Genomic DNA, 72,089 nt, shown 5'->3' on the forward strand with positions numbered 1-72,089 from the left:
AATCGTGACTCCAACATCCATACACCAAGTGACGTGTGTCCAGCAAGGAGAGAGAGAAACTGCTTACATCGCGAATTAACAGTCGAGCAACTCAACCGTGCAATAGGAGCGAAGACCGTAGGATCTAGGGGCTCCAGATCAACGGCAGAGGTTCAACCCAATGGATGACCAGACCCGAGGGAGAAATAAACTACGACACATAAGATTTGAAGTCCGATTTGATCGATGAATCGACAGAAGGATCCGTTTCGCAGGCATCTGGGAAATAACGGAAAAAATGACCGTTCAGGAAGAACTGACACTCAGTTCGCAAGGAGACAGGTGGCCACCTCTTTGCGAAGCGTTACGTAGCAATGATGATGTAGGGCAGAGGAGTCCCAGCAGACATAGGCAGGCAATCCAGAGAGCCAGGAAGCCGAAACGAACAGTCGAAGGAACGAACTGGCTTTAAAGCCACGAGCTGACAGAGACAGGAGACAGTGAGGCAGAGAAGCAGTGAAGAAGCCGAAGGCCAAGATACATAGAAAGAGAGGCAAAAGTGCAGAGGACGGAGAAGCCAAGCTGACCATCAGAGTAAGGGAAGCATCGAGCAGACAGAGACCAATTGAGTTCGAAATTCGGTAAGGGGAGTCTATGAACTCTAAGGACTTGGGAATTCCAAGTGTCATCCTACTGATCATCCTCTGTCAAGTGAGACTCAGATTGAGCTCCTTATTGTAAGACTCTACAATAAAAAGGCCACCACTGAAGGCTGGACCAGGAGACATAGCCCAAGAGGATTGGGTGAACTCCTTATTAAATTTTGTTGTGTCTATGTGTTGCTTACTATGATCTCTTACTGTTTCAAGTGTCTGTGTATTTTGCAATCTTATCGATCCATTACACAAGATAACATAGACACACACACCAGCACATGAGTCTGTAATACCTTCATTAATTTCCTGAGGTCACCTAGGGGTGATTTCAGATCAAGTGGTATTAAAGCTATAGGTTGTTAAGGTTAGACAAGCTTGTGCTGGATTTAGCTGTTGAGTGCTAATTAGATCAAAGCTCAAATTAGGAGAGGGAGAGTTGGTCGAAACTAATCCTGAAATTGGAAGAGTCTATCCTCAAAAGACAATGTCGGAGGAAGGTTCTGTGGGCCCAGACCCACAATTTATAGATAGTTTCCTGGCCATGAGGTCCATGGTAGAAGAAATGTATAAGGACTTTAGAAAACAAAAAGATGAGGAATCATCAAGCTCCAAGCAAGATAAGGGGGAAGAAGAATATTTCCTCCATGACCACTCCAAAGGCAGAGGGAAAGAAGAAAGCTTTCTCATACCTCCTAATAGCCCTGAACATAAAAAGAAAGCATCTTTTATTAAACTAGATGTTAAATTTGATTTACCAATATATGATGGAGAGTTGAATGCAGAAAAGCTGGACAATTAGATCAGAAAAATTGATGTTTATTACATAGTGCAGAGTATCGATTCAGATAAGAGCAAGATTTAGTTGGCCAACCTACGCCTTGGGGGCATTGCCTTGGTTTGGTGGGAAGGCAGGACCCAAGCTGACATGAAGAAACATGGTAAGACTCTTTCTGTCTAGAGTGAATTTGTTTCTACAATCAAAAAGAAGTTCTATCCACTGGCTTACATGCAGCAAGCCATGATGAGCTGGCAAACTCTTCGCCAATTGAAAGGGGAAAGTGTACAAAGTTACACCCAAGAATTTAGGAAGAGAGATTTGATTCTAGGAATCTCATTAGACTCACCTGAGACTCTGTTGAAGTACATCGGTGGTCTACACAGCTACATGAGGCACATTATCCTCATGTTTAATCCCACTAGTATAGATGAGGTATCTGTTCAAGCTACGCATCTAGAAGCTAGAGGAAAGAATGGGAACCCAGAAGTTGGAGGATCATCCAAGCCCATTGCAAGCAATAATAAGGAGAAAAGAAAATAGAAATGGAAAGAGAGGAAGGCCAACACTGCACAGAAAAGCAAGTCTTCATGCACTCACTGTAAGAAGGATGGGCATGATGATGAGCATTGTTGGATCCTGCATTCGGAGCTGAGACCTAAGAAGTTCGAGGGCAAGAAGAAGAAGATTGCTGCAACTATTCAGAAAGATTTAGGGTCAGACTCAGGAGATGAAACAACCATTGCAGCCACGGGTATAAAAGGTAAGAATTATGAAGCATCTACTGGTAATTCTGCACAATCTACTATTGATGAAGAAAATGAGAGAAAAAGACATGAGCTTTTCCATATTCGAGTTATTTCAAAACATCAAAAGATTGATACTTTGTTTGATAGTGTCTCACAAGTAAATTTAATTTCTGAAGCAATTGTAATGAAGTTGGGATTACTAACTACACCTCACAAGAAACCATACCCATTAGGTTGGTTAAGTGATAAAGTACAACTACAAGTGACTAGACAATGCAAACTTAAGTTTTCTTTTGGGTCAGCATTTGTAGATGAGATTGAGTTAGATATATTCCTTTGGATATATGTGGAATTGTTTTAGGAAGTCCTTACTTGTATGACAAAAAAGCTATTTTCTATAGAGCTGAGAATAAGTATCTACTCGTTAAAGATGGAATTGAATACTTTGTAAGAGCTCATAAGCTCAAGAATAATTATACTCTCATAAACTCGACGCAGATGAAACGAATTGTAAATTCATGCAAACAATTTTTACTGATGGTTGTAAAGGAAAAGAAACCTGATAAAACCAATGTATTTGAGGGCTATGATGCTAAACAACAAGCTGATTTAGAAAAAGTTGTTTCAAAGTATGATATCTTGTTTCAAGAACCTAAAGGTCTGTCACCCAAAAATGAAATAGTGCATGATATTAATTTGTAGCAAGATGCTCCATTGCCTAACATTGGGATGTACAGGTTGTCCGCCTTAGAGAATGCAAAAATCAAGAAGCGGGTGCAGGAATTGCTCGAGAAGGGGTTCATCAGACCTAGCACACCACCATGTGGGTCACGAATCGTTTTGGTGAGAAAGAAAGATGGCTTGTGGAGAATGTGCATTGATTACTGAGCACTAAATGAGATAACAATAAAAAATTGTTATCCCCTTCCTCGCATAGATGATCTATTAGATCAATTGAAAGAATTTGTTTATTTTTCCAAGCTAGACTTGCATAGTGGATATCATCAGGTCAGAGTTGCAGAACAAGATGCATGGAAGACTACTTTCAAAACAAAGCAGGGATTGTATGAGTGGTTGGTTATGCCTTTTGGCTTAACTAATGCTCCTACTACTTTCATGAGAATAATGAATGATGTGCTCAGACCTTTTCTTGATGATTTTGTTATTGTATATCTGGATGACATTCTTATATTTATCAAAACATGGGAAGAACATTTAAAGCATATTAAGCATACAATAAATGTTTTGAAAAGAGAAAAACTTTATGTTAAACTCTCAAAATGTGAATCTGGCAAAACATCTTTGAATTATTTGGGACATATAGTAGGGGGTGGTGAATTGAAGATAGATCCCTCTAAGGTGGCATTCATTGTAAACTGGCCTAAACCCAAATCTGCTACAGAAGTTAGGAGCTTCTTAGGAGTAGCACAATATTGGAGAAATTTCATTTCTAACTTTTCCTTAATTGCAGCTCCCTTACATGCCTTAACAGGATTGAACAAGGTGATTTAGTGGGGAGGCAAACAGCAAAAATCCTTCGACACCTTGAAAGAAAAGATTAGTACAGCACCAGTACTAGCACTGCCAGATCTTCAAAGACCGTTTGAGATCCAAACAGATGCCAGTGACTATGCCATGGGAGCAGTGTTGATACAGCATGGTAAACCCATATGTTATCATTATGAGACATTTAACTCTGCAGTAGTTAACTATCCCACATATGATAAGGAATTGTATGCATTAGTACAGAGTGTGAAAAAGTGGAAACATTACTTAATGGGCAAAGAAACAGTTATACATACTGATCATCAACCACTTCAATATATACACTCCCAAACTAAGTTGCAGCAATCAAGACACTACAGGTGGATGGGGTTCCTACAGCAGTTTCATTTAGTCATCAGATATAAAAAGGGCATACATAATAAAGTTGCAGATATGTTATCTAGACCCATTATAAATGCATCTACTATACTTAAGCATAATTCTGTATTACATGAAAGCTACATTGAAAAATATGCTCAATATATAGACTTTAAAGATGTATATGCAACTTTAAGTCAAGGCAAATGAGTAGAAGAATTGGATTATCATATTAAGGACCAACTCTTGTATCATTGTGGGAAGCTATGCATTCCACAAACTGAAAGAGTAAAGATAATTAGAGAAGCACACACTTCTCTAATATCAGGTCACTTTGGGGTAAGCAAAACAGTTTCACAGCTGCAAAGATTTTGTTATTGGCCAAAAATGAATGAGACAGTTTCTAGATATGTAAGAGGGTGTAGTATGTGTGCTAAAAGCAAGCCCAACAATAGGAAACTAGGCTTGTACACTCCACTACCAGTTCCTTCTCATCCTTGGGAAAGTGTTTCCATGGACTTGTTGGAGGACTGCCTAAATCTAGGAAAGGTCATGACTATCTATATGTTGTTGTGGATAGGTTCAGCAAAATGTGTATTTTGATACCTTGTGATAAACAGATTATAGCTGAACAAACTGCAAAGTTGTTCTTTCAACATGTATGGGTTCATTTTGGATTACCCACTTCCATTATATCTGATCGAGACACCAAATTTGTGGGAAAGTTTTGGTCACGTCTGTGGGAACTGATAGACACCAAACTGAAGAAAAGCACAACTTTCCATCCACAAACCGATGGCCAGACAGAAGTAGTCAACAGGACAGTGATCCAGTTGCTCAGGGGATATTGCAGCAAGCATCCCAAACTTTGGGATGAACATTTGTGTTATGTGTAGCATGCTTACAACCGAGCCAAACATTCTTCCACACAGAGATCTCCTTTTGAGACCTGTTTTGGTTTCACACCAAGGTCTCCCTTGGATTTTGTCTTTGGTAAGGACACAACAGTTGAGGGACATAGCGATGTGGACAAGGCAACTAGGTTCATTGAACAAATCCAAGAGATCCATCAGGCAATATAGGAACAGCTAGAAAAGAGCCAGGCGAAATACAAGGCAAGGCATGACAAGCATCGGATGGAGCATAGTTTCAAATTTGGTGATCAAGTCTGGCTGTATATCAGCAAAGATAGGATGCAAGGTGAAGGTAAAAAGCTAAAACCAATAACGTATGGACCTTTCAGGATCCTTGAGAAAATTGGTGAGCATGCTTTTCGCCTTGATTTGCCAGCTTATATTCACATCTACTCAGTTGTCAATGCAAACAGCTTGAGACTATTTGAACCTTCGTTAATTGAAGACCCTGAAGAGCATAGTCAGTTGCCTTCTATTGATGACCTATTACCTGAATATCTTAATGAATTGCACGAAGACACAGTTCTGGATAGGAAGGTGAGGATGACGCACAGGGGAGACGTTGAGTACCTCAGAATTGGGCTCAGGGGTTCAAATCCAAGCAATGCAAAATGGATAGAGATTGGACAGGTGAGAAAGTTGTATCCTCACTTAGTTGATGCTTGAAAACCAACTTTTGGTGGTCCAAAATCTTTTTTCAGTGGGAAGGTCGTGATCCAAATTAGATCCTCAAACAATTCCATGATTGTTAAGAATGAATGACAGACTTCAAAAAATCGTATAGCTATCAAAAATAACCTCTGAATAATGGTAATTTGCAGCCAGCACAGAACAACGAGGACCTTTAGTCAAAGCGCACTGGCCGTTGACCCATGGAGACCGCGCATGGCACAAAAATGGCAATTGGGAAGCTCAGACTCAGAAATGGAGGTTGTTTCTAATACGCGATTAGCGCTAATCGCGTATCGCTGGGCAAAACCCCTTGAGAAGGAAAGGCCCTAAGCGCTCGGTCACAAGGGAAACCAAAAAACCACGGGAAAGAGCTAAAACCAACAAGGCAGGTCCTGCGCTCAAAACCAGCAAAATATCGGAGGCATTTTAAGCGGCAAGTGGGTTTGGCCGAGGACCCAGTGATTCCATACACCGAGTGACGCATGTCTGGCGGGGAGAGAGAGAAACCACTTACATCGCAGATTAACGGTCGAGCAACTCAACCGTGCGATAGGAGCGAAGACCGTAGGATCTAGGGGCTCCAAGTCAACGGCGAAGGTTCAACCCGATGGATGACCGGACCCAAGGGAGAAATAAACTACGGCACATAAGATTTGAAGTCTGATTTGACCGATGAATCGACAGAAGGATCTGTTTCACAGGCATCTAGGAAATAACGGAAGAAACGACCGTTCAGGAAGAATTGACACTCAGTTCGCAAGGAGACAAGTGGCCACCTCTCTGCGAAGTGTTACGCAACAATGATGATGCAGGGCGGAGGAGTCCCAGCGGACAAAGGCAGGTGATCCAGAGAGCCGGGAAGCCGAAACGAACAGTCAAAGGAACGAACTGGCTTTAAATCCACGAGCTGACAGATACAGGAGACAGTGAGGCAGAGAAGCAATGAAGAAGCCGAAGGCCGAGAGACACAGAATGTAGGTTTTAACCCTGTACAGAAATTACCTGCATACGAATTCTAAAACACAGAAAATAAACAATGCGAGATCATAACACATAAAACACATATACATAGAGATTTTCCCCTGGATCCCAAAACCAGGACTACCAGCTTGATTTTTCATTATTTTCCTTTCAATGTTATAATACATATTTATACATGCCAAAGCATCCAATACCATGGACCGAAAACCATCGCGTCCAATACCATGGACCGAAAAACCATCGTGTCCAAAAAACATGTGCGAAAATCATGCAAAAAACCATAGGTGGGTCCGCCCAACCTAACATAGGGTCCAAAACCAAAATTTTTTGGGGTGCTACCCCAGACCCCATAAAGTGGGGTTACGGGTGCCCCTCAAACCCCCTGTTAACTACGTGGAAAGAATATAACACAACCAAACATTCTCCCACTTTTTGTTTTCTTTCCACAGGGGGCCACAAGAGAGCTTAGTCATTTTTCTAGCCCTGAAATGCCCATTGTCTCTCTACACCAAGAGAACTTCTCAGAGCTCACAGATTTTGTCAATGCATCCGCAATATTCTTCAAAGCATCCACCTTTACCAGCAACACCTTTTTGTCCTCTATCATATCCCTCACAAAGTGATACTGAACATCAATGTGCTTTGTCTTTGAATGATATGCAGGATTCTTTGCCAAGAAAATTACACTTTGGCTGTCACAGTCTATCCTTATAGCTCCCTATACTAACCCCATACTTGAACACAATCTCTACAACCAAACTACTTCCTTGCTTGCATGAGTGGTTGCCATGTATTCTGCCTCTGTAGTTGATAGTGCCACTACAGATTATTTCTTAATCATCCAACTAACTGCACCTCCAAATAGGTTAAACACATACCCACTTGTAGATCTTCTCTGATCCAGATCTCCAGCCCAGTCTACATCAATAAAGCCACGAATATCCAACACTCTGTCCAATCCTGGTCTTCCTTGGTAGCACAAACCATAATCACTAGTGCCACGCAAATACCTGAAAACCCGTCTCACTGTTGTCCAATGCTCCTTTCCTGGTTTTGATATAAACCTGCTCAATACTCCCATTGCATGTGCAATGTCTGGTCTAGTACAGACCATTGCATAAATCAGGCTACCGACTGCACTTGCATATGGAACACGGGACATGTCTTCTTCCTCTTCTTGTGTCTTGGGACACTGTTCAGCAAATAACCTCACACCTACAGGAATAGTAATTTTCACCAGTTTACTATCCTGCATATTAAAACTCTGCAGTATTGTCTCGACATACTTCCTCTGGTTTAACCAGAGCTTCCTCTTTGCCTGATCTCTTTTAATTTCCATGCCCAAAATATAGTTTGCAGCCCCAATATCTTTCATGTCAAATTTGGAGGACAATTGGGTCTTCAAATCCTAGATAATGTCTTTGTCATTTCCAAACAGCAACATATCATCCACATACAAGACCAGATAAATAACACGATCACCAATTAATTGAAAATACACACAGTGATCTACTTTGCTTCTGGTGAAGCCAAGTCCCCGTATAAATGTATCAAATTTTTGATACCACATTCTTGATGATTTTTTTAACCCATACAAAGACTTCTTTAACTTGTATACTAGTTCTTTCTTACCCTTCGCTGCAAAACCTTCAGGTTGCTTCATGTAGATTTCCTCTTCCAGATCCCTGTGAAGAAATGTTGTCTTCACATCCATCTTTTCTACCTCAAAAGCAAAAGCAGTGACAACAAATAAAAGTAATCTAATAGAAGTTACCTTGGCAACAAGAGAAAAAATATCACCAAAATCAATTCGCGACACCTAGGAATAACCTTTTGCTACCAACCTAGCTTTGTATTTCTCCACTTTTCCTTATGCATTTGTCTTCTTTTTGAACACCCATTTGCTTCTCATGGGTTTCCTTCCAGTCGGCAACTCCACCAGATACCAAGCCTCATTTTTGTGCAAAGATGCCATTTCATCAACCATGGCCTCATTCTAGAGTTTTCCATCCTCTAAATCTACTGCTTCCTTCACAGTTTTGGGATCATCGTCGGTAATAGATAAAGAAAAATTTGAACAGAAAGCAGATGGACTATACCTTTCAGGCTTCCTTCTTTCTCGAACTGATCTTCTCATAGCTGGAGTTTGTGGCTCTTCATCTTCTGATTCCTCCTGTGCTGTAGAGTCTGATTCTTCCTCCTTTAGCTCAAACTCTATCTTCTTAGGTTCCTTTCGTTGGACTTCATGTTTAATAACATCTTTCACTTCTCTGAACACCACATCTCGATTGTACACAACCTTCCGAATGATTGGGTTCCAAAGCTTATAACCCTTTAAACCATCCTTATACCCAATAAAGATGCACTTTTCAGATTTACTATCCAACTTGGTTCGTTTCTCCTTTGGAACATGTACATATGCATCACAACCAAATACCCTCAGATGTGAAAAAGAGAGTTTCTTACCAGTCCATACCTCTTGTGGAGTCTTATCATCCAACACTAATGAAGGTAACCTATTGACCAGGTAACATGTAGTATCCACCGCCTCTGCCAAGAATTCCTGTCCTAACCCGGCACCACTGAGCATGCTTCTTGCCCTTTCCATCAACGTCTTGTTCATTCTTTCTGCAACTCCATTTTGCTGAGGTGTATATGGAGTAGTTTTCTATCATGATATACCACACTTCTTACAGAATTCTTCAAATTCCTTGTTGCAAAACTCTCCACCATTATCTGTCCTCAGCACCTTTATCTTCTTCTCTGTCTGATTTTCCACGAGAGCCTTAAATTATTTAAACCTGTCAAAGACTTCAGATTTCTTCTTAAGGAAATATATCCATGTATTCCTTGAGAAGTCCTCTATAAATGATACATAGTACATAGACTTACCCAGTGATGGAACCTTCATAGGTCCAAACACATCACTGTGCACAATTTCTAATATCTGTTTCACCCTCTTACTGTGGAGCGATAAAAAGGTGTCTTGAGAACTCCTAATTACCTCACATTAATTATCAACCCAGGGACGACTTTTTATTTCAAGAGTGTACTCTGTCTGAGGTGGCTATTTACTTAAGAGTAATGTTTCGCAGTATAGTGCTTAAAACTCAAAAGTAAATGAATGCTTGAAACAAAATCTAATTGAAACAGCAAGAAACTGAAATGTCTTAAACTAAATCATTCATTCAAACAACCATCAATCGAGGATATAGTAGCAATAACTCATTCCTCTAGAAATTGATGCAAAAGGAATTAGAGTATGGATCATGGATCTGGGAGCATAATAGCGTCTGCTGTGTCTCACGACAGCCTTGACCCTCCTCCCACACTAAAACAGTAAATGCAAGTAAATGGAATGGAAATTAGAGCATAGACCAAAGATCTAGGAGCTAAGCAGCGGCTTGCTGACTCACTACAGCTTTAGACCTTCTCTCACACCAAAGCAATAAAGGCAAGTAAATAAATCAGCAGAAAGTAAAACGAAACAGTGAAATGGAAATGGGACAGCAATAAATGATACAGCAGTAAAATGGAACAACAATAATCAAATGGAACAACAGCAATCAAATGGAACAGCAATCCTTAATGAAACAGCAAACCCAAATGGAACAGCAAACTCCGATGTATGTACGCTGTCTATACTACTGTGGCGATCCGAGAATGATGTATGATGTGACTATGTTTTTGAACAAAGTGATATTATCTCCAAGCCTCACAAATACTTTTTTATATGAATCCAATAATGATAACATTCATACCAATATCTTGCTGTAGAAATGGATGCAATTCGAATAGATTCAGTTTGTGTAATACAGAGACGTGAATTAAAGAACTTAATCAGATTCAGATATTAATTAAGAAGCATAGTCTATCATATAAAAGATATATCGGATTACTGAAACAAGAGAAATAAGCAAACCACACAAATCACCGTATGACACAAAGGCGAGTGTCCTCCGGAGCCGGGCCCTTAGCTGCCGATGGTACACTGCCTTAGATTACTCCAGACTCAGAGACGGAATGAACACCAAGTCTCTTATATTAATTGCATCCACAAAAGTATAACAAAGTCAGGTCTCAATGAGACTCAGCGATCAAAGTTTATTCCGAAAGTGCAAAATTACAAAAACAATCCTCTCCTCTGATCTTTGGTTTCATTTAAATAGAGAAAGATCAGAGCATAGATAATTACAACATGATAAATTTGGGTTGATTCTAACCAGATGATCAACAAGAAAATATATTCCCTCTCATCTCTTCAACAAAAGCAAGACGAATTTAGGTTTACCGCTGAGATTTGGAGGGCGGCCGCAACTGCAAATCTGAGAAAATCGTGCTCAAAGAACCCTGCGTTTCTCCCTGTACAAGCCGAATTTGGGCAATCTGTTCTTTGTGAAGATAATTGGGCCCGTTCTGGACGAAACCCATGTTCTGGATTTTCCAAATTCGTCTTCATTTGCTCAGAATCTCAACCGCAAAACTGTCACTCCTTAAACCAACGAATTTCTGAGTTGGCAGTTTTAAAAATCAAATCTTCAATCTCGAAGTTACCTTGGAGGCTAAAAATGGTGAATAATGTTTATAACCAACTTATTAGCACTATCATTGGTAAAATAATGCATAATCATCAATTTATTAGAAATAAAGGAGAATAAATAATATTTATTCATGAGAGCATAAATAATTAATAAAATGGATTTAAATGATAAATTATAATAAATGTCATGATGAAGAATGGTAGAAATGGGTGAAATAAATGTTCACAAGTGACAATAATAATGGCATATTATCGACTCTACACACCCCCACACTCAATATGTTGCATGTCCTCATGCAACGAAAACTGAATATATTGCATGTCCTCATACAACCCAAAGACAAAAACCATGTGTTAACCAAGCAATAAAAATTTGAGAATAAATGAATGTTTCCTTAATTAATGAATATTCAATTTTAGTAATCTTGATGAAGGCATAACAATTTTTACATTGACATTCAATTATATGTATATATGAAGTTGCAACAAAATATGATATATGTAACAACAAACTTCATGAACCATTTTCTCAAAAACTACAAACCAGCTTTTGTTGAAATTTGGCAAGTAAATTTATAATATATAAATGCCTTTATGATCCAAAAATCAGATTATTTTGATGCACGGATCATGAGATATAAACAAAATGGCTATAAGTGAGAGTGCATGATTTCCGAAATTTTATGAACCAATATTTCTTGAATTTATCTAGGTATGTGTATTTCAATAGTATGTCTGTGTTTCCTAGAGATCACAAGAATTGAGTTCATAGTTTTGTTAAAAATATTAGGGAAATCAATTTCTACACTGAAATTGTATGCCTTAAAGGAGAGAAAATAGAAAACATCCATCATGCGTAGCAATTCCTCCCCCTCTTTGAAAAATTAGCATGCCCTCATGCGATGCTAGAAAACAAATAGAGGTGGTAGCTACCGACTGTTGAATTCTATGCTTGGTGTAAAACAACATGGAATAAGGGAGGTGGTGAGAGTGAATAAGAATAGCAATGGAGGATAAAGAATATGAATGGCATGGTGATAAGAAAGAAATGAATGAAAGGAACACTCCCCCATACTCGAAAATGATATGCTGCTGAAAAAGGGAAAGTGGTAAAGATGTGGAATGAAAGATGACAAATAATGCTCAAAATAGATTTTGATGAAATTCTCCTAAATTCATAATAAATTAGAAAACTATGTGATTTTACCTCAAGTTTTACCTCCAAAAAAATGTGGAATGACATATATGGACTGACAGTTGTTGAAGCTGATGTAGATAGAGTTGGTGCTGAAAGTGATGCAAAAGGTGGAATCCAGAGAAGCACATAATGTCTGAAGAGTTGTTCACGTTCACGAGCCTCTACTGTGAAGTGCAATAGTGTGGTCATGCTACGAATAGAATTCTGCCCATACTTGTTGTTCTCCTGTAAACAAAGCACTATTTTGCATACAATGTTCTTGAATCCATAGTGTTAGCTTTGAATAGCAACAGATAAAATGCATGCAAAATTTCAATTAGAAAAACTTATGTATACATGCAATACTAATATGTTGTCAAATCAACAAGGTATGGCAAAGTGCAGTAATCATATCACATGTAACCCCATAATGCATACATTCCCCCTCCAATTGGAAAATGGGTCCCATAACCATAAAGCATATGAAAGGGGTGGTGCGGACGGCAAGGCAATGGAGTGAACAATATATCAGTAAGTAAAGCAGAGTACACTTATCAATGATAGGACGGTGAAAATTATGGTTATGTTGAGAGCAAAGTGTGTAAAGATAGTTATGAATAAGAGATAGGACGCTTTGGATTGATGATAGTTTATACAAAACGAAAAAGGACAACAATATGCTAAAAAGATGCTTTGCTGACGGTATTCTAGCTGAAAATGATGTGATTGATCATAAAACACTTTCTCATGCATAAAGGTTCAAACAGGGAAAAAGTTAAGGAAATAACTTCTCTGATAAAAAGAAAATAAGAAAAGGGTATTATAATAATAATTGACGAAAAGATATAACTTCAATACCATAAGCAGAGCCGCTGCTGCCAGTAGGCGTCCATAGCCTCGGCAGGGTTGCTTTTTATCCCATATGAGCCAGGATCCTCAATTTATAAATGGAGAGTTTTAGTGTTGTTCTACAGAAGAGATCAGTGTGCTGGCGTGGTAACCAGATAACCACACTGCCATTCACTAGGAGGTAGCAAAAGTGATCAGGCCGGCTCGTGATGAGACCTCCTGTTCCAAGGATAATTTGGCTATCCAATGGATCATAACCCTGGTGTGGTGGCCATAATGGGAATGTCACTTTGTTACAGCCTTATGAACATGGTAGGCTGGCTCGTAATGAGACCCCCTATCCTCCATCTGCGAACAAAATTTTGTTATTATTACACATTTTTATGATAAAAAGAGGGAGGCTCAGTACTCCTTAAGAGCAGGGATGGCGGAAGAAGTTGAAGATGTCAATAGAAAAAAATATACCCATAATCTCATTTATTACAGACAAAGAAGATTATAACCAGGGATGATGGAACCAGCATGGTATTAAGATGATCAATCAATATCATGTTCAACAGAAAACAATGCAGTAAAGTAGTATATAAATAATTGTGTCTCTTTTGAAAAAAAAATCTGTCATCAAGGCGTTGTCCTGTTTAAGATCATAACGTAAATGATAATACTTGCTTCAAAAGAATCCATAATTCTTGTCCTCATAAAAATAGTGTACTTCATGCCATGAAAGAGAATCAGGAGAATGTGGTTGAGTTGACTATGAATAATCCCACAAGAGAAAGGAAAGGGTTGCCCTCAAAAATATTCCCAAAGTGTTGCTCTTTTGAATGAACAGCAAAAACACTCAAAAAGTGGTGTTCCGTGTAGGGAACATTAAAGGAAATGCACACCAAAAAACAAAAATACACACAGAAAACGCGAAAATGCAAATGTCGTTCCTTTTGAAAGAGAAGAATCCATGCAAGCAAAAACTCGAACTGCTGTTCCTTTTGAAAAAGGAATAGCAAAAACTCAAACTACTGTTCCTTTTGAAAAAGGAACAGCAAAAAACTCAAACTGCTGTTCCTTTTGAAAAAGGAACAGCAAAAAACTCAAACTGCTGTTCCTTTTGAAAAAGGAACAGCAAAAAACTCAAACTGTTGTTCCTTTTGAAAAAGGAACAGCAAAAACACACCAAATGTTGTTCCTTTTGAAAAAGGAACAGCAAAAAACTCAAACTGCTGTTCCTTTTGAAAAAGGAACAGCAAAAAACTCAAACTGCTGTTCCATTTGAAAAAGGAACAGCAAAAACACACCAAATGCTGTTCCTTTTGAAAAAGGAACAGCAAAAACACAAACTGCTGTTCCTTTTGAAAAAGGAACAGCAAAAAACTCAAACTGTTGTTCCTTTTGAAAAAGGAACAGCAAAAACACACCAAATGTTGTTCCTTTTGAAAAAGGAACAGCAAAAACACACCCAACGTGAAAGTGCAGAAGTGTTGTTCCATTTCGAAAAGGAACAGCAAAATGTAAAAGTGCAAAAAGTGTTGTTCCATTTCGAAAAGGAACAGCAAAATGTGAAAGTGCAAAAAGTGTTGTTCCATTTCGAAAAGGAACAGCAAAATGAACTGTGAAAAAGGAACAGCAAAATGAATGGCTGAACCAAAAAGTGTTGTTCCTTTAGAAAATAAATAGCAAAACAAAAATGATGTCCCTTTGGAAAAGGAACAGCAGGAACGACAAAAATGCACACAAATGTTGTTCCTTCAGAAAAGGAACAGCAAAATATACAACCATAAAATGCAAGCACACAAAGAATGAATTAGTTGTTCACTGTATTGAAGCTGAGGATGGGTCACAGTTTGAATGAAGCAACACCTGAAACACAAAATATAAAAGAAATTAGAAAAGAAACAACATTTTATTTAAAAAAAAAATATGTAAATTAAGTTACAACAGCTATGATATTATGTAAAAAAATGATCTTTTTGAAAAATGTTTTGGCAGCAGTGACAAGACATGAATCTTGAAATTGAAATCAATTCTTCATTTGTTCTATTATGAATCTGTTGGGTAATGATTTGGGTAAAATTCCTTTGTTTTATAAAAACTTCTTTGAAAAATCACTCGTCCATAAATTGACCTTCTTTATTTTCCCAGGACCTGCAAAAAACGAGTATCTACCTGCAATAAAGCATTAAATCATGAAAAAAGAGAGGTGTACGGGCTCTCTTAATCCAAGAATTATGCAAAAAACAACAAGTAGTTATTCTGTATAACAAATCCATAGAGAAAATAACAAAGTAAAATTTATTTGTTACCTGCGGGAGAGCAATGGCCAATCATACTAACCTGCAGTGTTTTAATCACAACTTCTTTGTTTTTCGTCCAAATCGAGTGATTCCAAAGCCAAATGAGAGCTAAATCAAAGGTTTATCTCCAGTAGAAACAGATTTTAAAAATTCAATCATATGATATGTCAAATTTGTTTAGAACAACCTGCATAATAGAGTCATTTTTTATTACCCGGCTTAGACCAACAGTTGATATTTCAAGCATAACTTTTTTGTTTGATGTCGGATTCGAATGATTCAAATTGGAAATGAAAATAGATTCATTTATTGATCTCCAATAGAAACAGGTTTTGAAGACAAGAAGAATTGATAGGTCAAATACTTTAAGGAACAACTGGAAAGACATAGTTTTAAGGGTGCTGATTTACGATAGACAGTCAGTATTTTGATCATAACTTCCCCATACGATATCAGAAATGAGTGATTCCAATTGAATTGTAAACTAGATTCATAGGGGAACCTACTATAGTAACAGGTTTTAAAAATTCATTCATTTAGGCCTCCAAAAACTGACTGTCCCAACTCTGTTCCTGAGCTGCCCGCTAGACATCCGGTCAATGTTTTGGCTCTAACTTTTTCGTTTCAAATCCAAATTGAGTGATTCAAATTGGATTGGAAAGTAGACATCAAGGGATATTTAGGATAGAAACAGGTTTTAAAAATATGGTCATTTAGGCCTCCAAAAACTAACTGTCCCAACTCTGTTCCTGAGCTGCCCGCTAGACACCCTGTCAATGTTTTGGTTCTAACTTTTTCATTTCAAATCCAAATTGAGTGATTCAAATTGGGTTAGAAAGTAGACATCAAGGGCTACCTAGGGTAGAAACAGGTTTTAAAAACATTCACTTTTTGTCCCTCAAAACATGACTGTCCCAACTGTTTTTCCAGAAAGTTCATCAAGCCCGCAAGCCAAAAAAAATGAAATTCAAGCATTTTTTTTAAATTAGTGATAAAAATGAAAATGAAGGTTTGTAGAACTTATTATTTCCATTATGATTCATCTACATACACAAATTATAAAAAAAATTATCACCGATGTTGATTTGCATAGCATGTTGCAACAAAAACCCTAGTTTTTTACAAAAAATAAAAAAATGTGCTTGTTTTATTTCGTTATTTATTTTATTTTCTCCACTATCCTACTCTTCTTTGAAAATTGATTATGTTATGTATAAGAGTATTTCCAGTGGAACCATGTTAGAAATAAGGCCTCTAGTATGCACATACCCAAATTTGAAAAATACATGTTGATAAAAATTAGGGTATGAGAAGGTGGCTTCCCTTGAAAAAATGATATTAAAAATTGTTGAAGCATAGAGTGATGTTGCAAACAAATGATGGAGTGAAACCAATCTTCAATGTATGCGTTACTTTGTTGATTTCTCATATCCATCAAATCATGAAGTCCTTGGTCTTTTAAAATGGCTTGTTGATGCAACCTACAAGAAACCTCATTTTCTTCCATAGCTTCTACAATTTTTGAATTTGAAACATTCTGAATCTCATTGTAGGTTTTCTTTAATGGCGCATGTGAGATAGAATGGGTGGGAAGGGTGGGTAAATTTGCCAGCTCAACATTGTAAGCATGTTGTACTGGTTTATTATGGTGAGGGTGTGGAATTAGTTGAGCAGGAAAATGTGTAAAGAATGGAGCATTGTGATGATGTGGTTGGTTGGGTTGGGTGAATGAATTTGGTATGCAAGCAGGATGTTGTGAAAGAGCTGGTGAAAAATATGGAGAATATGTTTGTGCTACAAGATGAGAGAGAGTAGTCATGCCATCATAAGATGAACCATGCCCAACTTGTAAACAAGATAGGTGGTTATATTGAAATTGACATGGCTGCCCTAACACATTAACATTCCATAATGGATTATGCAAGTATGACAATGGAGAAAAAGTGTTTTGAACCATACCTGTAGGCCATGATTTCTATGGTTTTAACCTTGTTGCAGCTTCCTTACTTCTTTGATATGCCACTTCCATCATAGCTAAGGAAGAGTGAGTATCTATGAGATGCTCCTTTCGGTCATGAGAACAAAACACTTCATCAAATTCTTCATTTTTATGAACCTGCAAAACATCCAATTTTTCATTTAGAGAGCTAATAAAATCAATTTTAAAATTGTCAAATAACACATTGATTTCAGCTCTTATGTCTCCTATTCTTGTAGCAGATTTGGAAAAGAAAGAAAAAACATCTCTAGGATTCTTACCAGCCTTGGAGATTCCTCTTGAATACCTTATGCACAACTCACAAACATCATCATATGATAACTGAAAAACATCACCTTTTCCTATCAAATTTAAAAGTTCTAAAAATTCATCTTTGATTCCTTTAAGAAGGAGTGTTTTTAAGATCTCTTTTTCCAAATGCTTATGCTTTGATTTTTGAAGGTTATAATGAAATCGATCTACATAGTCCTCCAAACTTTCATCTTCCCCTTGTATCATATAGAAAATATCTTCATTGGCTTTGCAATAGTCTTGGTACTTCTTCAAGAATATGTTCTTCATGTCCTCCCATGATTGGATGCAATTCCCACCTAGGCTCATGAACCATTGGAGAGCTGCTCCTTTTAGAGTAAGAGGAAACACTTTCAATCTTTGATCATTAGTACAATAATCATATCCTCTACAAAGTATTTCAAACTCAAACATAAATGTATGTGGATCTTCATTTGCTAAACCATGAAAATTTGGTAAAGATGGGGGAATTATGTGCATTTGTGTCACTCCTAGATCTTTGATAGGAAATTCAAAAGTAGAAACGTGAGCCATTTCTTACCATAATAGAAGATGTTCTTCATGTGTTTTCTTCAAGGCTCCTTCTTCAAATGTTCCTGTCAATCGGTTAGTGAAATGGGTGGTGCTTACATCACCACTTGCGTGAGATCATGTGATTCATTTTTTTTAAAATTTCTATTATTCACACAAAAATTCAAACATCTATCTCTACTCTAGGTTCTTTAACAGTCCTGCTGGAAAGCGGACGGGGGAGCAGGGCTTTTACATGCTCCGTACGCAGGTTCTTACCTTCCGTTTTTAAGATCCAACTCTTTCCTAGCAGGCAGTCATCAAATTCACACTACTCTTTAGAAATGGCTACACTCTCCCCGGCAACGGCGCCAAAATGTGGAGCGATAAAAAGGTGTCTTGTGAACTCCTAATTACCTCACATTAATTATCAACCCAGGGACGACTTTTTATTTCAAGAGTGTACTCTGTCTGAGGCGGCTATTTACTTAAGAGTAATGTTTCGCAGTATAGTGCTTAAAACCCAAAAGTAAATGAATGCTTGAAACAAAATCTAATTGAAACAGCAAGAAACTGAAATGTCTTAAACTAAATCATTCATTCAAACAACCATCAATCGAGGATATAGTAGCAATAACTCATTCCTCTAGAAATTGATGCAAAAGGAATTAGAGTATGGATCATGGATCTGGGAGCATAATAGCGTCTGCTGTGTCTCACGACAGCCTTGATCCTCCTCCCACACTAAAATAGTAAATGCAAGTAAATGGAATGGAAATTAGAGCATGGACCAAAGATCTGGGAGCTAAGCAGCGGCTTGCTGACTCACTACAGCTTTAGACCTTCTCTCACACCAAAGCAATAAAGGCAAGTAAATAAATCAGCAGAAAGTAAAACGGAACAGCGAAATGGAAATGGGACAGCAATAAATGATACAGCAATAATCAAATGGAACAACAGCAATCAAATGGAACAGCAATCCTTAATGAAACAGCAAACCCAAATGGAACAGCAAACTCCGATGTATGTACGCGGTCTATACTACTGTGGTGATCCGAGAATGATGTATGATGTGACTATGTTTCTGAACAAAGTGATATTATCTCCAAGCCTCACAAATACTTTTTTATATGAATCCAATAATGATAACATTCATACCAATATCTTGTTGTAGAAATGGATGCAATTCGAATAGATTCAGTTTGTGTAATACAGAGACGTGAATTAAAGAACTTATTCAGATTCAGATATTAATTAAGAAGCATAGTCTATCATATAAAAGATATATCGGATTACTGAAACAAGAGAAATAAGCAAACCACACAAATCACCGTATGATACAAAGGCGAGTGTCCTCCGGAGCCGGGCCCTTAGCTACCGATGGTACACCGCCTTAGATTACTCCAGACTCAGAGACGGAATGAACACCAAGTCTCTTATATTAATTGCATCCACAAAAGTATAACAAAGTCAGGTCTCAATGAGACTCAGCGATCAAAGTTTATTCCGAAAGTGCAAAATTACAAAAACAATCCTCTCCTCTGATCTTTGGTTTCATTTAAATAGAGAAATATCAGAGCATAGATAATTACAACATGATAAATTTGGGTTGATTCTAACCAGATGATCAACAAGAAAATATATTCCCTCTCATCTCTTCAACAAAAGCAAGACGAATTTAGGTTTACAGCTGAGATTTGGAGGGCGGCCGCAACTGCAAATCTGAGAAAATCGTGCTCAAAGAACCCTGCATTTCTCCCTGTACAAGCCGAATTTGGGCAATCTGTTCCTTTGAAGATAATTGGGCCCGTTCTGGACAAAACCCATGTTCCGGATTTTCCAAATTCATCTTCATTTGCTCAGAATTTCAACCGCAAAACTGTCACTCCTTAAACCAACGAATTTCTGAGTTGGCAGTTTTAAAAATCAAATCTTCAATCTCGAAGTTACCTTGGAGGCTAAAAATGGTGAATAATGTTTATAACCAACTTATTAGCACTATCATTGGTAAAATAATGCATAATCATCAATTTATTAGAAATAAAGGAGAATAAATAATATTTATTCATGAGAGCATAAATAATTAATAAAATGGATTTAAATGATAAATTATAATAAATGTCATGATGAAGAATGGTAGAAATGGGTGAAATAAATGTTCACAAGTGACAATAATAATGGCATATTATCGACTCTACACTTACCACCAGAGGGGAAACTCACCCGATTCTGCTTCCCATATACACAATTTTCACAGAAATCAAAATCCAGAGAGCTACTACTCATACATTCTACCATACCGTTACCATGAAGTATTCGAAGACCTTTCTCTCCAATATGTCCAAGCCTTTGATGCCACAGAATGGTCTTCTCTCCAGAGACCACTAGATTTTCTGCTCCACTTTCAAGAACCACAGAACTGTTGCACCCATCAACAACCGTGCTACCTTGCAGCTTGTATAGAGTTCCAATTCGAACTCCCCGCATCAATACCAGTGCTCCCCAAACCATCTTGTAGGTATCCTTCTTGAACATTGTTTTTACACCTGCATCATCCAGCTTGCTTACATAAATTAGATTTCTGGCCAATGCAGGAATATGTAGAACACCCGGAAGTGTTCTAACTCTTCCACCTTGCAACTTCAACTTTACCTTTCCATGACCAACGATTTTAGCCCTCCTGTCATCCCCCAAGAAGACATCACCACCATCATATTTCTCATACTCGCAGAACCACTCTCTATGGGGAGTGAAGTGAAAGAATGCACCTGAGTCAATCAACCATGCCTCATGATCTACATGTGTACTTGAAGAAGCCAAGTACACATCCCCACCTTCATCTGAGGTGGTTTTCGCCTCTATAGAAGGAGCCTCATCAGATCCCTTTCCTTTGTCAGGAGATTTAGATTTACAGTCCCTTTTGAAGTGGCCTTCCTTTCTGCATTTCCAGCCCACCACCTTTACAGGTTTTCCTGGAGATTTAGATCTCCCTCTAGATTTAGATCCCCCACTCGATGACTTATTTTTGTTTCTGTTCTAGGACCGCCCTCGTACAGACAAGGCATCACCATTTTGGCTCTCCATATTTTTCCGTCTCATCTCCTCCGTAAGCAAGGATGAGACTATTTCATCAAAATGCAAGGCAGTTGCATTGCTACCTATTGCAATAACCAGAATATCCCACAAATCTAGTAGAGAACACAACAAACTGATGCACTTATCTTCATCTGAAATTTTAATATCAACAGATGCTAACTGACTTACTACAGTATTAAATGCATTCAGATGCTCTGTCACCGAGTCTCCATCTTTCATCCTCAGGTTATACAGTTTTTTTCACAAGAACAGTTTATTCACCAAAGACTTAGATTGGTACAAAGTCCCCAACTTGTCCCACAAAGCCTTCGTTGTAGCTTCCCCTGATACATTCAGTAATACTGAATCTGAGACATACAATCGACCCAACTTCTTCCATTCTTCATCGGATACTCTTGTTGGTTAGTACCTGGATCTACCGCGATCCACTGATCTTTATCCACCAACAAATCCTCCATCTTGAGTTTCCATAACTCAAAACTCTGACCATTAAATTTCTCGATCTCTATCTTTCCACTGCTTGCCATCTTCTTTCACCACCAGAATCGATCTCGAAGATCTCCCACTGAACATGGTCTACCACAAGCCCGAGCGAAACCCCTCAGCAACAAAGGCGTCCCCTTGAAGCCAAAACAACTCTGATACCAAATGTAGGTTTTAACCTTGTACAGAAATTACCTACATACGAATTCTAAAACACAGAAAATAAACAATGCGAGATCATAACACATAAAACACATATACATAGAGATTTTCCCCTGGATCCCAAAATCGGGACTACCAGCTTGATTTTTCATTATGTTCCTTTCAATGTTATAATATATATTTATACATGCCGAAGCATCCAATACCATGGACCGAAAACCATCGCGTCCAATACCATGGACCGAAAAACCATCGTGTCCAAAAAACATGTACAAAAATCATGCACAAAACCATAGGTGGGTCCGCCCAACCTAACATAGGGTCCAAAACCAAAATTTTTCGGGGCGCTGCCCCGGACCCCATAAAGTGGGGTTACAGGTGCCCCTCAAACCCCCTATTAACTACGTGGAAAGAATATAACACAACCCAACACAGAAAGAGAGGCAAAATTGCAGAGGATAGAGAAGTCGAGCTAACCATCAGAGTGAGGGCAGCATCGAGCAGATAGAGACCAATTGAGGTTGAAATTCGGTAAGGGGAGTCAGTGAACTCTAAGGACGTGGGAATTCCAAGTGCCATCCTACTGATCATCCTCTGTCAAGTGAGACTCAGGTTGAGCTCCTTATTGTAAGACTCTGCTTTAAAAACATAATAAAAAGGCCACCACTAAAGGTTGGACCAGGAGACGTAGCCCAGGAGGATTGGGTGAACTCCTTATTAAATTTTGTTGTGTTTATGTGTTGCTTACTGTGATCTCTTACTGTTTCAAGCGTCTGTGTATTTCGCAATCTTATCGATCCATTGCACAAGATAACATAGACACACACACCAACACATGAGTCTATAATACCTTCATTAATTTCCTGAGGTCACCTATTGGTGATTTCAAATCATGGGATTGATGAGAAACCATATCAGATCCAGGAGTAGAAGAACTTTCAGACTGGGACCATATCCTTTGTACCTCTGGAATGCCAGGGCACAAATGAGCAAGATGGTCTCCCTTGCATATATTACAAGGGAACTTAGGTTTAAAACTTCTACTTCTAGGTTTCTTATCAACCTCCAATACGCCAACATGACTAGCAGTGGTTTGCGGAGAGTCCTGAACATGACTTGCAGAGGTCGATGACTCTTTGCTAGTATGACTCATAGTGACTAGACTTGTGCCCCCAGCATGACTAGCAGCAGCTAAAGGCTCATCTCCAACATGACTAGCAAAGGTTGAAGACGAATTACTAGTATGACTCGCAGTGACTAGACTTGTGCCCCCAGCATGACTAGCAGTGGCTGAAGGCTTATCTCCAACATGACTAGTAGAGGTTGAAGATGAATTGCTAGAATTATTCTTCTTATTTGACTTCCTCATTCTCCTCTTTTTTGATTTCTTATTACAAGAAGGAGGAGAAAAAGGAATCCCAGATTTCTCTTTGAAAGAAGATGAACAATTAGCACCCATGTGATGCCCCTGAAATAAAGCATTCATCTGAGAAGCTTCAAGAACATTAGGAATATTCGGAGTGGACCACAGCCAAACGGGTAGTCCAACATTCAATCCAGGAATATTCAAAGTGGCCATCAAGGGAGTACCAATGTTTCCAAAGAAAGGAAAAGCACAAGGATCGCCTTTTGGGAGGGTACCTTGGTTGGTTTCCATAGGAATATGGGCCAAGTCTAACTGATTCGTAGACCCTTCCCTTACGGGAATGAAGAAAATACTTTTCAAAGAAGATAGACTCACAATCAAAACCTTTGCCCTTGAGGAGGAAACTCCACAACTTTCAAAAGAACGATCAAAATTCCTTTCAAGATCGACAAAGTGGTAAGTCAGTCATTCAGAATCTAAGTCCAAAACTGACTAGACAAAAATACCTAAATCCAACTATGTACAAGGAGCAAAGAGCACTCAATAAAAATGTCCCTAAAAGAAGTCAGCTAGTCAAACAACTTTCAAGTATTTCCCCTCCGGGTGATGAGGACCGGACACCAAAATACAAGAAAGATAAGTAGGGGCCTTCCGAAGATAGTCTGGGATAATGACGGCCCAGGCCTACCAGCGAAGGTATAAGAGGAAGTTACGCTGACCTCCAAACAACAGCCTGTGCCGGTGTAAGCCCCTGAGCTTCGCAAGGGTTCCCTCCAGAAGTACTGCTGAGAGTGATACAACGTCGACCTCAGGTGCCACGGGATTCCTCTCCACAGCCACCTGTGTAGATCCCTAGGAGAAGTAACTAAGGTTACCAGCTCGTGTCAGAAGCCAGGCGGAATAGTCTTGAGGTAAGATCCGACAAGTAGGAGAGGGGTATCTCTCTTCCTTATCTTCAAAAACCCTCGTGCTTAACTCCGAGATCCAGAGCTTTCCTGGTCTCCCTAATGCTATTGGATTTTCACTCTTTATTCAGACTTCTATGTTTGACAGTTTAAAGTGGCCTTGGAGAGTTTTCTCTCCACACACCTAATCCAAGGCCCTAAAATATCCTAAAACTTGTTGATGTGTCTAAATTGACAATATAAAAAAGTTCTAGTATATTTTAATTAGCGCTTATTTTTAAATGGGTTGTTCTTAAGTCAAGGGATAAGCGGAAATGAAACTTGTGGTGTTTTTTGACGCAAAAGAAATTAATGAAAACCAAAATATATGCAAATGCATTCGTTTCATTCTTCGATGAAAGAAATTTCTACCAGGTTCTAAGGAACTTCTAAGAAAGCAATAATTTTTTCTTTTCTTTTCTTTTAACAAGCTTCACACTCACAAAAATTAACAAAACTATGGATGCCTTAAAAGATGCACAAACTATCCTAAAGCAATGAGTATATGTTGATGCAAAAACTTAAGACTACTCTAAAGCAAAGAATGAAAGTAACTTCTTTATCGCTTCTAATTAGCCACTTAAGATGTTTAGATAGAATATAAGTTGCTAATGTTCATTTTCGTCCAAACACTAAAAGAAAATCTCAAGACAAACAAAAATGCACTTTCACTCACAAAAAGAAACTAAATCAAAACAAGGCCAAAGAAAGCAAAAACCAAGTTGTAAGAAGTTTTCTTCAGAAGCAAAAACAAAAAACAACTTTTCAAAAGTGCTCCAAATACTATTGAAAACTTTGAGATCGAAAAATAGGCAACAAAACACTTTGCAAGTTATCAACTCAAAATGGGCGAAAACTCAACAAAATAGGTGTTACAAGATGCTCTTAACGACCAAAAAGTAGCAAAAAGAGCTTGGTGACAATGATCAAAAGATCAAGAAAGACAACTTTCAAAATCGTCACTCAACAACTTTCAAAAAGCAAGAAAAGCAAATGGCCACAAGATGCAGTTTTGACACAAAGCAAGAAGATCACAAAGATAAAGTTTGTCACAAAGATTGAAACCAATCTTTCTGCCCTGGAAGACCAGAACAACCAAGATTCTTAGAAAGAAATCTGGTGTGCTCAAACACAAATGATGACACTTGTGACAAAACAAAACAAGGCCAAAATTTTCCACAACTGGAGAGAATTCGAAACCAGAAACTTGCTGTAAAAACAGAGTCTGACAACCAAACTTGATTGTTCATGAAACACTCAGACCAGCAAACAAATTTACTGAACAAGAAAGATTTGCAAAAATCTTGGAAAATTAGGGTACACGTGACTGTGTCAATGCACAGCTGCGTGTATACGCGAATTAGCCCAAAGAAACCTGCGTATACATGGGTTCATATGGGAAAACTTGCGTACATACACTTCTATAACCTGACAAAACTGCATATTTAACAGTTCTCAAGAAAAAGAAAAAAAGGGGTTTGAAGAAACTGTTCAGACTTAAAGTTTGAGTTCCTATAGGAACAAACAACTTAGTTACAGCAAAAAAAATTAAAGGCTAAGCCCTGATTGGCTTAAAATAACCTAAACTAGGAACAACAATACGGTTGTCCCCAGTGGAGTTTCCAATTCTGTTGAGGGACAAAGTCCCCTAGGGTTTTGGGTCAATACTCTAGTAGAGCGGGGGTTATCTACGGTAAGAAACAAGCATTCCATACAGCCATGATACTAAAATAAGCAAACTACGCGAAGAGGTGCACCTGGGGGTCCTTTGTTTGGGTAGATCCAGCCAGGGTCTAAACCCTCTTGGAGTTCCTTTCGATCCTTAAACCTACAAAACAATCAATTCAAAGAAGCATAGCAGTATATGGACCAAGCATCATATAGAAATCAACTTCATAACATATTGAAAGGTAGTTAGTTATACAATTGAAACAACTATTCATATGCAAACCATAACAACAACATCATAAGCATGAAGAAGATTGATTTCAAGAACAAGACAAATGTTTCTTTATTGCAGATAACTAAAACAAAACAAGGAATGATATCACCTGAATCTTCCTCTTACAGGCTCCAAGTGGAACCGTCCTCCAGATTCGTCCAATCCCAAGTCTTCAAAAGGCTCCTTCCATGAATCACACAAGGATATCTCAACTAGTGAAAAGACATCATAACTCAAGGAAACAAGGGTTTCCTGTAATGGGGGAAGTGCTAGAAGCACAAGGATCTTCAGACCTGATCAAGGATAATCTCAACAGAGTGATTTTTCTCTCTATTCTCTCCTCTATTAGGCCTTCCCATTGAAGCCTTTTTATACTTCTCCCAAAGTAGTTTTTTAGTTGGGAATTCATTGGGAACAATTGGGCCACGGGCACTAATAGGTAATCAACAGGTAAAACCTGTGATCTCCACCCGAAATTAAGGAGATTTAATTTTTTTAAGTGTTTTAAGACATATACACGGGTTGGGTATACACAAACCCGTGTACACGCGCGTTTAGCTCAGGGAAATGTCGCGTATAGGGAGTAAAACATTGTTTTTTAAGTATTTGGACCAGGTCTGGAAGGAGGGGTTGCCTTAGGCAATGAGTGTAGCATCACAAACATCAAGAATGAGATTTGGAGCTATAACAAGGTGGTCTCAAGTTTCATTTCCCGAAGGCCTAGGAATCCCTTGACTAGTTTTGGCGGGTACACGATAAAGCTTGAGGGAGGAGTCTCGATTTGGGGCCTAGTGATCCAAGTTGGATTGCGGTAAATCCTGAGAGACTGGTCTCGGTTTAGGGCCTAGTGTTCCGAGATTAGATTGCGATAAGCCTGACAGACAAGGAGATAGAAATTGCTCAAGGATAGTGATGGATTATGGATGGAATTCCAAGTTTGGTTTGGTTGTGATCGAAGCAACGGTTTTGGTGTGATCACGTTTTGGTGATGGTGGAGGTGGTTTAGCCTCTGGGTTCCCTTAGTTTTTCTTGGATTAGTTTTTCTATGAGATCCCACATTCATGCTTGGAATATGGCACGGGGGTGACAGGCTGAACGGGTTGTACGTGGAAGTCCCGAACCTGGACAAATTTTCCTATGATTAATGAAAGCTAAGTTCTCTTACTTTTGCACTGATCTATATATGGATTTAATGGTTATCATATCTCTGATATTTATATGGTTTTATGTTGGTTATAAGCATGGTTAAATGACTAGTTCATGTCATGGTTATTTCATGTAATTATTAAATGGATGGATGTAAGACCTAATTGATAATATAATAGTTCAATGGAAAAGGAGGTGATCCTTCTGGTTATGTTTCATAATTTCTTTCAGCCATTTATTCTCTATCTTGTATCCTAGACCTATAGGTTGCATTGATGCCAAGTGTTTGACAAAATCTCAATCTCGGTTGGGGATGCTCAATCCTAGTCTTGAGGTTGAATTTTGATTTATCAACATTGTTATCGTGTCTTTGAGGGATTCTTAATGTTGTAGCAAGTTATGGGTAGAGGCCGAGATTTCGGGCTAGAAAAGTGGCTCAAATATCAGGGTCGGTGGCATAGGTCTACTAAGAAAAGTCTACAATTGGTGGTACATAGGCCCATGAGAGCGACTTTGGGTTGTTGGATGTTGTCATGCCTGTAGAATGAGAGCGACCAGGGTTAAAAGGCTTAAATCATTAGTGGGACTCAGGGATAGGATGTTTGAGTGGCTAACATGTCTCTTGAGGGTGTTGTTACTGATGTGGATGAGTCTGTTTGATATGTTCCATCGATTCCATTTTCTTAAGGTCACCAAGGAAGTTGAATCCCTTATAGTAGCCTCTCTCATCACATTTTTACCCCAGCTGGCAGGTTGCTTGGGTGGACCTGGGAGGAGGTGTTGTAGGGAAAAGTATCTGATTCGGATGACCCTATCCCACTCTAAGGGTGATAGTACCTCAGCAACAACTGTAAAGAAAACTACTTAAGGTTTACTTCTTTACGAAAGCAAGAGAGAATGAGGAAATGCACTAACCGTTGCCTTGCGCTTAATGTCGAATCCAAATTCTTCTCTTTGGCTGCTTGCTCCCAGCTCCTTGCTCTTTTGCTGGCCCAGCTACAATGAGATCCTGCAAAATAACAAAGAAGGAAACTACAAGAAGCATGCAATCATAACTGATTCACGGATTAGCATAAATCAAATATACAATTATCACAACACATCATTGAAACAAGTGCATATAGAAGAACCTCAATAGCTTTTATTAATGAAGAAGTAAAGTTCTGAGAAGGTTACAACCATTGAAGGCCCCAATCCAGCAACACCTCCCAGCAGAAAGAATTTCTCCTCTTCACCTCCTTCAAGCAATCACCCAATAGCTCTATAGTGAAACCAACAGCATATCATTACTTTGCACAAAATTCCAGCCTCCTGAGCTCATAGGAGAGAGCTCAATATATAGATGAATTGAGAAAGGATGAGCCAGCTTGCAACTGATGTGTAGCTGCCTTGTGTCCTCTCTCTCTCTTCAGTTGATCTTCAGTTCTTGAGTCCACTTGGAGAACCTTGCTTCCACTTGGAGAAACAGAGCCTCTGACTCATTACAAGGCGAAATCCCTGATCCAAGTGTCATTTTTGGAAGATTCCAGAGCAATGACTCAGTGTGCCACTTGTCCCATCTCGCTCAGCGCAGGTGGCCTTTGTTCCACTTGCTTTGCAACGCAGGTACACCATGGAGGAGTTGAGTTTCAGCGCAGAAGCTTAGTGGAGCACCTGCTTTGATTTCAGGATTGCTTGTTTTTGAGTGTTTTCAGGTGGAGAACTGATCTGAGAGTTGTTGGTTTGCTGACCTTGTTCCTCTAGGGGTAGGAACATCATGTTTAGGGACTTTGGATCCCTTGGATTATTGACAATTCATGCCTGATGCTGCAAGGCACAAAATTGTCTATAACAGATGCCCCCTAAAGTATGAGGTCGTTTATCGGGTGAAATGCTTTATTAGGAGGATCCGAAGTTCATTCAATCTGCTGAGAAGCGTCCTGTAATAAGATACAATACAATACATTATTTTTCATTCTTTTTCATGATCTAGCTGAGGCGGGCATTCCCATGCTCAGCTTTATAAATTCATTTTGGTACATAGCACAGACGATCGTCTGATGATAGACTGATAATTCTCTACTGAAATTATCATCCTTTGAGAAGGATGATCATCTGCTGCAATGATGTACATATCAAATGTCTTTATATCCTGAATATATATCGCAGCCTGGATGGATGAAACTAGATCCGGGGTCTTCAATCTCTTCCGATCTTCACTCGATGCACAAGTCGATCCATGTGAGAATTTCTTGAAGTCGAACATGGAAAGACATCGCTTGATTACCGGTCAATGATGTAAACTGTTAACAAGCGTGAGAGGAATCACCGATAAGGATGATGACCCTCAAGGTACGGCAGTACAATTCACATGGTGGGAATAAAGGACTTGGCGTCGACCACCATGCAAAATCTTCTGGTTGAAGGTCATTTATGTATACCTGTCGCCGGAAGTGAGAAACTTGCCATTGAGGCATGCAAGCTTCAAAGTACTGAAGGGGTTGTTCCTAGATCAACTCCTTGGATAATGAGCTGATGTCAACAAGGAGCGATCCATCAAAGGAGGGCCTTAATGAATCCCACATCAGTGACACGGAACGGAGCTAGTGATTGTGATGAGGTGAAAACAAACTGTGATGTATGATTCAGGGTGGCGGTCATGAAATGGATGAAGGACAATGTATGGCAGTGGATGGGACACGGTTGACTCTTTGTAGAACAACATCTCTTGAACATATAACGACACTGATGTGATGGATTGGTAGCATTACCCCAAATGTGGATGGTGTGGCGAGGACCATGGTGATGAGACCGGTGAATGAAACAACCCAACCCGATGTGATACGGAGGACAAAGTGTCATGTTCAAGAGCGACTTGCTACCATTAAAGCTGTGAGGTTCTCCCAATTTTTCCCCAGTCATTGCTGACCAATACCTCTTTATTTTTATCAAGCTTGAGGAGGATAACATATGCTTGTTCTATAACCTGCCCTTCGGGCAAGCCCATCGCTATGTTTTAACGAGCCTAGCGATAGGGAAACTCGTTCTCGTCTAAAGACAAGTTTGTCGCTATTTAATGAATTTAACGAGTCTAACGACAAGGATAACTCGGTCCTTTTCATTTTTAGAGAGTCTGAAAAGGTACATAAAGTCAACTCCAGAATTCCTTTTTCGTCATCTAATCCCTTAAGTCCAAAAAAGTATAAAACAATACAGAAGGGATGAATTTTAGATTGTTTTAACGAGCCGAACAAAACAAGCGCTCGATCTTTTTGTGCAATAATCCCTCACGTCCAAAAAGATTAAAATCTAGAGGAGGGATAGCTCTTCCGGTTGTTTAACGAGCTGGAAGGCCAAAACTCGGCAAACTTTTCATATTTTACGAGTCAGTGAAAAGAGCTCAAAGAAGACTCGTCTTTTGAGGAACGAGTGATGAACAGGGCAGCAGCAGATTCTAGGTACAGGTTGGAATATTCCAATCACGGCAGTGTCACAAGGATGGCTTAGTGAAATCACTCTTCACAGCTGTTCCTCAAAATGGGTAAACAAACATATGGAGATGAACGATTGGCCAAATGAACGGATGGAGGTGAGACTGCAAGAACACGACCAAGGGCTTTAATATGGCTGTCAAAGGTTACATTTACCAAGGTTATTTACCGGTTCATTTTTTCTGGGTGAGCTTGAACTCTAGGGGAAGATTGCTCACAACTTATGTTTATTTTTTAACGAGCATGAACTATGTGCTAAAACTGCTCGGATCTTGCGTTTATTTTTTAACGAGCATGAACTGTGTGCTAAAACTGCTCGAATATACCAGTCATAATACAGGGAACGCCTCAGGTGAGGTAGTCATATTTAAGGAGCTATACCTCACTAGTTACTCCAATTTGGCAGGTTTTTACTTTTGCCCCACATCCTTTCTTTATGCAAGCTGGAAACGGCTAATCCTACGAGTTTAACGGGTTAGACCTACAGGTTTAAAGGGAGGACCTAAAAATTTAAAAAATAAATAGTCGTCCCGTGCTTGCACTCCAAAAGGTTTGCATGCCCCCAGGTATAAAGTATAATTTCGAGGCTCTTCCTCTTTCTTATTACCCGAAAAATGGTTTTATTTGCTGCCGCAAACTAAACTCTTTTTTCCGGCGATGTCTATTACTAGGTTGCTAAGGATGGCGACTACTTGTTGCAGCAATTTCATCTCTTTCTTTGGGGGCTGCCCCTACTTATCCTTCAAAACATATGTTTTAATGGGTGAGGCTTGCCTTCAAAGATGGTGGCTACTTGCCGCCACAAATGGACCTCCTCCCTCAGGAGAGCCTACTTTTTAGACAAAGGGAGCCGATTATTTCGCTCACATAACTTTTACAAAAGAAATTTATCTTAGAACAACCCTCTCTTCCTTCCTTCAGACGGGGTACGGACTAGTCCATTCTTCTGCGGAAATTAACTTTATACCCAAGGTTTTCTCTGCCCAAGGCAGGCTAGGGTGCATGCCCCCTGGGTCCCAGTTCTTTCTTTCCGAATCACTCGCATTCATCGGGAAGTAGAACCGGGGGTGGAGGCATTCCTTGAGTGAATAAACCGTTAAGGGATGGTATTTGACTATTTGCGATGCGTGATCCTGGAAATGAAAGTTGGTCTACGAGCTTGACCATTCTTCCTTCGTGCGGAAAACACATGACTCTAAAGAGTGAGGACACTATCGCCTCCATGCAATATATATAGTCTCGTCCAAGGAGTAAGTTATACACCAAGGGTCCCTAGACGACCATGACGTTCATATGAACTGTCTTCCCTTTCAATGTAATGGGAACATTGGGGAGAATCCCTAACGGGTGACTGGTTCCTTTATCAAAACCTGATAGATTTCTCATCTCAGGTAAAAGCGCCGGGGAACCCAGTGCTTTCCAAGCAATAGAGGAAAGGATACTCACAGATGCCCCTTCATCAATGATAGTTCCAGCCATCACCATTCTGTAGATTTGGACGATGATTCTGAATGGGATACTGGCTGGTAACCGGGGTCTGCCTAGTTGATTCCAATCAAAGGACACAACCAGGTTGCTTGGTGGTGGGACCGAATACACGGCCGGATACGACCCTGACGATGTTCCTTCCTGCGATAAAGGAATGGGCGCATTGCCCTGATGCTCATCAGAGTCTGTGTTGATGAAAAGAATATGGACGGTGTCATCCTTATCCTCTTCATTGAGGGTGTCATTTGAAGATGGGTCTTCAATGACGGAGTCATTTGAGGATGAAACCTCTAAAGGAAGAACCGGGTCAACTGCCGTTTCGACCTTTAGACTTTCGTCTGGTCTGGATTCAGCAGGTTCATTCTCAATGACTGACACTTCAGCTGACCACTTGAGCGGGCCAGCTGGATTTTCAACTATCGAGGGATTAGGCACGAGTTTTTGGTATCCAGGAGGAAGTCGTAACAGTGATACCGGACGATCTTCCAAAACTCTCTTCGCCTCATCTAAGAATGGACATCGGTGGATGGCGTGATTGCCTTCACACAACATACAGGGTGATCTTGGTCTCCCTTTTCGTCCTTCACTCTCGCTAGTTGACGGAATGCAATCAACATGTCTATCAGAGGTTGATGCTACCGGATTGTGCAACCTGGGGGACCAGTCCCTTAGTATCCGGGGAATACAAGGACAGTCACGGTGGAAGTGGGTCCCTTTGCAAATGACACATGGCGATTTAGGCCCGGTCGGTGCAGTGTGTGGATTTTTGTCAGATGTCTTTTGCTTGCCCCCAGTCGCCTTCGCCATAGGCCCCTTCTGCTTCTTTTCTCTCTTCTTCTTTTCCTTCTTCTCCATGGGAGGCTGACTTTTGCCGGCTCTACCTTGTGAAGATGAAGGATCAGAGGAAGAATTGTAAGAAGTGGAAGGCTGGTGGGTAGCTCTAGACTGGTCTGACTGTTGATTCGACTGCTCAGGATTAGTGGCGATCTGAACTACATTAGTTGAAAAGAGCCATACAGGTAGGCCAATTGTCAATCCTGGAAGTGACAATGTGGCCATATGAGGCGCACCAACATCTCCCCAAGAGGAGAAGGGATTGGGACTTCCACCAAGGTGACTTCCTTGGTTGGTGGGCTCCATACTTTTCAACTGAAAGATCAACGTGGGAATAACAGGTGATTATGTTCCGATTAAAATAAATTTTATTAGCGACGCTTTAGACACAACTTTGCTTTTTCATGTTTTAAGAGTCGAGAAAAAGCTAAAGATGACTCTAGTCTCCTTCTATGTTTTGAACGAGCCCGAAGTGACAAATGCTCGGATGGACTTTTTCAGTTATAGAGTTTGAAAAAGGCCAAAAGAAACTTCTCTGGAGTTCTAGGCAGAGGGTGTGCCAAATTTTTCGCGAAACCACAGAATACGTTTTACGGTACGGGTGGTCGATCTTCGTGAATGCTATGTTCACTGCATCGCGATCAGTAGGGCGGCCGACACGGTTTCCTATGGATAAAGGCTTTGTTCCTATAGGGGTCTCCCAATATATACGCGACGGTACGTGGGAGCACAAGTCCGTATTAGTGCCACCGACTCTCAGGAGGAATCACCCACCTTCGTAGAGATCGACAGTCACTATGTTTAATGACGCCGGAACACGTCTCTACCTAGACCTCTATGTGTTTGTGTTATGTTACAAAGCGTTGTTATGTAAATTGAATTTATTTTAATGTTGATCTTGTTTAGCAGTTTGCTTTTAAGGATCACCACGAGATGTATGTAACAAATTCCTGAAAGCAGTCTAAGATGAGAAGCAAACTTTTCAATCTTTCAACTTTGAAAATCTTAACTACTGAGGGAAGAGAAAGGCAAATCTTTTCACACAGATCATAGAGCACACACTAATGCAAAATTTCCTAAATCGTCATGCGAACAGTCAAATGCAAAATGCACAATGCATGTATTTTCTTTTCCCTTTCTTAATGTTGATGTATTACAAAAAGAAAGTTGTTATATAACTTTGATTTCGATTTCAAGCGAAAGTAAACAAGCTAGTCCAAAATCAAAAGACACCTTAAGATTTACTTGTTTAAACACTAGAAATGCATGAAATCAAACCATAATGACGAAAGTAAAAAGACTAATCAGCTATGGACAGCAAACAAGCTAACTCTTTAGACCAGCAAAATGCCTAACACAGGTTCAGATCTAAGAGGCCAAAGCAAGACTAGTTTACTCTTCGTTATGGGAAATTGTAAATGAAGTAAGAAATACAAAAGAACAATTAAAATTTCGTTATATAACAGAGGCGGAATGATGGCAAGTAAGGTTGGTTTCAGATAGGTACTAAGACTGAGAACTGATTGCAAAAAACTATAGTGAAAACAGGCAAGAAAAAGGGAGGAAACCCCAACTGCTCAAGGCAAAATTGGGCCAACACAGGTGCTGCACAGCCAGTCTGGCTCTCAGCGCAGGTAGCCCCTTCGGGACCTGTGTTGCAAAGCAGGTAGCCTGTGTACTACCTGCTTTGGAAAACGAAAGTTGCGTTTTCTCAGTTTCCGGGTCACAGTTTTCTAAAAAATTCACGGTTTTTGCTCAAATCAGAAGCAATCAGTCAAGCACACACTAAGGGATGACAAGGAAGATGAAAAGCTATCACTAAGAGCTTACAAGGATCCTTGTAGATCAGCTCTTCAAATCATGAACATGCTCAGAAATGAGCTAGAGTAGCTGCCCTCTACTTCGCTTTTGATATAGTCAAAAGCTTTTCGATTTGGTACTCTTTTGTTCAGGAAATGAATAGCAAAATACTACAAACAATCAAACAGATACGATCCCCAGCGGAGTCGCCAGTTTTGTTGTAGGGAAAAGTATCCGATTCAGATGACCCTATCCCACTCTAAGGGTGATAGTACCTTAGCAACAACTGTAAAGAAAACTACTTAAGGTTTACTTCTTTACGAAAGCAAGAGAGAATGAGGAAATGCACTAACCGTTGCCTTGCGCTTAATGTCGAATCCAAACTCTTCTCTTTGGCTGCTTGCTCCCAGCTCCTTGCTCTTTTGCTGGCCCAGCTACAATGAGATCCTGCAAAATAACAAAGAAGGAAACTACAAGAAGCATGCAATCATAACTGATTCACGGATTAGCATAAATCAAATATACAATTATCACAACACATCATTGAAACAAGTGCATATAGAAGAACCTCAATAGCTTTTATTAATGAAGAAGTAAAGTTCTGAGAAGGTTACAACCATTGAAGGCCCCAATCCAGCAACACCTCCCAGCAGAAAGAATTTCTCCTCTTCACCTCCTTCAAGCAATCACCCAATAGCTCTATAGTGAAACCAACAGCATATCATTACTTTGCACAAAATTCCAGCCTCCTGAGCTCATAGGAGAGAGCTCAATATATAGATGAATTGAGAAAGGATGAGTCAGCTTGCAACTGATGTGTAGCTGCCTTGTGTCCTCTTTCTCTTCAGTTGATCTTCAGTTCTTGAGTCCACTTGGAGAACCTTGCTTCCACTTGGAGAAACAGAGCCTCTGACTCATTACAAGGCGAAATCCCTGATCCAAGTGTCATTTTTGGAAGATTCCAGAGCAATGACTCAGTGTGCCACTTGTCCCATCTCGCTCAGCGCAGGTGGCCTTTGTTCCACTTGCTTTGCAACGCAGGTACACCATGGAGGAGTTGAGTTTCAGCGCAGAAGCTTAGTGGAGCACCTGCTTTGATTTCAGGATTGCTTGTTTTTGAGTGTTTTCAGGTGGAGAACTGATCTGAGAGCTGTTGGTTTGCTGACCTTGTTCCTCTAGGGGTAGGAACATCATGTTTAGGGACTTTGGATCCCTTGGATTATTGACAATTCATGCCTGATGCTGCAAGGCACAAAATTGTCTATAACAGGAGGGGATGTTACACTCCCCCTCAGGGGAGCACAATGAACATCTACTGCAAACCATGACAACATCACAATCATATCGCTTGAAATTGTGATGTCAAAAAATTCTCCACATTAGACATTTTTATATCGCTTATTGGAGATTTATAACACAAATTATCGTGGTATCTACAATAAAAACCATACATAGACATGTACATATACCAAAATTCCTTTTCATCAACTAAAAATAATGAAGGATACATACCCCACATCTGATCATCCATCTCCCATGTAGCTTCATTGGGCCCAAAGTGCTTCCACTGCACTTTAACTTGCTCGATTGCTCTGTTCTAGAGCATGAGTTGTTTTCATTGCAATATGCACTGAGGTTCCGACTGGAATTATCCTTCTGGTTCCACCCACAATACATACCAGTCAATCACATGATCAACTCCTTCACATGTCTCTTAAGCAATGAAACATGGAAAACATAGTGGACTTTCATTGTTGGCAGCAGTGCAAGTCTGTAGGCCACTGGTCCAATCCTCTTCAGGATCTCAAAAGGCCCACAATAATGAGGTGCCAACTTGGCACATGACCCAATCCTCAAGGAGCTCCTCTTTGGCTTGATGTGCAAGTACAAATGCTCCCCAACTTGAAACTCTGTAAATACCTTGTGTTGATTTTCATAACTCTTATGTATATCATGTGTTGCCTTTAGATTCTTCTTGATAACTTGCATTTATTGTTGCATCTCTGCCAACATGTCTGATCCAATCAAAACCCTATTCACTTGATCACTCTAGGTGATAGGAGTATTACAACTCCACCCATAAAGTCCCTCAAATAGATTCATCTTCAAGGACTCCAAATACCCATAATTATACGCAAACTCTCTCAGTGGAAGATACTCTTCCCACTTATGTTGTTGATGCATGACGTACACCCTTAACATGTCCTCAAGAATCTTGTTAACCCTCTTTCTTTGTCCATCTGTCTACAGATGATAAGTTGTATTGAAGACCAACTCTATCCTCAAACCCACAAACAACTCTTTCCAAAACCTGGAAATGGACGTGCCATCTCTGTTGGATACAATATTCTTAGGAACACTATGCAATCTCACTGTCTCCTTGATGAAAATCTAAGTTACCTCACTAGTTGAATTAGTAGACTTCACGGGAATGAAGTGAGATACCTTGGTCAACCTCTCAACCACAACCATGATGGAATCATGTTATCTAGATGTCTTCAACAAACCTTTGATGAAATCCATGGAAATGGCCTCCCATTTCCATTCAGCAATCGTAATCAGCTACAATAAACCATCTGGATGCTTGCACTCTACTTTTATTGATTGATAATCCAAACATCTATCCATAAACTCAACCACCTCTTTCTTCATATTCAACCAATAGTAAAACTTATTCACAACTGTTAGAGTCTTCTAATTTCCCGGGTGACTTGAATATGGCTTGAAATTAAATTCCCTTAAGATAAGCTTCTTGAGCTCATTGTTGTCTGACACATAGATCTTGTCCCTAAATATCACCAAGCCATCTTCCATGAGATGATAATCCATATCCTGATAACCTGTATTATGTTGTTCTAACATGTGCTTAAGTTATTGGTACCTGTCACCCTATTGTCTTGCCTATAAGATTTTCTTCGACAAGTCTGTCCCATAAGAACTCACTGTTGTAATATGATTCACGTGTACTCTCCTGCTAAGAGCATCTACAACCCTGTTCTCTTTTCCCTTAATGTACTTGATCTCAAAATCAAACTCATTAAGAGTAGCCAACCACCTAGCTTTCCTGGATTCATATTAGGTTGATCAAACAAGTATCGCAACCCACTAAGATCACTCATTTGAATGACTATCCTGCCAAGAAGATAATGTCTGAACATCTTTAATGCATGAATGATCACTGCCAACTCAAGATCATGAGTCACATAATTATGCTCATGCTCATTCAACTTCCTTGACTCATAACATACCACCTATCCTTCCTACATCAAGACTCCACCAAGTCCTCTCTTGTGAGCATCTGTACACACCATGAACTCTTTTTCTGGATCTACAACCTTTAGAACTGGAGTGTTTGTAAGCAACTACTTCAACTGCTCAAAACTAGTCGCACATTTCTCAGTCCATTAAAACTTTTTTTTTCCTTTGCAAATATGTAATAGGATAGGAAATTTGTGAGAATTTCCTAATGAACGACCTTTAATAACCTGTTAACCCCATGAATGATCTGACTTCATCCACATTCCTGGGAGCTACCCATTCCATGATAGCTATGATATTTTCCGGGTCCACTACTATACCTTCCTTGGAAACAACATGTCCCAAGTAATGAACTTATGTCTAAAAGAAACTTCACTTACTAAACTTGGCATACAATTGATGCTCTCTTATTAATCTTAACACTGATATTAGGTGTTATGCATGCTCTTCCTCATTCTTAGAATATATCAATGTGTAATCAATGAACACTATCACAAACTTGTCTTCTCATCCTTGATATAAGGCACATACCACAACAACTCCAAGAACTCAGTCATATACTCTTCATCTGTCATATATCCCATCTTCAACTCATAGCACTCAACCTTTCCATCATAGTATCTCTTTGACAAATACTTATTTTGGAAAAGTCTCTCGAACTCATGCCAACTCAACTCCTCTGTCCTGGTGCCTCTGACACACTTCACATCTTCCCACCAATCATATTCCTTTCCCTTGAGACTGAAAAAATCTATTTGGGCCTTCATGTTCTCTATATAGTCATGCACCTCAAAGAACTTCTTCATCCCAAGCAACCATGCTTCTGCATCCTCCAATTTTTTCAACTCTCCATCGAATGTAGGAGGCTTGGCTTTCTTGAACTCATTTGAAAGTATCCTTTTTCACTCCTCCTGTAAGGATGATAACGATGATGGCCATGATGTCTATCTGAACCTGAACTAGAATAGAACCCATAACCACTACCCCTCCTGTCAGGTGTGTCCATCCATCTACCACCTCTTATTGTGTCATCCCTATACAACCTATGCCCACCATGAGACTTGCTACCATATGCCACATTAGGCATGTCCTATTAACCATAATTGATCCATGGTTATCCCTATCTCTGCAAATCTGACAAACTCTCGAGGATCGTTACATTGACCTCTACTTGTTTTTACTGTGCCCTGGAAATTATTTCCTGTGACTGAATGATTATGTCATTATCCACCTTACAACTTCTGAACTTTGCCTTTAAACTTATCAAGGAGTCTACTATGTCAAGGGAGTACACATCTTTGTACTTCTCATCTGGTCTATACGGAGAGTCATGTGAACTATAATCCATCATTCTAGTAGTCATCTTTGATCTTCTTCTTCCTGCAAACATACCATGTCAGATAACCAAATATAAACATAATCAACATACCTTAGCGAAGTTCAAGGGAGGCTATCTCGTATGCACACATCACTCCATATTAGCACGATATATATATATATATATATATATATATATATATATATATATATATATATATATATCAACATATTGACATCATGCATGATAACACTAACTGCATACAATGACCTCGTGCATGACAACCATAACCATGACAATGCATGCATAACAACATGCTTCTAGCCCATCCAGTCCAATTATTTGAACCATGCTATGATACCAATATGTAATGACCCCTCCCACATTTACCCGCTTTTACAAGCCCTCATATTGACATCATGCATGATAACACTAACTGCATATAATGACCTCGTGCATGACAATTCATGCATAACGACATGATTCTAGCCCATCAAGTCCAAGTATTTGAACCATGCTCTGATACCAATCTGTAATGCCCCCTCCCACATTTACCCACTTTTACAAGCCCTCTAGGTAAAATGTGAAACATAGTGCCACTATGACATGACCTGAGCTCCTAGCTCCAGTTAAGGAAGTGGGGCCTACAAATGAGACTTGCTGACTTGTTGAAGCCTCAAAATTCACTACGACAACATGGGGGGTAAACACCCGGTCGAGGACTTGAATACCGTCCCTTATCCATTTGGGTTGGTGGCTCCGACTAGAATTATGGGACCAGTTTCTCAATTTGAAAGATGATAGGATGGGGTATGTGTTTGATGATCAAAGATGATTTGGTAGATGAGGGTGGTTTCAACAGAAAAATCAAACTATCTATATATATTGCTATTACCCGGGCTTAAATCAATATTTGTGCAATCTAGATAAATTACTACCTTGAATGATAATGAAGATTATTCATACAAGAAGTATAAAAATTTCATAAAAATAACTATTTCGATTAAATAGTTAATCAAAATGGTTGACTATAAAACGTATCGCATCAAATATCTAACAGAATTTTGCTTTTCAAAAATAAAGAGGATGACAGCTCAACTATGTTTCAAAAGTGAAGTAATAACAGGCCGTATTAAAACATAATTGACAAGCAATGCACATATAGAAGAAATAGCTTAACAATGCATAAAATAATCACTATGCAATGATAAAAGTACCCAATGTGAGATGATTGATCCATAGACATAACGTTTCAATCCATGCGTTTTCTCCAACATCGATCACAGAAAAACAGAAGTGCAATTCTAAGCAAACTTTCTCAAATAAACTTAATGGACTAGATCTTCAAAATTAAAGAAATCCTTTAAAAGTATAGAAGTGTATGTTTTTAAAGAGTCGAAAGGAGTTTAAATATCAAAAAAATATTACAAAAATAGCTAAGCACTAAATTCTGAGGAGTGAAACGACTCTCCTTAGAATCAGTGCCAAAAATGAAAAAATAAAATTGATTTAAAACTCAAAAATCTGATCTTGATTGGTGTTGGCTTCTGATTTGTTTCCACTTCTCGTAGATATCTTTCATTGCCTGAACTCCTAGAGGCTTCCTAATGCTTATCTTCACTTGTCCCGCATAAACTGTATCTGATAGTGATGGCGTCATATGGATGATAGAATTAGTTAAGCATCATAGGGCCATCAATTGACTATGTAGTTTTACCAGGTATGACCAATAAGCTTCCCAATTCAAATGTGACAGTTGTCTGATCCGTTGTTCTTTTGTTGCAAGGCTTTCGAGCCAACTTAATTGCAAATCCTCGATCTCGGGCAGATTACCTGGCAAACATTTTTGAATAAAGCCTACATACCAAAGATCATAATTAACAGTTTCTATTCACCCTGTTTTATCTGGATTTCCCAATCACTAAAGAGAATGTCCTTGTGAGATTCTTTGATCTTTGGCAATTCTGTTGTTTTTCCCTTTGAATTGTCCTACCATGTGATCAAGTTTGAAATCTTTTCATCTATTTCCTCAAAGTTGATTTTAGCATATGTGAATTGATTCACTAATGCATCAACTTCTTGGCACAATGGGCTAATCTCTATTGATTCCTTACAAAAGATTGATTGTTGCTTTAATAGAAATGAATTGATTTCTAAAGCTTCTTTGATGAATTCATCAATTTTTGGGTAGTCCTTCATTTGATCTAAAGTAAATTGCAGTTGTGCGATTTCAGCGTCTTTGGCATTTAATTATTCTTGGCTTTGAAGTCTTATGCTCTAGAAACTCTGCTGCATTTGTTCAAGTTGTGATTTAACCTTTTCCTGTGTATTCACCTTTTCTCTTGTGAGTTGATCTCCCATATGCTTTATTCTTTCCTCCTTTTCTTTGATCAAATTTCTCACTTCTTCTGCTTTGTCAATTGTTGCAGAAGCATAAGCTCTTGCAAACTGAGATAATTTGGTCAAATTTTCGGATGGATCTATAGGTGTATCTTTCCATACAACATCCATTGGCTCATTGCCTGGCAAGATAATAGAAACATGGTCAATCTTCTTCTTTTTCCTTTGTCTCTTCATGACTGCCCGATGTTTGGGACTATAGAAAATATCTAAAGGAGGAATTTCCTCCTATTTCAAAACAATCTCTAAAGAAGGAAAAGCAAGAATAAATTCAATATCTTCTGAAGTAGTGAGAGCTTTTTCTGAAGATTTCTCGGGAGTTTTTGGTGTTTGGAGCAAATTTTGTGTTTGACTCGTACCCCCTGCAGTTCATTGATTATCTGTTCAAACTGCCCCCATTCTTTTTGCATTTGCTCCTAATCAAGTCCCTTCTCGGTATTCTTTTTGTTGGAAAGTTCTCCTATGTATTTCTCCATAGCAGACTCCTTTGGTGATTCATGCATCTTTGGATGCTTTCTTTGCATCCTTCCCTCAGACATTAGTAGAAACTCTTTCTTCCTGAGATTCCTGCGGGATTATTTGAAGTAGATTTAAAGGCACATGCATTAACCTTTGGTTTTTGTACTCCTTAAATTCTACTAATTCAGTTGAATTCGGTCTTAGGGCAGTTAAACTCAGTACCTGTGAAAATTGTTTAGCTACTTCAAAAAGATCGTCAAAACGATCGTTCTCCTGAATAAACACCTTAAATTTAACAACAGAGGTAAAATCATACACGACCTTAATAGGGTCATACTGCCTTTCGTGAAACTCAACAAGATTTAAACTGTGAATGTGTTTGACTTCAACCTGTGCATGTCTGAAGTCGTTTAAACAATAAACACCACACATAAGTGGAAAATTGGGCCAAAGAGATTTTTTAGACTCTTTGAGAGACCTGGTTACACACTTGCTAACTATCCGGTACCCAATTTCTTTGGCTAATAATTTATCAGGGACATACAACGGAAGTACATGTGGTGGAGCGGTTCTTCCAAAAAGTATAATATATGTAAATATTTCCTCTCCAAACCATCTCGCATCAGGTTGAATATCGATCTTGGCTTCTTTAGATAACCTTGGGGTTTTCTTGTCAAAGACAACCTGATGAATATGGAGCATAACCCCCTAACAAATCTGATAGAAACGTTCATTGAAACAAGATTTCCAAAGAGCTTTATGATATACATGAATTGGTGTGGGATCCTAAGGAGTCCATTTCCATCCCATAATTAGAAAGGGAAAAATGAAACACATAGTGTCCATGATGTAGGCACACATATAAAATGGAGGAATGGTTCTTGTAGTGACAAAATGGTTCTTCCTATATTCTATGATATGGTGGGCTAAGTTATTTGACAAAATTGTGGCCCAATCCATTATTATAGAATTAGAAGCAACATCAATTAGTGGCACCCATTCAACTGAAAATTTGGTAGCATACACATATCCAAATAATCTACATAGCAATGCGGCAATGTATAAATAAGGAGCGGCAAGCGAGGCTATCAAATACATACTAGTTCTATCCATCTTGTGTTTGCTAGGATTTGACCTCCATTGCTTTATAACTTCATATGGTTCTTCATTTTCAGCCGCAAATTTCTCAACAAATGCTTTATCATAAAACTTGTGCGGCTGAGGTAAATGATACATTCTTTTGATATCCTCTAGTTTAAAAGAGTCGATGACCACTTGTATTGAGGTTACAAATTCTCTGTCTTCAATGTTCACATTTTGAATAACCCATTTCACCAAATCAGTGTAGGGTAATAATTTTCGCCTAGTTGCTACCTTATGCAAAACAAAGCATGTGACCTCAGGATAAGAAGCGTCTGAGGATTGAATATCATCTATCATCGCTTCCTTCTATATTTCCTTCTTGAATATATCATAAACATTCTCCAAGGAGCCGGCACCACACTCTGGTAGACAAGTTGTATCAAAAAATAAATGTGATGATTCCAGTACATCTTTAGTCGTGCACTGTGTAACCTTTCCCTTATTCATCTTGACCATCAAGCCGAGTAATCGAATCTCTGTTATAGTCTTGTCACCACAAAGAAGACGAGAATGATAGTGCAGAGGATGAAAAATAGAAATATAACGACATGCAAATATGAAAACCTTATTCAAATTAATGAAACTGAAAAACTTAAATGCACCTGTAATGGTGAGAAGACATCAAATTTTTTGAGCTGCGGAGTCATAAATATCCATAACCTGAAATGATATATGTGTAAGATTCAGATTAACTCACATTAATGTAGTCTATTGCTAATGATCTTTTCATAGCAGATCATTAAAACTTGTTAATGTACCATCCTTAATACGTGAAATGTAATTTAATGATGTGTCAGTGGGTTTAAATGCTATCGCAAATCGGATTTTAGCAATGTCACATAATAGTTTGATTTCCAATTTTGCGATTTGCGAGATTGCGATCTGACAGATGCAAATGTGTTTTAATATTATAATTAATTCGTTTGTTGGGTCCATTGTCATATCACAATATGTAAAAGAAGGTTTAACATGTTTTGTTGCTTTTTTGCGATGCAAAAAGTTTCACATGATTTGACCAGAAAGGAATATTCTTGTATTCTCCGCATATTGCAAATCGGTGATGTTTCAAATGGTAACGTTAAGTGTCGCACACAAGACTTTGAGAAATGCAAAATGTGATTTAACTTTAGATTGTGGTTCTTGGATTTTTTATTTGGATTTTTAATGATTTTAAATCAAATTATTTTCTAAAGGGTCCCCATTTATTATCTCAAGGAATTTACCAAATGGGGGGGTGGCTGTTGTGCAACACAACAATTAGCGATTCACTAGGAGAACGAGTTATCTCTTATAATTTTGAAGTTTCTAAAACTTTCAAAGTAAAGATAGTTCAAGAAATAGGAATTGCATGAAATTTTAGATAAGTAACATTTCTTTGAATAAAAACAAACTCACCTAATTATAATTCATTTAATATCCTCTTAAAGATGAAAATTCCTTTGTCTATATTAGTCTTTACCTAGTTTAAAAATAAAGTAGGGGGCTTTTGCAGATCATCTTTTTAATGTACTCATTTGTCACAGGTAGAGCCTCTGTTGCTAGCAAGCATCCATAGCCTCGACAGGGTTACCTTTTAACCAATAATGATTCAGTGTCCCATCAAGATAAGAGTGCAGTTTTTAGAGATAAATCCAAAATCATATACTTATTCTATTTTTTTTCTTTTTTAAACAGTTTATTTTTTGCAAAAAACTTGTTTTTATTACTCAAAAGTCATTGTCTTGGTTTGGTGGACAAATAATGACAATGCCATTCACTGGTTGTAATTTGACTGAACAAGGTCGCTCGTGATGAGACCCCTTGTCTTAAGATTAAAATAATCTCAAGCCATTACCCTATTTTGGTATGTAGTATTGGCAAGGTCAATCTATTATTTCCCTATGAACATGGTAAGCAGGCTCTTGATGAGACCTCTTATCTTTTAAGTTTTAGTATATTTTAGAATACACTCTAAAGAGAGAAAAGTTTACTAGATGGGGAGAACCATTGACTCCTTAAGAGTTTTGGATGACAATTATAGAGTTGAAGATGCTTATCTGCAAATAGACTTTACTTTGTTAAAGATACTTTTATTGACTGATAGTAGAACAAAAGTTTTTTTATAAAGTTGGAGGTTTCTCAAAGAATAAATAATTTTGGTGGAAAAGAAAATTTCAGAGATTCATGGAACTTGGCTAATTTTCAAATGTTATAATTGTTTCCTTAACAAACTCTACTTTTAAATGTGAAAAATAAAAATAGTTCCAAAAGATTTATTGTGAAGCCAAAAGTAAATATTATTCAACATTTATTTTCCTAGAAAGCATAAAAAAAAATGAAAGAAGATAAATGTGATAATGTTACAATTAGGAGAGGTTATCTCCTAAGAAAATAATTTCTTCAAGATAATCCTATTAACAGGAAGAGAATCTCTTCTTCCTGATAAATCTTTTAATATGAAGGTCGATGTGCCTACTTGTTCAACAATTTGAAATGGCCTGAGCCACAATTTTTGGAATTTGGTGTGTTTTCTTTTTTCCTCATGTGCTTTATCCCATTTCAAGACGAGATCTCCGATTTGAAATGACTTGGTGGAAACTAAACTTGCATCAAAAGAAGTTTTAACTAACTGTTGATGACGGACATGTGTGATCTTTTCTTTCTCTCTTTCCTCTTCTAATTTGAGAATTTGGTCTTGCCTTAATTGTAATGAAGAATAAGGAGTTTCTTCAATGAATTGCACTAGGTCCATAGAGGGAATAGCTAGATTTTATGGAATGACAGCTTCTTTCTGATAAACCAAATTAAATGGAGAAGTGCCTATTGAGGCCTTCTCACTGATTCTATCTACCCACAAAGCAAATGTCAAAGATTTGTGCCAATTCTTTGAGCTTTGGTCGACAGTCTGTTTAATGATTCTAATGAGATTTTTGTTAGTTTATTATGCTAACCTATTCCCTTGAGGATAGTAATTGGAAGAATACTTCAATTTAAAACCTCTTTCTTCTTCTTCTTCTTTTCCTTTTTTTTTTTTAAACACAGTCAATTACTTTTTATATATTGCAAAAAAGGGGGAAAGGAAGCTAGTTCCTTGTACAATCCGAGGAGGGTTGGATCAAAGTAGTGCACAACAGGGAGTGCGGTCCCCACAGCTACTTTAACAACCATGTTTCTTAAAAACTTCAAAAAATACAAAAACCCGCACTTAACATTGAAACAACAGACTAAACTAAAGAACCCACACTTAACTTTGGAAAAGGCGGGCAATAAAACAGAAAAACATGGGACTATAGTTCTGCTTTTCCACAAACTTGGCGCAAATATCAAAACTGGCCTTTAATAGACTCAATCTCCACCGTAGGTTTCCTCCGTCAAATCTGACGGACACCACCTAACGCCGATCAAATCAAACTGCACGTCTCTCCACTGCCGTCGATCCCCACACAGTAGATCCAACGGCGGGCATTGAAATCGGGTGCGAAAACCGTGCGGAGAATACCCGCCCGATAAATCGGTATTCACGCCACACCTGCTTGCTACGTGTCCAACGGTGAGTGGAATCGAGGGGTTCCCTCCAGAAACCACTTACCGCTTAATCTCCTCCCTATAAACCGCTCCTGCGAATTCCCGCCTTTTCGCTTTGACTAAGTCTCGTGCAAGTTAGCACCCGATGACCCTTGATCTCCCTCCATCGAGTTCCTCTGGATCCAATAGTTCCTGTGTGGGGATTCTTCCTCTGTCTCCTCATGCTTTCTTTGTGGCAAATCTTCAAAAAAAATTATGGTTTCTTGTCCTAATGTATTGGTCTTGGATGAGGGGAGACTTGCTGATGTTGAATGCCTTGTTGTCTTGGGTGGCCTAGGAGCTTGTGCAGGCGGCCATGGAGATCTGACTATTGCTTGCAATACCATTACTGTCCAGGCATTCGTGGGTGACATGACTAAAGCCGACCTCGCCCAGGAGAGGAGGACAATTGGAATCTTGTTTCATCATATAGTGTAGCATGTTGGGATTTTGAGAGTCGAGTGCTCTATGCAATGCTGATTACAGTTGAGAACCTCTGTTGACTTATATTCTCTACTTTCTTCATGTAATCTCCAACTTGAGTTGGTATTTTGATTCTTCTTTTATATTTTTCCCCCTGTAAAATTTCTTGTGAGATTTTTCGGATCTATATCCTCTTTCTCGATCATCATACTGGTTGTGGGATCATGGTATACTTTATTCATAAACTTCAATATTCTCTTTGACAATCCCAATTGGTCTGTCAATTGCTTTGTTGGCATGACTATCAACATCCTTATTTTGATTTCTCAGGACATGCTTTTTGGTTATTTTTCCCAGGGTTTCAAAGCTTTTTCTGATCCTTTGATAGATTTTGTTGATGGCTATGCTTTGAAGTTCCTTTTGGCATCCAAAGCTGCTATTATGATAGCCGAGTCCCCCATTATTATAGGGTCCTTGATTGCATTTTTGTTTAAAAGCCTTGTGCCTAGGAGAAGGTTGTATGCTTCAGCCCTGTTATTTGTCATTTCTCCAAGGCTCCATTCAAAGGTTATAATTTTTTCCCCATTTGGATCTAGAATGACTCCTCCTGCCCCTACTTTACCTGGATTATTTTTTGCAGCTCCATAAAAAAAAGAATGTGTCTCTTCTGCTCTTTTATCCATTCTGCCAATTCTTTATCATCCAGCCTTAATTTCCAATTCTTGTTTGTGTGAAATTCTTTATTTTTTGTTGTAACTGCTACTTTTGCTTTGTTTTCTAGCAATGCTTTGCTGTATCAGTCTTTCTCTTCTTATTGTAAGTCATTCTGGTCCATTTTTGAGATTCCATTTGTACTTATTATCTCTGCAACTTGGCTCCGAGTTTTTGCTAGGATCTTGCCTAGATTTGGTTTCTGATCTTTGAAAATGCATTTGTTTCGAGCTAATCAAATTTGCCAACACAGGATTGAAGGGAGGCATTTCCATATCCTGTTTATTGTTGCCTTTTTTTCTTTGCATATGGGTAGCTTTTATCCCAATTTTTATGAAGAGTTGTCAACTGAGTTTTTGGATTTATGTTTATTTCCAAAGGACTTCTTGCCTGTTTCCAACACTCTCTCGCCACCATACAGTTAATGAAGAGGTGTTGGATTGATTCTTCCTCCTTTTGACACATGACACATTTTGAGGGCCCTTGAATTCCTTTTTTTTTTTAAATTTTCAGAGGTAAGAATTTTACCTTTGAGAAGTGTCCATGTGAAGACTTTAATTTTGGGCAAACTCTCTGAATTCCAAGCTGCCTTCCAAAGGCTCCAGTCATTTTGATTGTGGAGTTTTTGGAGAAGGTTGTACCCCGATTTCACTGTGTAATCTCCTCCATTTGGATCCCAAAAAAAGTCATCCTGCTCTTCTATGTTGATGGGGGCGGCCCCTGCCAGATGGGCTTTTAAAATTTCCCACTTACTTTTTAGTCTTGGTGGTGTTGCCATCTTTTTCCATCTTACCCAGTTATTCTAATCCCAATCCGAGATAGAATAAAGAGTGTTAAAACTTTGCTCTTTCATCCATATCTGAAGTCCCTTTAAGTTTTGTTGTTGATTTAAGGGATTTTTCCCCATTATTCTATCCTCCCAGATAGAAAAATTTTTTGTCATTCCCTGGATTTTTGGATGTTTGATCTCTAATGAGAGGGATTATCCTTTTTACCAATTTCCAGATTTGGGTGCATGGCCTGTCTGGAATAGTTTCAATGAGCAGCTTTGTTCTATTATAGTTTAAGTATTTCATTATTAGTACTTTTGACCACCAGTGGCCATTCCCATTTATCATTCTCCAGATAACTTTTGTCCCTAGAGCAATGTTCATTAGTCCTGGCAAACGAATTGCTATACCTCCTTTTTCATTGGGAAGGGCAACTTGCTCCCATTTAACAAGGTTGAATTTTTTATTATCTTGTTTTCCTCCTTGCCAGAGAAAGCTTCTAATTATCAGTTCCATTTGCTTGTGGGCGCTTGCCAGAGCCATAACGATTGCATACTGATATATAGGCAAGGCCGAGAGAAGTGCTTTAATCAGTGTCACTCTTCCTACCAAGTTGAGCCACATCACTCCCCAATTGTGAATTTTTCCCTTCATTTTCTCTACTTGCTTGTTCCAGACTTCTGATTTTACCACTTCCTTTGCTAAAGGTAGCCCAATATAAGTGAAGTGGCTCCAATTTATTTGCAAAGTTGTTTCCAGGATTTGAGAGATACGCTGCATTGTTTTTGGTGGGGTGTTCCAACAGTATATTCTGCATTTGGAGTTGTTTAAGATTCCTCCTGAAGCTAGAAGAAATTCATCCAGGGCTTTTTTGAATCATTTTTCTATAATGTAGGATGCCCCGCCTATGAGAAGGGTATCATCTGCAAAGAGAATAGTTTATACCTTTGACTCCTCTCAATATTTGGATCCCTGTTATTTTTTTCTCTTTTCTCTGGTTTTCCAACATAGCATTCATCGATTCAGCCACGATGATGTACAAGAATGGAGAAAGCGGATAACCTTGCCTCAGCTCTTGAGTGTTTTGGAAAAATTTACTGGTCGACCATTGATTAAAGGGGCTATCCAAGGATTTGAAATACATGCCTAGATAATCTCTATGAAATTTGTTGAGAAGCCAAACCTTTTGAGGGCTGCTGCAAGAAAGTTATGATTAACTCTATCGAAAGCATTAGCCATATCTAACTTAACAATCATTCCTCTCTCTTTTCTTTGGATACTGATGTGGATAGCCTCCAGAACAATTATCACATTGTCTGTGATTTGTCTCTTGGGGACAAATCCTCCTTGGTTTTCTGAGATTATTTCCGGAAGTAATTTCTTCATTCTCTTTGCTAGAATTTTGGTAAGAATCTTATAAGACGATTTGCACTAGGAGATTGGCCTATATCTGTTAAAAGTTGTAGGATTGGGTTCTTTGGGAATGAGGACTAGGAAGGAGGATTTTGTATTTCCTCCAATCTTTTTTTTTGGAAAGCATTTTTGAGCATTCTCATTAGGTATTTTTTGATAATTTCCCAATGTTGTCTGTAAAAGGCTATTGTAAACCCATCTGGACCTGGTGCCTTATCAGGGTGGAGATTCCACACAACTTCTCTGACTTCTTCCTTAGTAATTTCTTTATCTAATTCCCTGTTTTGTTGGTCGCTTGTTTTTTTATATGCTGCAAAATTTCTTCATTAGCTGCCTGCTGGTCACTTGTTGAGAGGAGTTCTTTGAAGTGTTTATGTGTTGCATTCTTTACAGCTTCTGCTCCTTTTATTTCTTGACCATTTACTTGAATCTGTTCTATCTGATTTTTTGACCTCCTTATTTTCATTGTATTGTGGAAGAAGGTTGTATTTTTGTCTCCGGATTTTAGCCAGAGACATCTTGATTTCAGTCTGCTTTCCTCTTCTTGTTGCCTATTTTACTTATATATTTCCTTTTCTTGTATTTGGTCTTGCTTAATTTCTTCCTTTTTCTCTTTTTCCTTGCAAAGTTTATCCATCTTCTTTTGCAGTTCGACCTTCCTAGCTTTGTCTCAAAGATCATTTTCTCTTGCCCAGTTTTTTAAGTGCATCCTTAGGTTCTTTAGCTTAGTTTCCCAAACATACTGGGGAGATCTTGTGACACTTTTTTTCCAGCTATCCTTTATTTGTTTGCCAAAATCTTCCTTGTTGTCCCAAAATGGATTATATCTAAAGGGAAGGGGTGCTTGATTTTCCAACTTTCCCATTGTTAGCACCACTGGCTTGTGATCTAAAGCTGAGTTGTGAACAATTTTACTTTTCACAAGAGTGTAAGCAGCAACTATGCTTTCATGAATAAGAATTCTGTCCAACCTTTCTTTTATGTTGTTTTTTCCAATTATTTTGTTGTTCCAAGTGTATTTTCCATTGCTTGGCAAAATGTCTATTAATTTGTAATCTTCTATTATTCCTTCAAGAGCTTCTCTTGACGGATCATTCTAGAAGGTGTTATCTCAAAATCAGGCCCTGGAAGGCTGCAGACCAGGAAGACTTCAAGTAACTATTTCAAACCAATCTTTTAGCTAAGGCTTAGCCTCCTTAGCCTGAGAGGGCTCTCTCAAAGTATTAAAGATTTTGATTATGATCAAGATGACTAACTCTTGTGAAACAAATTGAAAATGGTGGAAACACAACTAACAAGTATCCATTGGGCTTATGGAGTCATATATAATTCAGTATTAACAGTAGGGTTGGCTTTGCATAAAAGTCAAGGCATTCAGATTTCAACATATGTAGAGCATACCAAACACATAGAAGGCAGTTTACGAGTATATGAAGGAAATTAGAACACTGTAAGGGATTTCTAAGTAATCAAATACTCATAACACTGTAGATAACATGAAAAGACAACAAAGAAACTCATACATTGAACTCTCTGTGATTCTTGAGAAGCATAAGCCAGTACTGTATTACCAAAAAAAACAGTCTTTACATAAGCCAAATATCAGAGCTTTGGTTTATAAATTTCCAACCCTTGATACATTTCTCTTCTTCCTATATATAGAATTCCTTTACAAGGCTGAGATTCCTCCTCCAACATGAGGGGAACTCGAGCTCTACTTCTTATGACACCTATTCAAATTTTAACTACCTATTAAATGCAACAAACTGTTAACAAACTTTTTAGAGATCTAAGTCAAATAGGAGTCTAACTCCATATCATGCTAATAATAGCCTTAATTACAATCATTCTCATGCTTTGAAAAACAATCCTTTTTAGTTTGGCTGTGGTGGATGCTTGAAGCTTCATACTGGTCCTCCATGTCATATCTCCTCCATTTCCCCTGAAAAGCAGGAAACTGTCCCTGTTTATCTGCCTTTGGTTTCCCTCAAAGATATTCGAATCCAATGAACCATGCCCTTCATCTTTGATTATACAAAATGTATCATAATGCCACATCCTTGATGTGTTGTCAACCTTTTCCATGTGTGAAGACAAAAGCTCCTCCAAGCTGTACATATCACGGACTGTAGTAAATGTGATCACTTTATAACAAAAGTTTGGAGTTGGGTTCGAATATATGTTTCCTCCACCTGTCTTGACCTTGTTGAAAGTTGATACCTTTAGATGACCCCTTGAAAATATTCCCTTTTCAAACATTTTCCCTCGGTCTTTCAAAATTTGTTGACTGAGTTTAAATTATGTAGCTTCAGCAGTTTCGTAGCGCGCTACGAAACTGATGTGCATTAGTCATCATCTTCAGCAGTTTCGTAGTGCGCTATGAAACTGCTGTGTAATTCCAAAAACACAGTTTCAACCCAAAATTTTGCTATTTCGAGCCTCTTGATATTTAAACATCCTTCTCAATTGCTCCAAAGCTTTTCAAAACTGAGTGGAAATGTATGATTCTTCAGGAAATATTATAACAAGAAAAACCATCAAAATTTGAAACATAACCTTACTTGACTGTGACTCCCTTGAGGAAATTTCTTCTGCTGGCTTAACTGTATCTTTAAGTCTTCAACTTGTTTCTTCATGACTCTGATCCCAGCTCTCAGGTTTGTATTGACCTTTCTGATGAATTGTGCTTCCTTTATTGCAGGTACAGTCCAGCTATGGAATTGAACATTACAATCAACCACCTCGGGTATTTGAAATGTTTTTTCCTCCCATCGAGCTTGCATTTGGTTAAAATAAGCTTCTTTAATTGCAAATTTCCTGGAGGCTTTCTTCAGTCTAGCAATTTCAAAGTTTGCCAATTCCAACCTTCTTTTCAACTCTTCCACACTATCTTCTTCTTGAAGGGTAACTGTTTTGCCTTTATCTTTTCCTTCATGAGGTTGTGTCACCTCCCTTGTTTCATCTATTCTTGGCAGTACCTCCTGTATCTGTTTAAACTTCCTCGTTATGGGTCTTCTGGGCTTAAAGACAAATTGATCAACCTGATCATCAAACTTGAGTTTTTTCGAGGCTTTGACTCTCTTAGTCTTTTCTTTTCCTGACTCTACCAAGTCTGCTTGGACCAGGGGAGACTCCTCAATATCGATGGCTTGCAGTAAATCATTCAAGTCTCCCTTTGAAACAGGGCTCTCTTCAATAATCACTTATTTGCCCTTTTCTTTGGCTACCTGGCTCCTAGTCCTTCTTCTTTGGACTCCTTCACCTGTGCTTGATTCATGTGCACTTTCTTTAATCTGAGTTTTCCCTTTAAGGGATTACTGTGGTGTATCTTCGATAGTCAGTGGCTTGGTGGATTCCCTTACTTGTTTCCTAGCCTTCAACTTTGTAAACCTCATGGATCTTGTTTATGTCTGATGACCAGTTGTTGTTGGAAGATCTTTTGCAGCTTGAGGACTAAGACCGGTCTCGTTTTTGAAACCATACATGAATATGAATGTGGGCCAGTCCCTACCTACTCTCTGGAGTTCATGCAGAATGATCAGCTTAATTAAACCATGGTGAAACAATGAGGTCTCACAGGCTTCTTTCCTTAGCTGCACCTTATCACACATTTTACTTAAGCTACGGAATAAGTAAAAAGGTAGGTCAATGGATATCTTTCCTGTGAAATGTAGCAGAAGCTTGAAATGATATGAATACACCTTGTTATATCGGCCTTCACAGGTAAGGTACCTCTGTATACAGGTAAGCAGATTGGTATATGAGTCTTTGACATAATTTCTTGGCACAGACTTGTTTAAACCTGAGTCACTATATTCTGGCTTCAGAAACTCTTTGCAGGGAGTCATATTAAATTTGAAATTCTTAAACCAAGTTTCTTGTCCCCTTGGAATCTCAGTAACTATGGATATTACCTCTGGTGAGACTTGCAATTCGAGCATCCCAACCTTTGAATTCAGCCCTGTGAAATTCAAAGCAAATTCCTTGGTGATTTGTGCATGACCTCCCTGTAGTTTCCTACAAAAATTCCAACATCCAACCTGCTTGAATGCATGCTCAACTTCTTTGTGTTTCATGATAATGTCTACACCTTCAGGTTCGTTTCTCAAACATCTGCCTGATCTGTGGTCTTTTCTTTCTGCCGATCCCTCCATGAAGGTTTGAAACACTGTTGTTGTTCAAACTTTAATCCCTGCCTTGCTTGAATGACAGCCTCGCTTGATAACTGTCTCGCTTGATAACATGCATTCAAATTGAAAACTTGCAGACTTGTTCCTCATGCAACGAATACAATCATCATTAAGACTGTGAATACCTGGCTTTTCTTGGAACTTGCAATTCGTGTGTACCAATGTACCTAGCGGCTGTAATGATGGAGATAAGTGGTTGGACATGATATGTGGAGTGTATAAGCTGACAATGAATGATGCAACCATAACTAAACTTGACAGATTTGACAGTTGGGAAAGATTCACTGCGGATTGCACGAATCTCCAATTTCGTAGCGCAGTCAGTGTAAAATTTGAATTATGCGCTACGAAATCACTTAAGACATGTTGCGCTGCGAAACTGCTAAAAAGGATTTATGCGCTGTGAAAACACTTCAAAATGACTATGCGCTACGAAATCACCTAAAGAGCTTTGTGGCACATAGTAACCTTTGAACAAAACTGACACATGGTTATGAGGCCCATGATGAATGAGAATGCATAGTTGACTCAAGACTCCTAAGACTCAGACTCTAAGGCAAACAAAAATCAAACTTAGAATAGCACCGACCTTTACCATCAAACTAATGTGAGAAATTTTGGCATTAGAATTCTTAAGTGATAAGTGGCTCCATAATACTAGTGATTACCCCATTACTATTGTAGTTATACCCCTTATTAATATTGTTGTGCCCCTATTGCCCCCATATTGTTATTACTATGCCCCATAGAATCCCTCTATTGTTATTTTGTGGCTTTATATTATTATTGTTAGGTCGGCTGGATTATATTGTGACTCCTTAGACTCCTATATATAGAAAGGAGGTTTTGTCATTTGAATCATCCAAGAATTGTTCATTTATGTAATGTAAAGGAGGTTTCCCCCTTGAAGAGGCTGAATTCTAAGGCGTTGATCTATCTTTTCTATCTTTTCTTGAGCTGGTTTCATAACATTTGGTATCAGAGCTTTGGATTCTAGGGTTTCGCTGCTCCAAACAGGTCATCGTGGCATTTTCGCTATAACTTTTTTTTGAGACGTTTCAGAAGTCGCAAAAAAAACCTATTTGAGAAGAAATCACACTAAACCTCGGGTCCAAATTGCAGAGCTTTTCGCGCTATATTTGCAGAGATATGATCTGAGGAAGTTGGTCTTTTTGCAGACTCCTGAATTACATTCCAAACAGGTGACCTGGGGAAAATCGTCATAACTTTCTTTCTAAGGATCGGATTGAAATTTCGTAAGAAGGTACAGAAAGAGGACGGACTGTAGTTTCTTGTATGAATCTTTCAGATCCAAAGGTCGAAACAGTGACTCGTGGCACGTCGTACAAGTTCGCTCTACTGAACTAGTCTATAATCAAGTCACGGTGGGAGATTTCGCATAACTCTTCATTGGAGAATCCAATTTGGGTCAGACTTGTGGCATTGGAAAGAGGACACAAAGGGCTACTGCAGGTCACAAATTCAGAACTAGATGATTGGAAAGTACAGAGATACATCAGAGGCAATATCGAGCTCCTACAAAGTGAAAAAAGGTGTGTAGATTTTCTTAAATTTTTTCTTAAGCTTGGTTTGAAAATTTATTTTGATGGAATTCAAGGGGCATAATGGAGCATTATTATCGGTAACTGATGCCCCGAGGAAAGAAAATGAAAACACCTAGTAAGGAACCTAAAAGCTCTAGCATGACTCATGAAGAAGAAGAAGAAATGCTACATGATATATCAAAATTACAAGAACAAGTGCAACAAATGTCACGCTCACAAAAGTTAACAGAAGCTAAGATAAATGGCGTGGAAGCTAAGATGAATGGAATGGAAGCTAAGATGGACAATTTGAAGATAGACTTGAACACAAATTTGAAGACAGGGATGGCAGATTTGAAGACAGATTTGACAAATTTTCTACAAGAAATACTTACTAATGGTGAAAAGGTAGTAAAGGAAACTCATGATGAGAACAAAAGAAATGTTAATCATGATTCCGTAGACGCTAATGTTGGATCGAAGACTCACCATATTCTAAAAATCGATATGAGGAAGTTTGATGGCAAGGATCCTGCCACATGTATCTTACAGATGGAGCAATTCTTCGATCTCAATAATGTGCAAAACACACAAAAGGTACGTATGGCAACTTTATATTTGGAACCAAATCAGTTTGTATGGTATCAATGGCTTTGCTCTCGTAAAAAATTTATCACTTGGGCAATTTTTATGGAAGAATTGATAGCACATTATGAGGATACAAAAAGCAACACTTTTTTTAGCCAATTGATAAGTCTCAAACAAAAGGGTTCAATAATGGAGCACATTGAGGAGTTCCAAAAATTGAACATAAGGGTAAAAGATATTCCAGAGGAGCATAGGATTGATGTGTTCATAGGGTCTTTAAAGGATAATATCCAACATGATGTTCGCCTTTGGGAACCTGATTCATTAGAGAAGGCATTCAGGTTAGCAAGAAAAATGGAAAGCAAAATTATGGCAACCAGGAAGCATACCACTCACAACTATAAAGACGGAAGTGTTGTTGCCCCTAGTCTTCCACAACCTATAAGGTTGACACCACAACAATTGGAAGAAAAAAGAGCAAAAGGGCTTTGTTACAGTTGTGATAGCAAATACACTAAAGGTCATAAGTGTGCTGAGAAGAAATTATTCTACATAGATTGTGAAGAGGAAGAAGAAAAGGAGCAAGAAAGGTCAAAAGAAGAGGATATACTCCAGGAACAAAGCCTAGATGAAGAACAAATAAATCCGACCATATCTTGTAATGCATTGGTGGGAATTACCACTCCTCAAACCATCAAGATAGAAGGACAAATCAAGAAGAAAAAGGTAATAGTGTTGATTGATTCAGGAAGCACCCACAATTTTATTCATTGTAAGGTAGCAAAAGAATTGAATTGCTTCCTATATCCAGCACCAGAGTGTCAAGTGATGATTGCAAATGGAGGAACAATAAATTGCTCTGGAAAGTGCCATAATATCAAGCTATCCATGGGAGAATATGTATTGACTAGCCCAATGCTTTCCATTCCAATGGGAGGTGCTGATGTTGTACTAGGAGTCCAATGGCTACAATCCTTGGGTACAATAGCTTTTAATTTTCAAGAACTTTTCATCAAATTTTCTACGGAAGGAAAGGAAGTTGAATTAAGGGGTATTGCAGGGAAACCAGGAAAGATAATCAGCTCTAATGGTATGACAAAGCTTCTAAAAAAGGAGCAAAGAGGTGTAATTGCACAATTATGTTCGCTAGATGTTTCCACATCGGAATCATCTATTTCTCCAGATCTCCAAAAAGTCCTGGACAATCATTCCAAGGTATTTGAGACTCCCAAAGGTCTCCCACCTATGCGTGATCATGATCATGCTATTCATCTGATTCCAGGAAGTGTTCCTCCAAACATCAGGCCGTACAGATATCCCTATGTCCAAAAGAGTGAAATTGAACGTATGGTTGCAGAAATGCTAGAGGCTGGTATAATTCAACCGAGTCAAAGTTCTTTCTCTGCTCCAGTAGTATTGGTGCACAAGAAGGATGGATCATGGCGCATGTGTCCGGATTATAGGGAGCTCAACAAGCTCACTATTAAAGATAAGTTCCCCATTCCTGTCATTGATGAATTACTGGATGAATTGCATGGATCAATTTACTTCACCAAGTTGGATCTTCGTTCAGGATATCATCAAATCAGAATGAAGATTGAAGACATTCCGAAAACAACATTTAGAACTCATGAGGGTCATTATGAATTTTTGGTCATGCCTTTTGGCCTTACCAATGCACCTTCAACATTTCAAGGTTTGATGAATTCAATTTTCAAACCATTCCTTAGAAAATTTGTGTTAGTATTTTTTGATGATATACTAATCTACAGCAAGTCTTGGAAGGATCATGTTGAACATGTTGACAGGGTGCTACAACTATTGGAGGAGAAACAATTATATGCAAAAAGATCCAAATGTTTCTTTGGAGTCCAGGAGGTGGAATATTTGGGTCATATTGTATCTCATGAAGGAGTTAAGGTAGACCCTAGCAAAATTAAAGCCATTAAGGAATGGAAAATCCCCACATCCATAAAGCATCTGCGAGGATTTCTTGGGTTGACAGGGTATTATCGCAAGTTTGTTAAGAATTATGGGAGAATAGCAGCACCTCTAACAACATTATTGAAGAAAGATGCATTTTCATGGACTCCGGAAGCAACAAAGGCCTTTGAACATCTTAAAGAGGCAATGTGCCAAGCACCGGTCTTAGCTACACCGGACTTCACAAAAACCTTTATTGTGGAATGTGATGCTTCAGGAAATGGAATTGGTGCTGTTCTAATGCAAGATGAAAGACCCATTGCTTTTGAAAGTCGTCCAATCAAGGGAAAGTTTTTAAGCAAAGCTATTTATGAGAAGGAAATGTTGGCAATACTCCATGCACTTAAGAAATGGCGACCCTACCTAATGGGAAGACACTTCAAGGTAAAAACGGATCATGATAGCCTTAAATACTTTTTAGAACAAAGATTATCCTCTGAAGAGCAACAAAAGTGGGTCACAAAGATGTTGGGTTATGACTTTGAAATCATCTACAAAAAAGGGAAGCAAAATGTGGTGGCAGATGCACTCTCAAGAAAGGATGAGGATGTGGAAGCATTGTTGTGCGCCATTTCTATTATCCAACCAGATTGGATAAACGAAGCAAGGGAGGAATGGAAGAATGACGAAGAAGTGTGGGCACTTATTCGAAAGTTACAACAAGATTCCAGTACGTCTGATACATTTAGCTGGCAAAATGATTCGTTATGGTACAAAGATCGCTTATACCTCTGTAAGAATTCCCAGCTAAAACAAAAGATTCTTATGGAATTGCACACTTCTCCCTTAGGAGGGCACTCAGGATTTTTAAAAACTTACCACAGGGTTAAGAAGGAATTTTTTTGGGATGGCCTTAAATCAGATATTCAAAAGTTTGTGGCGGAATGTTTGGTTTGCCAACAAAATAAAGTTGAAACAATTAAGACACCGGGTCTATTACAACCTTTATCCATTCCAAGCCAACGTTGGGAGGAGGTTTCAATGGATTTTATCACAGGTTTACCCAAGTCTGAGGGAAAGAGTGTCATCATGGTGGTAGTTGACAGACTTACCAAGTATGCACACTTTTGTGCATTATCACATCCATTTAAAGCCAGTACAGTTTCTACTGCATTTATGGAAACAATTCAAAAGCTACATGGAAACCCAAAGATTATTGTAAGTGACAGAGATCCCATTTTCACTGGAAATTTTTGGACAGAATTATTTTCTTGTCTTGGTACTCAGTTAGCTCATAGCTCATCTTATCATCCTCAATCTGATGGGCAAACTGAGATAGTAAACAAATGTTTGGAAGGATATCTTCGTTGCTTTGTATCTGATAAACAGACACAATGGGTCAAATGGTTGCCTCTGGCTGAATGGTGGTATAACACTTCCTTCCATACAGCAACAAAAATGACCCCATTTATGGCACTTTATGGGTATCAACCACCATCCATCACATCATATTTAAGAGAAAATTCTAAGGTTCAGGCAGTGGAACATCACATCGAACATCAACAACAAGTCCTCCAACTCTTAAAGGATAACCTCGTGTTGGCACAGAATAGAATGAAACAACAGGCAGATCAACATCGCAGTGAAAGAAGTTTTGATGTAGGTGATTGGGTATTCCTACGGCTACAACCATATAAGCAAATGTCCCTCAAGCAAGCTAAGAAGGATAATAAATTATCACCAAAGTATTATGGTCCGTACAAGGTGTTGCAAAAGATTGGTACTATGGCATACAAATTGGAGCTTCCTGCAGCTTCTCGATTGCACCCAGTTTTCCATGTTTCATGTTTAAAGAAGGTTATAGGCGACAAGCTCCCAGTTCAAACAATATTGCCAGAACTTGACGAGGAAGGAAAAATTATATTGGAACCGGAAGCAGTCACAGAAACAAGAACTCGACAGCTACGAAATCGATCAATTTCAGAGTATCTTATCAAGTGGAAGAACTTATCCGCTGAAGATTCCACATGGGAGGATGAGAATTTTATGCAGAAGTATCCAGAACTACTCAAGCGTTGAGGACAACACTTTTTTGAAGGAGAGGGGCATGTTGGGTCCCTATAATACTAGTGATTACCCCATTACTATTGTAGTTATACCCCTTATTAATATTGTTGTGCCCCTATTGCCCCCATATTGTTATTACTGTGCCCCATAGAATCCCTCTATTGTTATTTTTGTGGCTTTATATTATTATTGTTAGGTCGGCTGGATTATATTGTGACTCCTTAGACTCCTATATATAGAAAGGAGGTTTTGTCATTTGAATCATCCAAGAATTGTTCATTTATGTAATGTAAAGGAGGTTGCCCCCTCGAAGAGGCTGAATTCTAAGGCGTTGATCTATCTTTTCTATCTTTTCTTGAGCTGGTTTCATAACAACCTCCCTATAGTTTCTTACAAAAATTCCAACATCCAACCTACTTGAATGCATGCTCAACTTCTTTGTGTTTCAAGATAATGTCTACACCTTCAGGTTCGTTTCTCAAACATCTGCTTGATCTGTGGTCTTTTCTTTCTGTCGATCCCTCCATGAAGGTTTGAAACACTGTTGTTGTTCAAACTTTAATCCCTGCCTTGATTGAATGACTGCCTCGCTTGATAACTATCTCGCTTGATAACAATGCATTCAAATTGAAAACTTGCAGACTTGTTCCTCATGCAACGAATACAATCATCATTAAGACTGTGAATACCTGGCTTTTCTTGGAACTTGCAATTCGTGTGTACCAATGTACCTAGCGGCTGTAATGATGGAGATAAGCTGTTGGACATGATATGTGGAGTGTATAAGCTAACAGTGAATGATGCAACCATAACTGAACTTGACAGATTTGACAGTTGGGAAAGATTCGCTGCGGATTGCACGAATCTCCGATTTCGTAGCGCAGTCAGTGTAAAATTTGAATTATGCGCTACGAAATCACCTAAAACATGTTGCGCTGCGAAACTGATAAAAAGGATTTATGCACTGTGAAAACACTTCAAAATGACTATGCGCTACGAAATCACCTAAAGATCTTTGTGTCACATTGTAACCTTTGAACAAAACCGACACATGGTTATGAGACCCGTGATGAATGAGAATGCATAGTTGACTCAAGACTCCTAAGACTCAGACTCTAAGGCAAACAAAAATCAAACTTAGAATAGCACTGACCTTTACCATCAAACTAATGTGAGAAATTTTGGAATTAGAATTCTTAAGTGATAACAGTGGCTCCACTTGGGGTAGTGTGCTCCTGTAGTACACTAAGAACTCGCAGGTCCAGTGCTTTATCCATTTTATGACAAACATAGATTTGCTTGACGAGCATCTTTTTCCAGATTCTTGGGCCTTCACCTCGGGTTTAAGTTTTCTGTTCATCTTGTCATTATTTGCAACAAAATAAAAACTGATAAAATGGGTATATACAGTGTTGTGAGAAACTAGTAGGATTTTTATCAATAATAATGCTTTAGGAACCTGCCATTGACAGGTCCTCCAGCATATGGTTTTCCATCAATTTCTTGCAGAATGTAAGTGTTGTTTCCATGAAAAGCAGAAATTTGATATGGCCCTTTCCACAAATTTTCAAATTTACCGTGCTTACCTTTTTCTTCAATTCTAGCTTCCCATTTCAACACTCTATCATGGATCTGAAAAGTAACTTCTTTGATCTTTTTATCAAATGTTCTCTTGATTCTGTTCTGACTTTGTTGATGACTGTCATACACCTCATTTCTTTTCTCCTGTAAGGCTATCAGCTGATTGATCCTTCTTTGTACGGCGTTTGGTTCCTCCTCTAATCCTTGAATCAGCTTCATTACAGGTACTCCAAGAGATGTTGGAAATATGGCTTCAGCACCGTATACTAACTCATATGGCGATGTTCCAATGGATCTCTTTGTGCAAATCCGGTCAGCCCACAAAGAATATTTCAATTTCAAATGCCAAGCTTTCTTATTTTCCTACAACAGCTTCTTGATTATCCTCACAAGGCTTTTGTTTGATGATTCAGCAAGGCCATTCCCTTGTGGATAATAAGCAGTAGAGTGTCCAAGAGAAATGTGATACTGATGGCAAAAATTAATCATCTTCTTGGATTTAAAAGCTTGAGCATTGTCAGTTATAATCTTCATTGGGCAACCAAATCTTGATAATATATTATTTTCTAAGAAAGAGATAATCACTGAATCATTTTCTTGCCTTGTTGGGACCACTTCGATCCATTTGGTAAAGTAATCAGTGGCTGTGAGAATCCAGCGATGCTGACCTGATGAAGGAGGATGAATTTCCCCTATAAAATCCAATCCCCATTGCTGGAAGGGCGCTTCAACATATATAGGAACCAAAGGCAATGGCACAAGCTTCCTCTTTCCTTCAAACACTTGACATTCATGACATGTAGCTACCTTTTTATAGATATCTCTGAACATAGTTGGCCAAAAATATCCAGCCCTCAAGATCTTGTTTGTAGTAGCTTTCCAATAGTGATGTCCTCCACAATCTCCCTTATGGAATTCATCAATTACTTTATCAGCTTCTTCTTCAATGAGACAATTTAACAATATCCCTCCTGCATCTTTCCAAAACAAATTTTGGTCATACACAAAATATCTTAAAGATTTCAGCTTGACAAACCAGGCTTTGGATTTTGAAAGATTAGCAGGGGCTTTATTATGCTACAAAACAAATGCTACGTCCTTGTACCATTCTGAAACCAAGAATTTTTCATTTATGTGGACCAACTCCTCTTCATTTTCATAAATTTATGAGATCTCTGTACTCAAGTTAATATCAAGATAGTCCAAATTTGATTGTGTCAGCAGCTTGGCTAAGCCTTGACCCTTTACCAACTTCGTGGGTTTAATCTCAATGTCATACTCTAACAATTTTTCTATCCACTTGCCCCTTTTTCCATCCGGATCAGCCTGTGTTAGAATATCCTTTATAACAGCATTTGGAATGTAGGCAACAATGTGAGAATGCAAAACATAGATTCTGAAATCCTTTATTGCTTTCACCAAGGCATAGGCTTGCTTCTCTAGGATATTATACTTCAGTTCAGCATTTGCTAATGTCTTGCTAAAGAAAGAAATAGGTTGTTCAGTACCTTGACTTCCCTTTTGCAGCAGAACTCCAGCAATTGTATCCTCAGAAGCAAATGTAAAAATAAGGAATTCCTTGTGTCACACGGAATCAGTCAAGGGTGCGGACACAACTGACCTTCCTAGAAGTCTAAGACATTCTAATGACAAACAAAACAAATTGGAGCTATCCTTCTCTAAACATACATTATGATATGAGAAATCAAGTGTTTCGTTCTTACCTTTGTCCAAACGCTGTTGTAGAAGTCCAAGCTTTGTTGATCTGGATGAGCTCCTCCTTTTCTCCAAAACCTGCAATCACCAACAGTCAAACAATTAAATAGCACCTGATTATAACATAAAACAAAGCATATTCAACACATAGACCAAGGAGTACATGAAATAACCCATAAACAACAAGTTATTGAGAAGAATGGACCAATTTGCATTAAAGGTAATCAAAAGGAACCATTACAACCTGAGCCTTGGTGTTGTGCAAGCTCCTTCCAGGGTCCACAAGAGTCTTCCTCTACTTTGACAAAGCTCACCCACTTCCAAATAGAACAAGTAAAGATGGCAATCTCTCCTCACAAGCTTCTAAATGGGAGTCCTAATTCCTGCAGCATTTACCCTTAGAAATCTATAGCTTTCAACCTCTCTCCTTCTGGCCCAATGCCTGTATTTATAGTGCTCAAGAGGAAGTTAATCAGGTCCACCATCAATGGGATAGTCCCCTCTTTGGATGGGATCACTCCCTTATTGATGGGATAAGTTCCTCTTTGGTAGGAGTGCATGAACCATCTGGAGGCGCTCAATACACGTCAAACAACCTTCTAGAATGCTCTAGAAATGACCACAAGTAAGTTTTTGAAGATAAAACTTGCGCATTTTAACCTTTTCAGAGGGACGCACCTGCCCCTTTAGATACAGAGCGTCCTTGGACGCAGACCTTATGAACAATAGGTGCGTACCCGCAGGCAAGGTTTGAGAGAACCTGCGTACCCAGAGATAAACATATTTATAAAGACTTTCTCTCTTTCTTGGAGTTTGACATGAATAGCAGAGGCATAAGACTTGCTCAAGAGGGTAGTATGACTGTTGATAGAGCCATACCAACTGTAAATAGTCATGGTGACATTTTTTAGTGTAACAGATTGCCCCCTAAAGTGCGAAGCCTGGAATAGATTAGGGTTTTGTATTATCTAGGAAGGGTGAAGCGCTTTATCATTTCGAGGATTATCTCGTGGAGAACCTGGTCAGAACCTGCAATTTTCAACACAAAATACATGTATAAGATTATATCATCACTGAGGTAGGCATTCCCATACTCAGATTAAAACTTTAACTAACAGACTAACTACTCTGATACAGAAATGATTTTGCAGTACATCATAATCATAGACTTTTGTAGACACAGTATGGGCGCAGCCATCTGTTTATGATTAGTCTACTTAGATAATGAATACAAAACTCCTCGCAGCCTGGATGGTAAAGATTTGATCCAGGGTCTTCATTCCTACTTCTCGAATTGGTACGATTCTAGCCATGCGAATAAATGAGTCGATGTCGAACATGGTAGAAACCACTTGATTACCAGTCGATGATGTGAACTGTTAACAAGCGTGAGAGAGACCACCAGTAATGTCAATGGTTCTCAAAGTACCCAGTACAATCCATGAGATGTGAATGAATGAGTTGATGTCGAACATTTCACGGAATCCTTCGATCGAAAGTCAATGATGTAAACTGACGTCAAAGGCGAGAAACCTGCCATTGATGCATGCAGACTTCAAGGCACTGACGATTTCTAAGTCATCTCTCTAGATAATGTGCTGATGTCGATAGAAAGTGACCCGTTGCAGGCAAGCCCACAACACGAAATCATTGTTCAAGTTGAAGAAATGTTGCTGTAAGGACTGACTCAGGGATGGTCAAATGGATGACAAGTATTTTGCAGATGAAAGTTTTGTTTGCAGACCTCTTGGACACATAACGACACGACAGATGGTTTGGTGCTAAATAACTCAAAGTTAATCCCCGGAACCCGGTTGAAGACTTTCAAAAGTGGTTTGATCAACTGTGAGGTAAAGGATTTCCCAACCCAGGTGAATGAAAAGTGTCGTGTCCAAGAGTGGTAATAAAGTTTCTTCTGAGACAAAAGGTAACAAATAGGCTCATTCTTCTCTCTTTTCCCCCACCATTTCTGGCAAGTACCTCTTTATTTTTAACAAGCTTGAGGAGGATAACATATGCTTGATTATAAGCTCATCCTTCGGATGAGTCCAACCCAGTTTTGATTCGAACCCTAGGAAGGAGTGGTTCGTTCCTGTTTGTAATTGAACAGGTCCTTTACTGTGAAATGTTTAACGAGCCCAGTATAGGAGAAACTCGGCGTTTTTCAATTTTAGAGAGTCTGAAAAACTTAAGAAAACTCCAAGTTGAACTTTTTCGTAAATTTGTGTCCCTCAAGCCCGAAAAAGTATAAAATAATACCTGGGGGAACCGCTTGATCTTGCGACCAAGGAGTACTTTCATAATTAGTGTCACTGACCTGAAAAGTAAAAAGCGATCAAGGACACGTCGTTTTATTTCCGTATCGAGTTTGAAACGACAAAAACACGGCAATCTTTTCCTGATTTTACGGTCAGAAAAGAGCTATAAGGGGACCGTCTTTTAATTCCGTTTTAACGAGTGTAAAAGAAACGCTCGGCAATCTTTTCATGTTTTAGGAGTCAGAAAAGGGCTTAAAAGATGACTCTGATATTTTGTTTGTGAAAAAATGACAATTTTCCCTCTAAGTCCCTTTGTCCTGCACAAAAGCGACACATTACTCATACCTGTTTAAGATAGGCAAAAATTCATCGAAAAACATCTTTCCATGGTGAAAAATGAACAAATTCATCCAAAAAACCTATAAAAAGACTTTTTACCATGTCATTTTTACCGTTTGACTGTTGAGGTTGAAAAAGGAGCTTTTGACAAGAAACTTCCCGTGGTCGCTGCGGAAAATCCGACCGTTAGAATCGAACGCCGTCTCTTCCAGGTATTTCACAACATCCTCCTTGTCAATTTCATCCGTTTAGAATTTTATTTTAGGTTTTATTTTTTATTTTTGGGGGGTTTTGGGTTTTGAAAACCGCTCTGCGGGGGACGCAGGTTTCCTAAAGGCTAGCTTGCGTCCCCCGACTTTTTCCTACACAGGGAAAAGGTCGGGGGACGCAGGTTACCTTCAGGCCACCTGCGTCCCGGCGCACTGTGCGCCAAACGCGGGGTGCGTCCTCCGCAAAACGCGGATTTTGAAACCCCAAGCTCCCAAATAAACCATTGAAATTACCCAAAATTTATTTTAATGCCTGTTTGTTCATGTGTAGGGCACTTATCATGCTGGATTGGAGAGAAAGAGAGCATGAGGAGGTTGATGAAGCTGCAATCAATCATCAACCTTCCCTCGATGCCCTAAGAGGATGTGGATTATACAAATACTGGGCCATACCTGGCATGAGAGCTCAGGTAAGATTCTTGGAGTGGCTGGTCGAGAGATGGAATGTTCAAGAGCAATGCTTTTATATCGGCGGGCAACAACTCGAGATAGAGCCCGCTGACATTTACTTTCTCACTGGCTTGCCGAATAGAGGTGAGCAACTCAATCTGGCTGGGACTAGGCCGGGTGGCCAATCCCTTGATAGTCTCCGAGCAGATTGGTGCCTACCTGATCGACACCATAAGAAAGGCATAGAGATCAAATATGTCTCTCGGCGTGAACTCATGGTCTTAGCTTTCACTGTGACCAGGATTTGTGGCTCAGCCACTTTACATATTGCTACTGGGTCTCAATTTCGGATGGCAATTGACTGTCTCCAAGGCACCATTTTCAACTGGTGTGATGCGTGTTGGCTAACTTGAAAGCCCAACTGACCAGGGCAAAGACCGGAGACTAAAGACCTTTGGATATGGGCCTATAGTCGTGAGCTTTGCCCTAGAGAGAATTCCAATGCTGATCCCTCAGCATCTCACTGTTGATATTTCGGGTCCTCAGGAGCCAAAGCTGGTACGATGGGTTGCGGTGATGGCCCGGCATCCGGACGAGGGTGCGGCAGTTGTTCGATTCACTGACAGTTATTTTCACTGGTTAGAGGACCAGGTGTTTGCGATTCAGGACTTTCCGTATGCCGGAGTAGATTTTCGAGGTGATCCGGACATGGTTCTTCCACAGGGAGAACAATGGGATGACAGAGGTACTTTATTTTTCACGAGTTTTCAAATTATGTATTTTTTTTGTTTTTTATATATATCGTCTCAAAACTGACAGTAAAATTTTCAAAATGCAGATGTTGGTCCACAGCGTCCAGCCAACCTCCGGCCTTTCGAGAGGAGACATCCAGTTGCACCGGTACCGGCCCCACAGGACGCGGCGGCTGCAGAGGTACTAGCTGAGTTGGAGCATGATCTACAGCGTCTGACGGCGGATATACCTGAGACTACTATGGATGATATTCCTATCAGACTTCAGCGCTATGTAGTCGCGGTCCCTGGACCGTTGAGGAGATTTTTGCGCAAGGTAGCCCGTGCAGTGGTGTCGTACAGGGAGCACCACCAGTGATTGGCTAGTCACTTTGTAGACACATGTGACATTTTTGACTTTTTGTACTTATCATTTTGCCGATCATAAGGTGTTTTTCAACCTATGATCGAAGACGATGTATATTTTTTGACACACTCCTATCTATATATATATCACTATTACCGGCTTATCTTGTTTAACATGTATGATGAAATGTTTTTAAATTTACTTGCATGATTATCGTAAATGTCTGTCCAACACTCGAGAAGCAATTGCATCTGCTAATGTATTTAAGGACCTTGGAATATGCTGATATTCAATGTAATCAAATTCACGTTCCAAGAGACGCACTCTCAAAAACAACCTTAATAACACAGGATTTCTAATGGCATAAACTCTATTAAGCTGTAATACAACAAGTTCAGAATCTAACCTCACTATCAAACGTCGAATTCCAAATGAAATAGATTCGGATAATAATTCAACCACTGCACTGTATTCTGCAATGTTATTCGTTGTTTGACCGAGGCTTACCCCATGCATAGAAACTAACTCGTCAGAGGGTGAATAGATAACCCAAGCTGCGGAAGAGATATTCCGTGTACTACGACAAGCACCATCAGCAAATCCAATGTATGTTTGGAGGGGCGTCGACATCTACAATATCAAGAGCAAAACCAAGATAAGCCAGAATAACGACGAAAAACACACTCACTAAGCTAAGCACACTGACTAACTAACAATCATACTAGCTAGAAAGAAAACCTAACCTAACTAAAAATTCTCCATACCCACCATTTAAGCATAATACCTCTTTAGGTAAAGTCCATTTCTGGGTTTACCCAAAGAGTCCCCATCAAAATCTACCAGCTCATAAGCCCCTTTTGCTAGCTTTCGCTTTACAATATAGGGTCCATGCCACATAGGAACGAATTTTCCAGCACCTAGCTTATCGTTAGCTTGATCATATAAAAGCACTAGGTCTCCCTCCGAAAAACTTCGAGGGGTCACATTTCTATCATACTGAGCTTTCATTCGCTTCGCGTGAGTCTCGATTGCCAATGCAGCGTCACGTCGAGTCTCATCTAATTTAGCTAAGTACAATAAACGTTTCTCCTCTTCGGAAGTAGCTGGAAGTAATTCGACAGCCATTTGAAGTGATGGGATTTCACATTCAATGGGTAACACTGCTTCTAAGCCATAAACTAGCTGGAAAGGAGTGAACCCTGTTGAGGTTTTCACTGAGGTTCGGTATGCCCATAGCGCCGAAAATAACATGTTGTGCCAATTCGACCGATGAATACCAATGGTTCGTCGGATCATGATAACCAGAACTTTGTTGATAGACTCAACCAAACCGTTGGCTTGCGGATAATAAGGAGTAGAGCTGTCATGGCGCAAACCAAGCTGGCTTGTAAGTTCAGTCATCATGGTGTTTCGAAAATGGCTCCCATGGTCAGTAATAATTGCTTGTGGGACACCAAACCTAGTTATTATATGATTGAATATGAAAACTGCAGCTGTTTTGCCGCTTGCGTCGAATGTAGGCATCGCCTCGGCCCATTTAGTGAAATAATCAACCGCGAGGATGATATACGCATGCCCCCCGGCCGAGTGAGGGTTACAAGTAATAAAGTCGATACCCCATTTGGCGAATGGACCAACGGCAATTATAGGGTGGAGAGGAGCAGGTGGTGCGCGCATCTTTCGATCAAACACTTGGCAGTTGTGGCACTTCCGGACTGCAATGATACAATCTTTAAACATAGATGGCCAGAAGTAACCAGCGCGCAACACCTTCTGAGCTGTGGCATACCCAGACATATGACCGCCACATGCTCCAGAGTGACAATCATTCAAAACTCTCTCAGCCTCTTCGTGAGTTAGACAACGTCGAAAAACTAAGTCTGCCCCCCGGCGATAAAGTGTATCTCCAATAATTTTGTATTGCTGGGATTGAAACCGAATTTTTCGACGTTCCGCTTTTGAAGCTTCAGGCCGAAAGGTTTGGGTTTGGAGATAGATGATTATATCCCCGAACCACGGATCTAAAGTACTGATAAGAAACAAAGATTCGTCCGCAATGGACTCTTCTGCCACAGTCTCTGTGTCAGTACGCGGGAAATCACACATCAATTCCGCAAAAACTAAGGATTTCTTAGACTTGGACTTCTCGAACTCCAAGTCGAACTCTTGCAGGATAACGATCCATTTAGAGTACTTGCCCCCTAGCAGTTGTTTTGTCAAAATATAAATCATAGGGTTGCAATCCGAAATAACTGTAGTTTTACGGAGAAGAATGTAGTGACGAAAACGCTGGACAGCTTGAACGGCTGCCAGGGCCAATTTCTCCACATGCGAATATTTTAGCTCAGTGGGATTTAAGGTCTACTGAGATAATATATCACATGTTCCGCTCCGAATTCATCTTCTTGAACTAACACCATTCCAATGGTGGAATGCGAAGCTGCGAGGTATAAGAAGTAGTCCTGGTTGTAGTTGGGAGGATGCAACAACGGTGCATGGGTCAACGCGTGTTTAAGTGCATCAAAAGATTGTTGGGCAATCTCGTCCCAAAAGAATTGAACGTTCTGTTTCAACAACCGTGTAAAACCTTTAGTGACCTCGGCGTAGTTTGGGATGAATCGGCGTAAAAAGTTCGCTTTCCCTTGCAAACTTTGGAGTTGGCGCAAACTCGAAGGAGGAGGCAATTTGATGATAGCCTCGACTTTCGAGGGATCGACGCGAATGCCGGCTTTTGAAACAACAAATCCCAGCAATCGACCTGTTTCTATACAGAAAACACACTTGTGGGGATTCAACCGAATTCGATAATGCCTACACCTCATAAAGATTGCTCGTAGGTGGACAAGGTGATCAGCTCGATGTAAAGAATGAGCAGGCAAATCATCGAGATACGGTTGCACAATGTGCTTGATGTCGTGAAATGCGTAAGACATCGCCCGTTGAAAAGTGGCCCCGGCATTCTTAAGCCCAAAAGGTAATTTGCAATAAGCAAATGTCCCCCATGGACAAATGAATGCCGTTTTTGGTTGGTCGGCAGGTAGAATATTGATTTGATTATAGCCCGAAAAACCATCCATGAAGGAAAACATTTCACTTCCGGCACAATCATCAATAATTTGATCGATATAAGGCGTAGGATAGTTGTCTTTTGGACAAGCTCGATTGATATCCCTATAGTCGATACAGATTCTTATTGTTCCTTGTTTCTTATTGACCGGAACAATATTCGATACCCAATCCGTTAACGGGATCGGATAAATGAAACCTGCTTTCAACAGCTTTTCGACTTCTGCTTTAATCGCAGCCGCTTTTCGAGGGTGAATCTGACGCAACCGTTGCCGGATGGGTTTAGCATCCGGGTAGGTTTTGATTTCATGAACAACAATGGCAGGATCGATTCCCGGCATTTCCTCGTAAGACCAGGCAAACACATCGCGGAATTCTTGGAATAGGGCCTTGTAAGTTTGGATTTCTTCTTCTGTACATGCGGCACCTATATGAATGTTCTCCTCAATTCCGGGCTTCACTGAAATATCAATGGGAATAGTACGAGAAATATTCCCTAAATTCAACTCTGAATCAGAATGTTTCGTTGGATCCTGAGCGTCTTTGACATATTCAGCGGTAAAGATAGATGAAAAATCATTTTCAAATGCATCATCCTTAGGTAAAAACGAAGATCTGTGATGGAGATCTTCCCATGGTAGATCGTCT

The sequence above is a fragment of the Pinus tabuliformis genome, chromosome 9 (assembly GCF_031772625.1).
Source record: "Pinus tabuliformis cultivar Carrire ecotype Pingquan chromosome 9, CPIR1, whole genome shotgun sequence".
NCBI lineage: Eukaryota > Viridiplantae > Streptophyta > Pinopsida > Pinales > Pinaceae > Pinus > Pinus tabuliformis.